Source organism: Vipera berus (genome assembly GCF_964194415.1).
Source record: "Vipera berus genome assembly, chromosome: Z".
Taxonomy (NCBI): Eukaryota; Metazoa; Chordata; class Lepidosauria; order Squamata; family Viperidae; genus Vipera; species Vipera berus.
The window spans coordinates 4,314,254-4,383,667 of NC_138205.1; the positions used below are offsets into that span (position 1 = coordinate 4,314,254).

Consider the following 69,414-nt stretch of genomic DNA (forward strand, 5'->3'; position numbering starts at 1 on the left):
GTCACGGGATCCCCTTTCTGCAACCTTCCGACAAGCAGGATCAATGAGGGAAGCCAGATTCACTTAACAGCCCGGCTACTAACTTAATAGTTGCAGTGATACACTTAACGACCGCAGCAAGGAAGGTCCAACAACGGAGCAAAACTCACTTAACAACGTTCTCGCTTTGCAGCATGAACGTTGGTCTCAACTGTGGTGATGGGTCCACCTATAAATTGTGACGGCAAATGGCCGTAAAGGCAGGCTGGTTGCCGAGCGTCCAAAACGCAGTCATGTGACCCTGGCAGCCATTGGAACTTCAGACGGTCGCTAAGTGTCACCGTCTTAAGCTGAGGACTCTCTGCAGTCTGGGTGCTGAAGCGTTTTGGCTTTTCGGTGTTAAGAGCAAGCGACCCACAACTTTCAGCCTATTGTAGGCTCCACCCCTTTGCCCACCAAAAGGGGCAGGGCTTCGTGACATCGTGGCTGCCGCCATTTTGACTTTTTTGACCTCCCCTGCCTGAACCCTTGGATAACCGGCGGCCCTTGCATGTTATAACTCCAGCAAAGCTACAAAAAACTGGGCTACTCGGAACATCTTACATTTTAAGGAGATACCCTCAGGGGTCTTCAAACTTGGCCCTTTTATGACTTGTAGACTTCAACTCCCAGAATTCCTCAGCCAGCATGCCTGGCTGAGGAATTCTGGGAGTTGAAGTCCACAAGTCATAAACAGGCCAAGTTTGAAGACCCCTGAGATACCTGGTTGATACCTAGGATGCTGGCAGCAACCCGTGTCAACCATTTAGTGCCAGTCAATTTGAGCGTTCAGTTGACTGAGTTTCATGTTTTATGAATAAAAGTTTTAAATAATAATAACAACAACAACAACAACTGGACGGGACCTTGGAGGTCATCTAGTCCAACCCCCTGCTCAGGCAGGAAACTCTATCCCGTTTCAGACAAATGGCTGTCCAGTCTCTTCTTAAAAGCTTCCAGTGTTGCAGCATTCACCGCTTCTTGAGGCAGGTAGTTCCACTGGTTAGTTGTTCTAACTGTGAGGAAATTTCTCCTCAGTTCTAGGTTGCTTCTCTCCTTGACTAGTTTCCATCCGCTGCTTCTTGTTACCAGACAGATCCCTTCGAAATTCATCTCCTCGTCTCTAGATCCGCCTGCTTAAAAAAAAAAGGGGGGGGGGCGGAAATTATGACTTAAACATGAGATTATTCCTTAAATTTGGCCTTGCGGTTCTTCCGTTGCCTGTGGTACAAATTAGAAAGACTTCACACAGCCTTTCAGTGTGATGTTTTTTACAAAATGGGGTTTATTTTCCTCGCTTGCAAAGTTCGCTCTCAGCCTTGACATATTTCCATTCTTTTCCTTCCCCAAACCAGAGGTGAACATTAACCCAAAATGACATTAATCTTAAGACGCGTCACAACGACCAAGTGTAGCGCAACGTGATTTGGGGGAAACTGCTTCGTCTCGAACCCGACACCGGTTTAAATTTTTAAATGTAAAAAGCAGATTCCTCGAAACAAATGCCCGCCTTTTCTTTTGAGGTAAAATCCATGGCGCTTTAAATAGGCTTACCTCCCGGTGTATTGTGTGCGCCGGAATTACGGGCGGTCCTCAACTTACAACGGTCCATTTAGTGCAGGGGTCTTCAAACTTGGCCCTTTTATGACTTGTGGACTTCAACTCCCAGAATTCCTCAGCCAACTAGACCAGGGGGCCTTCAAACTTGGAGGAGAAGCCCTTTGCAAGGATCATCCCAGTTGGTAAAACTATAAAAAAAATATTGCAGTAATGGAAGCAGATCTTTGTTATCGGGGATTTGTGATTCAGCATGGGTTGTGAATTCAGCCCACTGTGGTGGTTTATGGTGTGAACCTCGGTGAAACAAGCTATGGCTTAGTGTGATGCACCAACCCGGCTTCCTTGTCTGTGCTGAAGGTAAGACCATTTGAATGGAGATGCTTGATTGGCAGGGATGCAAGTACCGTACAACTCTAGGCCGTGGAAGCTGGCTTGATCCGTAAGCCATTGTTAAACAGGGGCTTAATGTCCAGGCAAAGCAGGCCTAGGACTCTTTCTAAGGCAGGGTCTTCAAACTTGGCCCTTGGATGACTTGTGGACTTCAATTCCCAGAGTTCCTCAGCCAGCCTGGCTGAGGAATTCTGGGCATTGAAGTCCACAAGTCATCCAAGGGCCAAGTTTGAAGACTCCTGCTCTATCTAACACACGCAATTTGGCTGCCTTTCCGCTCACATTTTAATCTGGCAATTAATGCCAACTCCCAGCTGGGGAATTCTGGGAGTTGAAGTCCACAAGTCATAAAAGGGCCAAGTTTGAAGACCCCTGATTTAGTGACTGTTTGAAGTTACGACGTCACTGAAAATGGTGACGAATGGCCGTTTTTCACACTTAACGGCTGTTGCAGCATCTCCCGTGGTCGCGAGATCAAGATTCAGATGCTCGGCAACTGACTCGGATTTATCACGGTTGCCGTGTCCCGGGGTCACGTGACTGCCTTTTGCGAACTTCGGACAAGCAACGTCAATGGGGAAGCCGGATTCACTTAACAACCGTGTGACTAAACCCCTGCAGTGATTCACTTACTGACTGTGGCAAAATGGAGGGAAAACCCACTTAACAACGGTCTTGCTTAGCAACAAAAAGGTTGGGTTCAGTTGTGGTCGTAAGTCAAGGACTGCCTGTATTTTACCGCGACCTCTCTCTTATTTATTCAAATACAGATACGTCCTCAACTTACAACAATTCATTTAAAGTTACAACAGCACTGAAAAAAGTGACTTGGGACCGCTTTTCACACTTACGATCGTTGCGGCTTCCCTGAGGTCACCTGATCAAAATTCAGCCACTTGGCAACTGACTCACATTTGTGATAATTGCAGTGTTTCCCCGGGGTCACGTGATCCCTTTTTGCGACCTTCTGACACGGGGCTTCCAACCTGGCCCTTTTATGACTTGTGGACTTCAACTCCCAGAATTCCTCAGTCGGCCATTTTGATGAAACCACAGGCTGGGATCCAGACCATGGGTCTTCAAACTTGGCCCTTTGATGACTTGTGGACTTCAACTCCCAGAATTCCTCAGTCGGCCATTTTGATGAAACCGCAGGCTTGGATCCAGACCATGGGTCTTCAAACTTGGCCCTTTGATGACTTGTGGACTTCAACTCCCAGAATTCCTCAGTCGGCCATTTTGATGAGACCGCAGGCTTGGATCCAGACCATGGGTCTTCAAACTTGGCCCTTTGATGACTTGTGGACTTCAACTCCCAGAATTCCTCAGTCGGCCATTTTGATGAGACCGCAGGCTTGGATCCAGACCATGGGTCTTCAAACTTGGCCCTTTTATGACTTGTGGACTTCAACTCCCAGAATTCCTCAGTCGGCCATTTTGATGAGACCGCAGGCTTGGATCCAGACCATGGGTCTTCAAACTTGGCCCTTTTATGACTTGTGGACTTCAACTCCCAGAATTCCTCAGCCAGCGTGACTGGCAGAGGAATTCTGGGAGTTGAAGTCCACAAGTCATAAAAGGGACATAGTTCCCTCATGCTGGCTGAGGAATTCTGGGAGTTGAAGTTCACAAGTCATAAAAGGGCCCAGTTTGAAGACCCCTTGTTCTGACACAAGCAAAGTCAATGGAGGGAAGTCGGATTCACTAAACAATCGGGTTGCTAACTTAACCACTGCGGCGGTTCACTTAACGACCGCGACCAGGAAGTTCGCAAAATGGGGCAAAACCCACCGTCTCAGTTCAGCCACGGAAGTTTTGTGTTGCGATCGTAAGTCAAGGCCTACCTGCGTTGTATTGAGCCCTCTCTTTTACGCATTCAAATATTGCATTTTTATGGTGAAATTCAGCCCGTTCTGAATCCCACCACCATTTTGATGGGTGGAGAGAAAGAGGCGGGGGGGGGAAAAAAAGAGCGAAAATGTTGTCGTCGAAACTACAAAGCAGCCCGGGGAACCAGTTTTGTTTGTTTTGTTGTAGCCAGCAGAAAATATTTGCAGGGCGAAATAGTTTACCTACCGAAAATTCATATTAGGGTTTAAGGCAGGGATCTCCATCCTTGGCAACTTTTAAGACTTCTGGACTTCAACTCCCAGAATTCCTCAGCCAGCCAAGCTGGCTGAGGAATTCTGGGAATTGAAGTCCAACAAGTCTGAAAGTTGCCAAGGTTTGAGGACCTCCGGTTTAAGGGATTCGGTCGGTGGCCCGACGGGGCTCACCTTTCAAAATCCCAAATGCCAACCAATAAGAAATGGGCCTGGACACACACACACACACACACACACACAGAGAGAGAGAGAGAGAGAGAGAGAGAGAGAGAGAGAGAGAGAGAGAGAGAGAGAGAGAGAGAGAGAGAGAAACGTTTGCTGAAATAACAGAGCCTGGACGGAGTTTGGGGGCTGCAAAGAAGAAAAAAAAGGCATTTGGGAAAATGACTTGTCAAATAGGATGTGGGCTCAGATTTGCTGCGTTGAGCCTGGGAGGTGGGCTTGGTGGGGGGAAAAAATGAAGGCTCAGTGGGAATGAGGGCCTGGGGGTGAGGGGGGGGTGTCTCTGAATCACAAGCATCGCAGGGCTGGCCGGGGGGGGGGGATCTTTCCTGGGCTGACCTGTATTAATTGTGATTGTTTGCCGTTTTGAGTTTTTCAAGAGAAGCTTCTTAATGGCGTTGCGACCTTTGGTTTTGTGTCTTATTTATCCGGTGTTAAGACTCAGCAAAGAAACGCACTCTTGTTGTCGTCCTTTCTTTCCTTCCCGTCTTCCACACTTCTTCCTCTTCCCATCTTCCACCTTCCTTCCTTCCCTTCTCCTCTCCTCTCCTCTCTCCTTCTGTTCATCTTCCTTCCTTCCGTACTTCTCCCCTCCCCTTCTCTTCTCCTCTCCTTCCTCTTCCTTCCTTTCTCATTCTTTTTTCCTTTTTTTTTGCTTCACCTCTCCTCTTCTTCCTTTCTCTCCATCTTTTGTTCATCTCCTTCCTTCTCTCCTCCCCTCCCCTTCCCTTCACTCCCCTCCCTCTTCACTTTTCCTCTCCTCTCTTCTCCATTTCTATTCATCTTCCTTTTCCTTCCTTCTTTCCTTCCTTCCTTCCTTCCTGTTACCCTTCTTTGCTTCTTCTCTTCTTTTCTCTCCTCTTTTCTCCTTTTTCTTCTCCTCTACTTCTCCTATTCTCCTTCCTTCCTTCCTTCCTTCCTTCCCTTTCTTTGCTTCTCTTCTCTTCTCCTCTCCTCTCCTCTCCTTCTCCTATTCACCTTCCTTCCTTCCTTCCTTCCTTCCTTCCCTTTCTTCGCTTCTCTTCGCTTCTCTTCTCTTCTCTTCTCTTCTCCTCTCCTCCTATTCACCTCCTTCCTTCCTTCCTTCCTTCTTTCCTTCTTTCCTTCCTTCCCTTTCTTCTCTTCTCTTCTCTTCTCCTCTCCTTCTCCTATTCACCTTCCTTCCTTCCTTCCTTCCCTTTCTTCTCTTCTCTTCTCTTCTCCTCTCCTCTCCTTCTCCTATTCACCTTCCTTCCTTCCTTCCTTCCTTCCCTCCCTTCCTTCTCTTCTCTTCTCTTCTCTTCTCCTCTCCTTCTCCTATTCACCTCCTTCCTTCCTTCCTTCCTTCCTTCCTTCTTTCCTTCCTTCCCTTTCTTTTCTTCTCCTCTCCTCTCCTCTCCTTCTCCTATTCACCTTCCTTCCTTCCTTCCTTCCTTCCCTTTTTTGCTTCTCTTCTCTTCTCTTCTCCTCTCCTCTCCTTCTCCTATTCACCTTCCTTCCTTCCTTCCTTCCTTCCCTTTCTTTGCTTCTCTTCTCTTCTCCTCTCCTCTCCTTCTCCTATTCACCTTCCTTCCTTCCTTCCTTCCCTTTCTTCTCTTCTCTTCTCTTCTCTTCTCCTCTCCTTCTCCTATTCACCTTCCTTCCTTCCTTCCTTCCTTCCTTCCTTCCTTCCCTTTCTTTGCTTCTCTTCTCTTCTCCTCTCCTCTCCTTCTCCTATTCACCTTCCTTCCTTCCTTCCTTCCTTCCTTCCTTCCCTTTCTTCTCTTCTCTTCTCTTCTCCTTTCCTTCTCCTATTCACCTTCCTTCCTTCCTTCCTTCCTTCCTTCCTTCCTTCCTTCCTTCCTTCCTTCCTTCCTTCCTTCCTTCCCTTTCTTTGCTTCTCTTCTCTTCTCCTCTCCTCTCCTTCTCCTATTCACCTTCCTTCCTTCCTTCCTTCCTCCCTTCCTTCCTTCCTTCCTTCCTTCCTTCCTTCCTTCCCTTTCTCTTCTCTTCTCCTCTCCTTCTCCTATTCACCTTCCTTCCTTCCTTCCTTCCTTCCCTTTCTTCTCTTCTCTTCTCTTCTCTTCTCTTCTCTTCTCTTCTCTTCTCTTCTCTTCTCTTCTCTTCTCTTCTCTTCTCCTCTCCTCCTATTCACCTCCTTCCTTCCTTCCTTCCTTCTTTCCTTCCTTCCCTTTCTTTTCTTTTCTTCTCTTCTCCTCTCCTCTCCTCTCCTTCCTTCCCTTTCCCTTCTTCTCTCCTCAGGGCACTGATAAAATCCAGCAAAAAGCAACCACACCCGAAGCCAGCCCCACACTTATGGTCCCGGAAGAGGCAACTCCCACCGAAGAAATGGTATCTCTACCTTTTACCTTTCGAACCCTTTGTTCTCACCCTCTCCCACCCGAATTTACGGCCCTGGGGCCAGGGATCCCTCCTGGGGGGCCCAGCCCTTAAGAAGCAGGACATTGGTTGGAAGCCGACCCTTGGCTCCCCCCCACCCCCCCACCCCTGCCTCCCCTCCCAGCCGTTTTGCTGGAATGTAAGCCGGCTGGAATTTGGACCCGCTGATTGGAATCACCGTGCATCTGACCACAACCACTTGTGCAAACAGAGGGGTCCGGCGGGATTGGGTGGGGGAAAAAACAGCCAAAAATGTCAACAGCCACGCTGCCACCCAAACTGACCCTTGGTTTGTGTGCTGTCGTTTTTTTCATGCCCTCTGCAAAAGCTACCGAGCTCCGATCACACTGTCCTGGCAGCAGTGGCGTAGCGTGGGGGGTGCAGGGGGGGCCGGCCGCACCGGGCGCAACATCTGGGGGGGGCGCGCTCGCACTGAGCTGCTCAGAGAGCCCCAAGGGCTGCACAGAGTCGGCTTGGCTCCGCTCTCGAGCTGCTCTTTCTTGCAAAGCGAAACGAGTCCGGCAGGTGAGATGGGCGGCCACATAAACTGAATAAAATAAATAGAAGCGCCCAACTCTCCGCCCAGGCTCAGGCCAACCGCAAGCGCCCCGCAGGCGCCCCGGCAGGCTTGGCCGAGCGAAGACGGACCCGCCGGCCGGCTGGCCTAGCTTCGTGCGCATGCGTGGCTTTATTTAGCGGGGCTCACGTGCGAGCTTGAATGCAGCGGCTCTTGCAGGTCGGAGCCCCGCCCAGCCGCCCTCGAGAGGGACCCGGAAGCATCCCGCATGCGCGCGACTCTTCTTGGAAAGTCTACGCCGCTGCGGGGCGCGTCTTTTCGGCGGTGCCATGACGTCACCGGGTTAGGGGGCGCAAATTGCCCCGGGTGCTGACAACCCACGCTACGCCACTGCCTGGCAGCCATCTTGACTCTTTTGACACACACACCCCACCTACCCCTTGGATCCTGCCGGATTGAAATATTCTTTGATTAAAATCCCCTGGGAAAAATTCAGCTGCCGGAGGTGGGGGGGGGGGAACGGCACAGGAAATGTCGATTTCCCAGTGGCGGGGAGTTCCTAAGATTGCCGTGTCCTCTCCTTGCCAGGCGCCGCCGTCCCCGGAGGACAGCCAGCTGCTGCAGTTCTACACGGGGCAGTGCCAGGCGCACTACCGCACCCTGCTCTCCGCCATCGAAGCTCTCTCCGCCAGCGCCGGAGCCCACCAGCCGCCCCGGGTCTTCGTGCCGCACGGCAAGTTCGTCATCGTCACGGCGCACAAGCTGGTGTTCGTGGGCGACACCGTCTCCCGCCTGGCGTCTTCGGCGGCCGTGCGGGCCAGGGTGGGGGCCGCCAGCACCGCCCTCTGCCAAGCCTTGAAGGAAGCGGTCCTCTCGGTCAAGGGGGCCGCTTTGCGCTACCCGTCGCCGCCCGCCGCCCGCGAGATGCAGGGCTGCGTAGCCGAGTTGTCGCGCCAAGCTCTGGCCTTCACCACCTTGCTGGGCGCCCTGGCGCCCTCTTGATCCGGGACTCCGCAAAGCTGCCGCTCTACCCGGAGGTGGACGATGGGTCTGTCTCCTTCCTGCGGAGGGTGCCATCCCGGCTAGCAACGGTCCTGGAATCGGTACGGATGTTCAGCTCGTCCGTCCTTCCAAAAAACCGCGGGCCCGAAGGCGCCCCGTCGTATCTCGAGGACCTAAGCTCGGCCTCCTTCCTTCCTTGGTGCCCTACAATCTTCCTAGCCAAAGAACGCCCCCCTCCCCCGACTTTGGCCCTTCTACGCCGGCGTCTCTCGAACTCGGGACCCCCCTCCGCTACCGGAGTTCCGGAAGGGCCACCCCATCATCCACGGGGATGAACGGATTGAGGTTGGGGGGGGGGAAGAGGGGGTAGAGGAAACGGGGGACCTTGGCTGCTTTGTGGATGCTCCTGATGGTCTCCTTCTCTCTCGGGACACCCCCAGAGGCTTAACAGGAAGGGAGGAAGAAGAAAATGGCTGCCAAATGGGGGTGTCTCGTTGCCAGGCCCCCCCTTGCCCTCCCGATAAGCTGCAATAAAGGATATTGTGTCAAGGATTGGAAAGGCAAACAGTATAAAAGGTTATTAAATTAGAAGGGTTATTTCTCAACCTTGATCCCTTTAAGAGGGTTGGACTTCAACTCCCAGAATTCCCCATGGCTGGCTGGGGAATTCTGGGAGTTGAAGTCCACCCCTCTTAAAGGGACCCAGCTTGAAAACACCCTGAATTAGCAGAAACACCTTCAGAATATCAGTAAACGGGGACAAAGTACTTTTTTTTTTCTCTCAGGAAATATTCCCCAGACACGCACTAGGTTTGATGATAATAAAATAGGTGGAAAAATAACGGCTGTGTGTTTAAAAAAAATGATGTTTTTAAACTCCCGGTGGGTTCCTTCCTTCTCCATTCAGCTGCACAGACAGTCCTCGACTTATAACCGTTCATTTCGCGACTGTCCCAGAGTTACACTGGCGCTGTAAAAAGTGATTTACGACTGGACCATCACCGGGTCGCTGTGATCACGTGATCAAAATTCAGGCGTTCAACAACCGGCATGTATTTACCCGGCTGCGGCGTCCTGGGTTCAAGGGGAGGGGGAGCTGGATTCACTTAACGACCCACATGCTTCATTTGACGATTGCAGCGACCCACTTAACAACCGTGGCAAAAACGACCATAAAGTAGGGCGTGAGAAACCTAACAGCCTATTTAGCGATGGCAATTCTTGGTCATAAATTGGGGATTACCCGTGCGTGGAGCATCGTTCTTGCAAGAGCTTTAATTATATTTGCAATTATTGGTATGTAGCTAGTCCTCAACCTAAAATCATTCATTCAGTGACCGTTCGAAGTTAGGACAGCACTAAAAGAAGTGACTTTTAGGGTCTCCTGCAGGGGGTTGGACTAGAAGACCTCCAAGGTCCCTTTCCAGCTCAATTTTGATGAAAGAAGAAAGAAAAAGGAAGGAAATGAAAGGAGAGAGAAAAAGAAGAAAAGAGAGAGAGAAAAGCAACTTGTAATCAGTGGAACAACTTGCCACCAGAAGTTGTGGGTGCTCCATCACTGCAGGTTTTTAAGAAGAGTGGACAGCCATTTGTCTGAAACGGTAGAATTGAATAGAATAGAATATAGAAAATATGGAATAGAATAGAACAATAAAAATAGAATAGAGTATAGAAAATATGGAATAGAACAATAAAAATAGAATAGAATATAGAAAATATAGAATAGAATAGAATATAGAAAATATGGAATAGAACAATAAAAATAGAATATAGAAAATATAGAATAGAATAGAATAGAATAGAATATAGAAAATATGGAATAGAATAGAACAATAATAGAATATAGAAAATATGGATTAGAATAGAATAGAACAACAATAAGAATAGAATATAGAAATATGGAATAGAAAAATAATGGAATAGAATAGAATAATAACTATTGTCACTTTGAATGTACACTTAATCGGCATACATTAAAACGACCGATATACACTACATAAATGAATATGAGAAAAATAAATACAGCATAATGCATATACCCACATATATGACATAGAAACAACAGTCTAGTTCGGGTTATGTATACGTGTGTATGACCTCCTAAAGCAGGAGTTCCCGACCAGGGGTGCGAGATGAGATTCTGGGGGTGGGGAATGGTTTTTCAAAATTATAGTGTATAATTTCATAATCCGTTGCCGTTATTTCGAACTTTGGTAAACGGGCGCGAGAATATCTCAGAAGCGTTTGAGGAGTGTGAAAAAAGTAAGGTTCTACATTTAGGTAGGATAAATCAAATGCACAGGTATAGTATAGGTGGTACCTTGCTCAATAGTAGTAACTGTGAGAGGGATCTCGGAGTCCTAGTGGACAATCACTTAAACATGAGCCAGCCGTGTGCTGCAGCTGCCAAAAAAGCCAACACAGTGCTAGGCTGCATTAACAGAGGGATAGAATCAAGATCAGGTGAAGTACTAATACCACTTTACAATGCTTTGGTAAGGCCACACCTGGAATACCGCATCCAGTTTTGGTCACCACGAAATAAAAAAGATGTCGAGATTCTAGAAAGAGTACAGAGAAGAGCAACAAAGATGATTGGGGGACTGGAGCGGTTGCTGGAATTGGGTATGTGTAGTTTAACGAAGAGAAGGGTGAGGGGTGACATGATAGCAGTCTTCCAGTATCTCAGGGGCTGCCCCAAAGAAGAGGGAGCCAAGCTATTCTCCAAAGCACCTGAAGGCAGGACAAGAAGCAACGGATGGAAACTCATCAAGGAGAGAAGCAACCTAGAACTAAGGAGAAACTTCCTGACAGTGAGAACAATTAACCAGTGGAACAACCTGCCTCCAGAAGTGGTGAATGCTGGAAATAGTCTCTTCTGTTAAAAAACACTGGAAGTTTTTAAGAAGAGACTGGACAGCCATTTTGTCTGAAATGGTATAGGGTTTCCTGCCTTAGCAGGGGGTTGGACTAGATGACCTCCAAGGTCCCTTCCAGCTTATTCTTCTTCTTCTTCTTCTTCTTCTTCTTCATCATCATCATTAATTATTATTATTATTATTATTATTATTATTATTATTATTATTATTATTATTTATTATTTATTATTATTATTGAAAAGGTTGGGAGCCGCGGTCTTAAAGGGACAAAAGTTAAGAAACACTTGGAGGGGACTTTCAAATTGCGGGAACCCAGGCTGGCATTCACACACGAGATGCGCGCGAAATAAAAGCCCCCCCCCCAAAAAAAAAGTCCGTGCAAAAAAAAAGGGGGGGAGGGTGGGTTTTAATTTCCGCCTTTGGATACACGACTTGGCCGGATCTTCTGAACTACATCTCCCGGCATGCCTCCTTAATGCCGTTTCCCCCCTCCCGACCCCCCCCCCGTAATCCTTGCGGAAGGCTCCTTTGACCAGGGGGCTCGGAGATCAACTCCACCGGCTGCGCCCGATCCCAGCTCTCCATTGGCCGGCGCAAAAGCTGGGGATCGCCCGTGGCGCTGGCCGGGGTGAAGGGGGGCTCCTTTCCAGCCCCAACCACGCCTGCCCGGCTTGCCGCGAGGCTGCTGCCGACGCCCCCTCCCCAAATCCGAAGTCCAAACCCTGCCCGAACCGAGCGCGGCCCGGGCTGCAGAAGGAGAATTGCAGCGGGCGCCAGGTTGCCGATCCTGGCCTCCGGCCAGGTTCCCTAAAAGAAGCCGAGGAAGCCGCTGCGTCGGGCTGGGGGCGGCGGCTCTGGGTGGAAGAGGAGGCGGCCGAGGGGCGGGGATTGCCGGCTCCCTCGGCCTGTGCTTCCCGGGCGGTGGCGGCCCGGCTTCGGGGCGTCTTGCAGCCGGCGGTGGGCGCCCAGCCGGCGCTTGGTGAGCATCCCCGACGGGGTTTCCCTCCGCTGCGCTCGGCGGCTCCGTCTCCGCCTTTTGAGCGGCCGTTTTGCCCTCAATCGCGTCCCGGGACCCCTTTCCAGACCCCCCACCCACCCCGGCCTTTCCTTCCTTCCTGCACCCGCCTCCCCAGGCGGGATTCCCCCCTTGCTTTGCCCCCCCCAAGCCTCAGCCGTTTGCATTTGCCCCCAACCCGCCTTAGTTGCACCTTAACAGCAGAGCGTGCCCAGAAAGGGGGTCGTGTGAACGCCTGCATCCTTCACGGGTTGAGGCCCCAAAGCAGGCGACGACGGAACTAACGAAAGCAGGTGGAAAGCAAGCAAATCATCTTCGCTGCTTTTCTCTTTTTCCCCCCCCCCCCTGCCTTCCTTCGCCGTTTCCACCAGCCCCACCCCCACCCCAGCTGTGTAGGCGACTACAAAGCCCATCTTCCCTCCCTCGGCCCTCCTTTCCAGCTTTCCCCAGGGGCGGCGTTGCCATGCCAGGCGTCCCCAGGTGGATTGCAGTGCCTAGCATCCCCAGCCAGCCAGGCAGCATCGTAGGGATGGGTTCTGGGGGAAGATGCTGCCTTGCCCCCCCCTCCCCCAGTTGTGTCCCCCCCCCCCCCGACCCTTCCTGCGGTGTGGTCTCCCGGCCCTTTGAGGGAGAGGAGCCATGGCTTGGGACCCCTTGACCCAAGTTCATGTCGTCCCCTACTGCTCACCGTGGGAATTGTACTTGTCTGGACTCACAATCTACTTTCTCTCTCCCCCCCCCCCTCTGCATATGCTAAGATTCTGGGTTTATTTTAACCTGGTTTAGTATTTCTTTGCCCTTTTCTTGGGCCTAGTGCCGCATCACATCACCTAAAGGATGCTTGGGTTCCCAATGTTTACAGATGCAGCTATTCATTTAAACCAGTCTTGGCCCCTTTGAGACGGGTGGACTTCAACTCCCAGAATTCCCCAGCCAGCCGTGCTGGCTGGGGAATTCTGGGAGTTGAAGTCCACCCCTCTGAAATGAGCCCAAGTTGAACAGCACTGATTGGAAACCCACTCCGTTTTCTCTCTTGTCGTTCTTCCTTCTTGCCGTCTTATTAATTCTATTTCCCCCCCCTCCTCCCTTTCACAGACTCTTCCCATGGATACCAGCCCCCCGATCCCAGATCCCGAGGGTCCCCGAAGGGATTTTACCACCTCGGCTTCTGAGCTGGGCCCTCCCTCCTTCGAATGGCTGCTGGGGCGCCTGGGGGCCCGGGGCCAACGTCGGCAGCGTCTTCTGCTGGCTCTCAGCTGCCTCCCTTGCCTTCTCGTGGGTCTGGCCTTGGGTTCCGATGCCCTCTTTGCTCTCACCCCTGTGCGCCAGTGCCGGGACCCCAACGGCACCAAGCTGCCCGAGAATGCCACCTGTGACGGGCCCCACTGGCAGAGGGGGGGGTCCACCAGACTCCCCATCCTGACCAGCAACCCGGTGACCGAGGCGAGTATGTCCGCCGCTTCGTTTTCCCGCTGCTGTGATTCATGTGAAACATGTTAAAAATTGGAAATTGAGGTCTTCAATGGTCTTCAGTGCCAAATAAGTTACCTAGAACGGGGGTCTCCAAACTTGATGGGTTGAAACCCCCCCCAGTGGGAGAGGGAGGGGCAGGGAACTTGCACGCACACAGGCAAGCGTGAATGCAGCCACGCGTGTGCACAAACAAGCTACAGGCGTGCCCGCCAGGGGTCCCCAGCCTATGTGCCGTGGTCCGCTACCGGGCCGTGGCCTCTTGGTCCACTGGGGGTGTGTGAGTAGCTGGGCAGTGTGCGTGCGTGTCTGCGCGCGCTCACCCCTCCTCGGGGCACCCTTGCCGCTAGTACCGTGTGGGCGGCAGCGTTGCCACGAACTTGCCCGGGCGGTGGGAGCACTGCGAGCGGCAGGTGGGCGGCAGCGTGCCATTTGTCTGAAACAGCAGGGTCTCCTGCTTCAGCAGGGGGTTGGACTAGAAGACCTCCAAGGTCCCTTCCAGCTCCATTTTGATGAAAGACGAAACAAAAAGGAAGAAAGGAAAGGAAAGGGAAGAAGAGAGAAGGAAGGAAAGAGAGAGAGAAGGAAGGAAGGAAGGAAGGAAGGAAGGAAGGAAGGAAGGAAGGAAGGAAGGAAGGAAGGGAGAAAAAGAAAAAAAGAAAGAAGCAACCTATAATTAGTGGAACAACTTGCCACTAGAAGTTGTGAGTGCTCCATCACTGCAGGTTTTTAAGAAGAGAGTGGACCGCCATTTGTCTCAAACAGGATTGAATGGAATAGAATATAGAAAATATGGAATAGACTAGACTAGACTAATAATAATAGTAATAATAATAGAATATGGAAAATATGGAATGGAATAAGAATAGAATAGAATAAGAATAGAATAATAATAATAGAATAAAATATGTAAAGAGAAAGAAGAACCTCGTGTCTGTAAAAGAGATTGTGGGAGATTGAACCAGGGGGTCCTCGACTTACAACAATTCATTTAGTGAGCGTTCCAGGTTGCAACGGTACTGAAAAAAGCGACTTATGACCATTTTTCACACTTAACAACCGTTGCAGCATCGTGTGAACAAAATTCAGATGCTCGGCAGCTGGCTCACATTTACGACGGTCGCAGCATCCCGGGGTCACGTGGTCCCCTTTTTGTGACCTTCTGACAAGCAAAGTTTACAGGGAAGCTAAGATTCACTTAACAACCTTGTGGCTAACAACTGCAGTGATTCACTTAACAACCGTGGCAAGAAACATCGTAAAGTGAGGCAAAATTCAACGCGCGTCTCGCTTAACGAATTGTTTTCAGCTGAATTGTGGTCGTAAGTGAAGGACAGCCTGTTCTTTCACGCTGGCGAAATTTTGTTAATGTCGCCTCACGTTAAAGTAGAATTTCGAATCTGCGGGGAGTGATTGAGTGCATGTAGCCCTTGAGTTACAACACTTCATTTAGTGACCGTTTGAAGTTACCACAGGACTGAAAAAAGCGACGTGACCATTTCTCATACTTAGGACCGTTCCATTCCCAGCGGCGTGTGATCAAACTTCAGACACTTGGCAACTGGCTCATATTTATGACGGTCGCAACGTCCCCCCCGGGGTCACGTGTTCCCCTTTTGTGACCTTCTGACAAGCAGATTTCATAGGGGAAGCTAAGATTCCCTTAACGACCGTGTGATAAACTTAACAACTGCAGTGATTCACTTAACAACCGTGGCCAGAAAGGTGGTAAAATGGAGTCAAAACTCACTTAACAACGGGAAAAAAATTTTGTCAGCCGAATTGCGGTCATAAGCTGAGGACTGTTCTTTCACGCTGGCGAAATTTTGTTAAAATAGCCTTGTGATGATGTAGAATTACAAATCTAAGTAGAATTACTAATTCCTAATTCTTAAATTATTAATCACAGAGACTGGGAAGCCACCAGCTGATAAATGTCCGAAGTGAGAATGTTAAAAAGGTTATTTGTCAATGATGGTGCAACTGGAAACATGTTAAAATCCAGATATGGATTGTTTGTGAGGTTGTTTAAAGTGCAAAGTGCACACCTCAGGGCCGCTTCTGGAGCCTAACAAATGGCGGGGGGGAATGGTCATTGTTTTCCTCTACAAAGGAAGGGAAAAGTTACAGCAATTTGTCAAGTGTGATCAGCAAAAGGGTTTTTTCTTTTAATTTTGCTCAAGACGTGGCCACGGAGTCAGTTTGGCAAACCTCACGTGGCTTTTTGCCAGTCAGGAAGCGAAGAAACCGTGTTTTTTTGTTCCTCTCAGAAGGAGGAAGTTTATTGCTTGCTTCTTATTTAAAAAAAACCCCAAAACACTTAAGACGTTTTGTAGGACTAGAGAGCTGAAATTTGATGGCTGAATGTGGCAAAACAGAGAGAGAGAGAGAGAGAGAATGAAAATAAAGACATACAGGAGAATAAATGGAATGCTTAGTGAATATAGATAATCCTCAACATACGACCAAAATTTCTTTTGCTCAGTGAGACGGTTGTTCAGGGAGCTTCGCCCCATTTTACGACGTTTCCTGCCATGAAAGTCATGATCAAAATTCAGACGTTTGGCAAGGGACTCCTCTTTGTGCCGGTCGCAGTGTCCCGGGATCACGTGATTCCCCTTTTTCGGCCTTCTGACAAGCAAATGTCAATGGGGGTGGGGAGCCAGATTCGCTTAACGACCGTGTCACTAACTTAACAACTGCAGGGAATCACTTCAGAACTCTGACAAGAAAGGACGTCAAATGGAGCAAAACTCGCTTCACAGATGCCTCGCTTAGCAACAGAAACTTTTGGGCCCAGTTGTTGTAAGCCGAGGACCACCTGCACTGCGGTGGTTGTAAGCCCGAGCACCAATTTTTCAGCACCATCGTAATCTCAAATAGGTCCTTAAGTGAGGACGGTCTGTAGTTTGAAAAGATGCAGCCGGATTCCTTCCAGTTTCAGGTTTCAATTAGGCACTCGTTTATCCTGAAGCATAATTTGATTATTTTTAAAAAATTCTTATTCCTTTTTTTTCCCCTCAGTGGTCCCTGGATCGTTCTGGAAGTTGGGTCATCCCTCTGCAGCAGATCTGTTTCCTCCTGGGTTTTGCAGCAGGAGCCGTTTTCCTGGGTCACCTGGCCGACAGGTAAGTTAGAAGTTTGGGATGGGAGTTTTTTAGTTTCTAAACTAAATTGGATTAACCTTAATATTTCTTTTCATTGTTTTTTTAACGATTGTAAGCCACCTAGAGGGACCTTCAGATGGGTGGTATATAAATTTAAGAATAGAATAGAATAGAATAGAATAGAATAGAATAGAATAGAATAGAATAGAATAGAATAGAGAATAGAATAGAATAGAATAGAGAATAGAATAGAATAGAATAGAATAGAGAATAGAATAGAATAGAATAGAGAATAGAATAGAATAGAATAGAATAGAATAGAATAGAATAGAATAGAATAGAATAGAATAGAATAGAATAGAATAGAATAGAAAATATGGAATGGAATGGAATGGAATGGAATGGAATGGAATGGAATGGAATAGAATAGAAAATAGAATAGAATAGAATAGAATAGAATAGAATAGAATAGAATAGAATAGAATAGAATAGAAAATATGGAATGGAATGGAATAGTATACAATGGGAATACAATAGAGCAGAGCAGAGTGGATGGAATGGAATGGAACAAAAGAACAGAACAGAATACAGTAGAAAATATGGAATAGAATGATAATAGAATGCAATGAAATAGGAATAGTATAAATGTCAGGACCCACCCCAAACCACGTCTTAGGAAGACAAAACTCTTGGAGCCAAATCTAGTCCAAAAGGAATCTTTACTATGACATGCTTGGTTGTAGGAATACAAGACAGGACTTAATATTGTTCTACAAGCTAAAACCTTATAAAGAGTTCCCGGTTCAACCCCCCCCCCCTTAACCCCATTTGGTCAGCCCCCCATCATTTACCTCCTATCATCCCTCTCGTGGGAAAAAGGATCTTAGGACCTTTTATGTTTATTGCTCTCTTCCGTGACACAAGCCAGATGCTACCTGCCCTAGCCCTCCCTTTTGTTCCCCCAGTTCAAAAGGCTTCTCTTTTCCTTTGAAATGCTTAATTCAGGCTCAATACACATTCGTTCCCTCCTCCTCGGGAGATGGCAGAATCCAGGAACAACATTTGTAAACATACATTTATGAATATGATATAAATGGATTCTGACAGTTCGCTCTCCTTAGAAAAAAGATGTGTCCATCTGTAAGGGAAGAAAAGAAAAGAAAAGAAAAAAAAACATATGTAAATGTTAACTTGGTTTGTTCAGATACTCCAGGGGTCTTCAAACTTGGCCCTTTTATGACTTGTGGACTTCAACTCCCAGAAGCTGGCTGAGGAATTCTGGGAGTTGAAGTCCACAAGTCATAAAAGGGCCAAGTTTGAAGACCCCTGAGATACTCTGTATGAAATCTCTTAAGAAGCTTTGGTGCTTTAACGTGGCGTTTATCGACCCATTCATTCTCTGAGGATGGGAGGTGTTTCCAAGCCACTAAATATTGGGTCGTCCCACGATGTTTTCTGGAATCCAGAATTTCTTTCGCCTCGAAATGTTGTTCCCCTTCCACCATGATGGGGGTGGTGGTGGTGGGATTTTTGTTCGTAGGGGAGATTGTTGTTCTCTCTTTATTAGACTGCAGTGAAAGATTGGGTGTATTTGTCTAAGATTTTTAGGTAGTCCTAATTCAGCTGTTACTGGGTTTATGATTCTTTTAATTGGAAAAGGTCCCACGTATTTTGGTCCTAATTTCTTACAGCGTTGGAGAGATTTAAGGTATTTTGTGGACAGATATACCATCTCTCCCACCTTGAACAGTGTGGGATCGGCTCTTTTCTTGTCTGCCTGTGTCTTGTGTGCTAATCTAGCCTCTGTTGACGCATTTCTGACAATAGGCCAGGTGTATTGTATCTGAGCAATCCATTCCTTTAGTTCTGGAATTACCGGTTCTTTTGGGGTTAGATTAGGTATGGGGTTGAAGCTCTGGCCTGTAGCTACTTGAAAAGGAGTGTAACCTGTGCTGGAGTGAACTGCGTTGTTATATGCCACTTCTGCGAAAGGCAGTAGGTCCGACCAGTCCGTCTGTTGGAAACTTATATAACATCTTAAATATTGCTCAAGTACTGCATTAGACCGTTCACATTGCCCATTCCCCTGCGGATGATGACTAGATGTCAGTCCTTGGGTAGTTCCTAACAGCGATAAAAATTCCTTCCAAAATGCCGAGGTAAATTGCACCCCCCTGTCAGATATGATGCGTTGTGGTGCCCCATGCAATCTGTAAATATGCTGTACAAAAAGTTTTGCTAATGCTTTTGCAATTGGAATTTTTTGGCAAGGTATGAAATGCACTTGTTCAGAGAAAAGATCAGTGACGGTCCAGACCAGACATGTCAAACACAAGGCCCGGGGGCCGGATCCGGCCCGTGAAGCGGTTTCATGCGGCCCGCGAAGCCATCCTGGAAACAGTGAGGGAACGGCCCCCACTGCCTTGGCCCTGGCCCAGAGACCCTCCTTTTGCCAGAGACCCTCAGATCTGTCCCACTCCTGCCCAGGCCCCCATAGGCACCCTTGATGCGAACGATGTAGAGCTGGCCACGCCCACCCAGTAGGCCATACGCACTCTAGCCACACCCACCCAGTAGGCCACGCCCACCCTGGCCATACCCACCCGTCCCCCTGAGGGCAACCGCAAAGCTGATGCGGCCCTCCATGAAATTGAGTTTGACACCCCTGGTCCAGACAATGGTGTTTCCGTTGCTTTCTGGTAGTTCTACGATAAAGTCCATGGCTATTTCTTTCCATGGGGCCGAGGGATCCGCCACCGGTTGTAACAGTCCTGGCGATTTCCCTTGTAACCTCTTAGCCATCGCGCAAATTTGACAACTGCTCACATAGCTTTCTATGTCTTTTTTCATAGAAGGCCACCAAAATTGCCTTTTAGTTAAGTGTAATGTTTTCACAAACCCGAAATGTCCTGCTGATTTTGTATCATGGCACAGTTGCATGAAATTGGTCCTCTGGGTGGCAGGTATGTATAACTTCTCACCCACCCAAGGTAGCCCATCTTTAATAGTGCACACATGCCTATTTTTCTGGAGCCATTCATCCCCTTCCAAGGACTTTCAGAATTCTATTCCGGTTTGGCTATCCACTTTTGGCTTCATTTTTACTTGTGCCCTGGTGGTGACTGGTGCTGCCAGTTGTTGTTCTGGCACGAGTGGTTTAAAGTCAGTTACCCGTGTGCTGTTATATTGGGGCATGCGAGATAATGCGTCTGCCAGGAAGTTCTTCCCCCCCCCCCCGGCAAGTGTTTGAGAGTGAAATTGAATCGGTGAAAGTGTTGGGACCAGCAGGCTCTCTTAGGAGTGAGTCAGGACCCACCCTAAACCACGTCTTAGGAAGACAAAACTCTTGGAGCCAAATCTAGTCCAAAAGGAATCTTTACTATGACATGCTTGGTTGTAGGAATACAAGACAGGACTTAATATTGTTCTACAAGCTAAAACCTTATAAAGAGTTCCCGGTTCAACCCCCCCCCTAACCCCATTTGGTCAGCCCCCCATCATTTACCTCCTATCATCCCTCCCGTGGGAAAAAGGAACTTAGGACCCTTCATGTTTATTGCTCTCTTCCGTGACACAAGCCAGATGCTACCTGCCCTAGCCCTCCCTTTTGTTCCCCCAGTTCAAAAGGCTTCTCTTTTCCTTTGAAATGCCTAATACAGGCTCAGTACACATCCGTTCCCTCCTCCTCGGGAGATGGCAGAATCCAGGAACAACGTTTGTAAACATACATTTATGAATATGATATAAATGGATTCTGACAATACAGTAGGAAGAGAAGAGAAGAGAGCAGAATGGAATGGAATGAAATGGAATTGATGATAGTATGTGCCCTTGGGTGTCCTGCAGCCTGCTTTGAAAATAAGTGAAATTAAATAACAGACAAAATAGGAAAAAATAGATGGTTCCCGACTTAGGACCCTGATGGAGCTCAGAATCATTAAATGGCTCGTCATGTGACTGACTTGATTTTAGGACATTATTTGCAGTGCTCGTTAAGTGCATCATGGTTGTTACATGAATCCGTAGTAGAGCAGAGCAGAATGGAACGGAACAGAACAGAACAGAACAGAATAGAATAGAATAATATTAGAATAGAATAGAAATAAGGGATAGGATAGGATACGATAGGATAGGATAATATTAATAGGATAAGGTAAAGGTAAAGGCTCCCCCGCACATGCGTGCTAGTCATTTCCAACTCTAGGGGCCGGTGCTCATCTCCGTTTCAAAACCGTAGAGCCAGCGCTTGTCCGAGGACGTCTCCGTGGTCATGTGGCCGGCATGACTAGATGCCAAAGGCGCACGGAACGCTGTTACCTTCCCACCGGAGTGGTCCCTATTTTTCTACTTGCATTTTTACGTGCTTTCGAACTGCTAGGTCGGCAGTTCATGTGACCGTGGTCACGCAATTGCCATCTGTCAACTTCCCTGCCGGCCTCCGACAAATCGTCGTTGAGGGAAGCCAGATTCGCTTAACGACCGTGTCACTAAACAACCGCCACAATTCACTTAACAACTGTGACAAGACAGGTTGTAAAGTGGGGCAAAACCAGGCAAAACCACAGGAGTCAACAATTTGCCTCACAGCCCTGGCGAAAAAACAAAAAACAAAACTCAGGCACATCTCGCTTAACGACCGTCTTGTTTAACAACCCATGTTGCGGTCGTAAGTCGAGGACCAACCTGTAATCTCTCCGTTTCGCTTGCTCCTTGCAGTGTAGGACGGCGAAGTACCTTCTTCCTGTCTCTGATTCTCGGCTGTCCAGCAGGCATTCTGGCGGCCTTCGCGACGTCCCCCTCCATCTTCATACTGGGCCGGAGCCTCTGGGCCGCCATGTTGGGGGCCTTACAACTCGCCCTCTACGTCACCCGTAAGTATCACCCTGAAATGGTCGTGCATCACCCCAAAATTTGGATAGGCTTGGACTGCTGGAAGTGACCCACGAGAGTCTTTCTTTTTTTAATGGACTGAAGCTTTGGCTGTAAATCCATGTTATATATATATATATATATGGATCTTTGGTCATTCGGGTGCTTCTCCCAGAAGAAGGAAGCTGAAGCCACCAGCCTGAGGATGACGGATGGGATTCCGTCGAAACGTTTCTCCTACACCTTCAATTCTACGCGGGGAAAAACCCGAATGACCAAAGATCCACATACAAACACCCGCGAAAACCTCAGAAAACACACACACACACACACACACACATATATATATATATATATATATATATATACACATACACACACACACACGCATACATACATACATATTTTTATTAATTTTTATAATCACAAGTGCTTAATATTTTATCAGCAACATATTGTCTGGATTCCAACATTTAACTTGCTAATACATATTAATAATAACCTTAATAATATCAATAGCATTAATAATAGCGTTAATAATAACATTAATAGCAAGAAGAAGAAGGAAGAAAGATGTTGGAATGGACCTTGGAGGTCATCTAGTCCACCCCCTGCTCAGTCAGGAAAACTTTGCTTGTCGGAAGGTCGCAAAAGGGGGATCACGTGACCCCAAGACTTTGCAACCGTTATAAATAGATTAACAGAGCTGGAAGGGACCTTGGAGGTCATCTACTCTAACCCCCTGCTCAGGCAGGAAACCCTATACCATTTCAGACCATTTCAGACCAATTGATGTCCAGTCTCTTCTTAAAATCTTCCAGGGTTGGAGCATTCACCACTTCTGGAGGCAGGTGGTTCCACTGGTTCATTGTTCTAACTGTCAGGAAGTTTCTCCTTAGTTCTAGTTAAGTTCTTTTCTCTCTACCTCATTTTTCTAGCCAACGATAAAAGGTGTATGAATTTTCTTTCATTTTCAGTGTCAGTCTATCCGTTTCTGCACACACTAAGATTTTTTTAATTAGCTCTTCCTCCATTGGTAAATCTTCATTTTACCAAGGTTGAGCGAATACAGTTCTTGCTGCAGTTAAACATATTCACTTAACAGCGGTTTTCCTCAGTTACGAAATGCAGCGGTTTCCCCTAAAATGTGGCGAGAAGAGTCGTAAAATGGGGCACTTCACCAATCTCTCACTTAGCAAGAGAAAATTGGGGCTCCCTTCTGGTCACGTACAGGACGACCTGCATTGCACCTCCGTTAATCTGCCCGACTTCTCTCTTTTACCTAGGTTTGGAGTTGTGTTGTCCTTCACAACGACTCCCAGTCGCCATGGCGGGAGACCTCGTTCAGGTGGGAGGACAATTCCTCCTGCTGGGGCTGGCGTGGGCCTGCGGCAGTTGGAGGGTGCTCCAAGGCTTGATCTCAGCCGGAATGGGGGTCTGCCTACTCTATGGGTAAGTTGACTTGCCTTTCTCCACACCGGGCCAGGCAGTGTTGAGGGAGGGGTGCCAGAACCACTCAACCAGGGGTCCCCAACCTGTGGGCTGTGGCACACTATTGCTCCACGGCCTGTTTGCAACGGGGCCGTGTGAGTGGCTGGCTGGTGGGCGCACATGCAGGTGCTCTGGGCCTCATTCGTGCGAGCGTTACTGGTGTTCTGGGCTTCACTCGTGCAAGCGACACTGGTGCTTTTGGACTCACTTGTGAAAGCGTCGCTGGTGCTTCAGGCCTCATTCACGCGAGTGTTGCTGGTGCTTTGGGCCCCACTTGTGCAAGCATCACTGGTGCTTCTGGCCTCTCTTGTGCAAGGGTCATTGGTCTTCGGGCCTCACTTGTGCGAGTATCATTAGGGCTTCGGGCCTCACGTGCAAGCATCATTGGTGCTTCAGGCCTCACTTGTGCAAGTGTCGCTGGTGTTTTGGGCCTCACTTGTGCAAGTGTCGCTGGTGTTTTGGGCCTCACTTGTGCAAGCATCATTGGTGCTTCGGGCCACACTTGTGCAAGTGTTGCTTGTGCTTCCAGCCTCACTTACGCAGGCGTTGCAACCTACAACAGTTCGTTTAGTGACCGATCAAAGTTACAGTGGCATAGACAAATGTGTCTTATGACTGATTTTCACGCTTACGACCGTCACAACATCCCCGCGGTCATGTGATCAACATTTGGCTGCTTGGCAACTGACTCATATTGTGACAGGGTCACGTGATCTCCTTTTGCGACCCTCAGACAAGCAAAGTCAACCGGGGAGCCAGATTTGCTTAAAACAACAGAGTTGTGCTAACTTATCAACTCTGGCAATTCGCTTAACAACTGTGGCAGGAAAGGTCGTAAAAGGGGGCGAAATTCATTTAAACCAATGTCTCACTTAATGACAGAGATTTGGGACTCAATTGTGGTCGTAATTCAACTACCTGTACATGGGGAAGAGGAATCTTCCCTTACAAACCAAGGAGATGTGTCAAGGTATTGATTTAACAGCTAACCAGCGTATGTAACGTAAGAAGTAAGATGTAATGATGGGGATGACTCAGCAGGGTCTGGGTCTCTTTAAGAGCCATTTTTTAAAAGGAAGGCTCTGCTGATGTGTTCTCTCTCTTCCGTTTCCTGCTGTAACTGTGGTTTGTTGGGTCCTGCTGTATTAGCTCATGGGTATATATTGTTCCTGGTGTATGATATTGTAGATAAAAAGGTAAAGGTTCCCCCACACGTGCGTGCTAGTCGTTTCCGACTCTAGGGGCCGGTGCTCATCTCCGTTTCAAAGCCGAAGAGCCAGCGCTTGTCCGTGGACGTTGTCCATGGTCATGTGGCCAGCATGACTAGACGCCAAAGGCGCACAAAACGCTGTTACCTTCCCACCGTAGTGGTCCCTATTTTTCTACTTGCATTTTTACGTGCTTTCGAACTGCTAGGTTGGCAGAAGCTGGGACGAGTAACAGGCGCTCACTCTGTTATGCGGCACTCGGGATTCGACCCGCCAAACTGCCAACCTTCTGATCGACACCACTTACTATAGACCACTGTTTACTGTGTTTACTCCTGAGTTATCTTGCGCAACAAGACTGTGCACGCTCTGACAAGATGCATCGCTATTTATGCATGTCTAAAAATTAGGCATGTATAAATATGCATAAGTCATAGGCCTCGGGTTACTTCCTGCTTTCGGCTGTCTTCAAGAGAACAATTGGCTGAGTGAGAAGAAAAATTGACACCTTGAAATTCAGCAATTGCCATGGAAGTATTCTAATAAGATTTACGAGGCTATATTCCGTATGTTTCCGTTTGTCTTAAATGGTCCTCTTTACCCCAAAAGCCCATTTTGGCCACCCATTAGAGAGAAATTTGGGAGATTTTGAAATTTGGGAGAAGTTTCGCAGCCCTTCGAGGTAGGCCCCACCAGGACAGAGCACCCAGGTTCACTCAAAGGCTGCTCCGTGGTTATAGAACCACCGAATCTTGAAATCTGGGCAAGGAAGTCCCTCCCGCCACACTTAATCCTGGCTTGTTCATCTTCCTTGGGTGAGACCTGTTTCTCCCTATTGCTTAGCAGGACTGTTTATTTGGAAGATCAATTTCCTTCCTGTTGTGGCTTTTTATTTTTATAGGACTTCAATTAGCAAACCTTTCCTTCCTTCCTCCCTCCCTCCCTAATATTTCCTCTTTAAACTTCCTTCCTCCTTCCCTAATATTTCCTCTTTTTAAACTTCCTCCTTCCCTCCCTAATATTTTCTCTTTTTAAACGTCCTCCCTCCCTCCCTAATATTTCCTCTTTAAACTTCCTTCCTCCTTCCCTAATATTTCCTCTTTTTAAACTTCCTCCCTCCCTCCCTTCCTAATATTTCCTCTTTAAAATTCCTTCCTCCCACCCTATTTCCTCTTTTTAAAATTCCTGCCTTCCTCCCTTCCCTTCCCTTCCTAATATTTCCTCTTTTAAAACTTCCTCCCTCCCTCCCTAATATTTCCTTTTTAAACTTACTTCCTCCCGCCCTATTTCCTTTTTTTAAAATTCCTGCTTCCCTTCCTAATATTTCCTCTTTTTAAACTTCCTCCCTCCCTCCCTTCCTAATATTTCCTCTTTAAACTTCCTTCCTCCTTCCCTAATATTTCCTCTTTTTAAACTTCCTCCCTCCCTCCCTAATATTTCCTCTTTAAACTTCCTTCCTCCTTCCCTAATATTTCCTTGTTAAACTTCCTCCCTCCCTCCCTCCGTCCCTATCTCCTCTTTAAACTTTCTTCCTCCTGCCCTATTTCCTCTTTTTAAAATTCCTGCCTTCCTCCCTTCCCTTCCCTTCCTAACATTTCCTCTTTTAAAACTTCCTCCCTCCCTCCCTCCCTATTTCCTCTTTAAACTTCCTTCCTCCTTCCCTAATATTTCCTCTTTAAACTTCCTTCCTCCCGCCCTATTTCCTTTTTTAAAATTCCTGCCTTCCTCCCTTCCCTTCCCTTCCTAATATTTCCACTTTTTAAACTTCCTCAATCCCTCCCTCCTTCCCTAATTCCTCTTTTTAAAATCCCTGCCTCCCTCCCTCCCTTTCCTCAATATTTCCTCTTTAAACTTCCTTCCTCCCGCTCTATTTCCTCTTTTTTAAAATCCCTGCCTTCCTTTCTCCCTTCCCTCCCTAATATTTCCTCTTTAAACTTCCTTCCTCCTTCCCTAATATTTCCTCTTTTTAAACTTCCTCCCTCCCTAATATTTCCTCTTGAAACTTCCTTCCTCCTTCCTTAATATTGCCTCTTTTTAAACTTCCTCCCTCCCTCTGCTTCCTTCCTTCCTCCTTCCCTCCCTTCCTTCTTCCCTCCCTTTCCTCCCACACCCTTTTAATTGTTCCTCTTTCTTAAATTCTCTGCTTCCTTCCTTCCTTCCTAGCTGCCCTGGATTGTACCCTGAATCTCCCCGTTGGCTCCTGGCAACCCGTCGAACAGCTCGGGCCAAGGACGTCTTGTTAGCCCTGTGCCAAGATGGCAGCGCCCAGGAATCCGAGACGCGGGAGGCGCTGGAGGGTGAGTGATCCCGCTTGTCAAAACCCCCTTCGTTCCAGCTGGTTGACTTGGGCACTGTGGCATAACTGGAGCACAGCCTGTAATTTTAAAACTGGGATCCTTCCAGCCCGCTCTGGGATAACGGAGCACTTTGCAGCTTTGCTCGTTTGTGAGTCGAGATAAGATGTGTGGACTTCAACTCCCAGAATTCCCAGGGCTGGCTTTGGGGCCTTTAGGACAGTGTTTTTTCAAACTTCGGGCCTTGATGTGTGGACTTCAACTCCCAGAATTCCCAGGGCTGGCTTTGGGGCCTTTAAGACAGTGTTTTTCAACCTTTGGGCCTTGATGTGTGGACTTCAACTCCCAGAGTTCCCAGGGCTGGCTTTGAGGCCTTTAGGACAGTGTTTTTCAACGTTCAGCCCTGGATGTGTGGACTTCAACTCCCAGAATTCCCAGGGCTGGCTTTGAGGCCTTTAGGACAGTGTTTTTCAACGTTCAGGCCTGGATGTGTGGACTTCAACTCCCAGAATTCCCAGGGCTGGCTTTGGGGCCTTTAAGACAGTGTTTTTCAACCTTTGGGCCTTGATGTGTGGACTTCAACTCCCAGAGTTCCCAGGGCTGGCTTTGAGGCCTTTAGGACAGTGTTTTTCAACGTTCAGGCCTGGATGTGTGGACTTCAACTCCCAGAATTCCCAGGGCTGGCTTTGGGGCCTTTAAGACAGTGTTTTTCAACCTTTGGGCCTTGATGTGTGGACTTCAACTCCCAGAGTTCCCAGGGCTGGCTTTGAGGCCTTTAGGACAGTGTTTTTTCAAACTTCGGGCCTTGATGTGTGGACTTCAACTCCCAGAATTCCCAGGGCTGGCTTTGGGGCCTTTAAGACAGTGTTTTTCAACCTTTGGGCCTTGATGTGTGGACTTCAACTCCCAGAGTTCCCAGGGCTGGCTTTGAGGCCTTTAGGACAGTGTTTTTCAACGTTCAGCCCTGGATGTGTGGACTTCAACTCCCAGAATTCCCAGGGCTGGCTTTGAGGCCTTTAGGACAGTGTTTTTCAACGTTCAGCCCTGGATGTGTGGACTTCAACTCCCAGAGTTCCCAGGGCTGGCTTTGAGGCCTTTAGGACAGTGTTTTTCAACGTTCAGCCCTGGATGTGTGGACTTCAACCCCCAGAATTCCCTAGCCAGCCATGCTGGCTGGGGAATTCTGGGAATTGAAGTCCACATACCTTAAAGCAGCCAAGTGTGAGAAACCCTGCTCTAGAGGTTCCCTCTGTCTTTCTCCATTCTGACACAAGGTTGATTGACCTTCCTTTTTCCCTCCTCCACAATCTGATCTGGTCCCTCCATCATCTGATCTGGTCCCTCCATCTTGGTACCAACCCTTTAGAGCTGGACAACGCTTGTCACCTGCCTGCAGCTGCCCAGATCTCACTCCGCACTCTCCTGTCCTGCAGGAACATCTGGAAGAACATTCTGATCCTTGGTTTTACCACGTAAGTTGAACTTGGTATGCTACTAGAACCTATGGAGGCTCGTCCAGGAATGGCAGAGTGGACCTGGGGGTGGGCGAGAAGTATAGCAATAGGACTTAGATTTATATACCGCTTCACAGTGCTTTACAGCCCTCTTTAAGTGGTTTACAGTCAGTCTGTTGCCACCCCACCAAAAAAAAAAATAAAAGCTGGGCTTCCCAGCCAGCGTTCATGCCTCAGGCGGGACTAGAATTCACCATCTCCTGGAGATTGGCCCAAGGTCACCCAACGATCTTTCATGTCCATATCAGGACTTGAACTCGGAGTTTCTCGCTTTCTCGTCTGGTGCTTAAGCACTAAACCAAACTGACTCTCTTTACTTTCCTCTTACGGTCCTTTCAGTGGCAATGAGTTCCTTCCTTCCATCCTAAAAGGGTCTTGAGCATCCTTGTTTGTTCTTAGGCTTTTGAGACACTTGAACCCGTGACCTAAACCAGGTTGGCATATTTTTCTCCTCCAGATTCATAGCCCACGCGATCTGCCACTGTTACCAGCAGGCCTGGGAGTCCATGGAGGACCCACGCGCCAAGTTCTACTTCCCCTTCCTGTTGTCCGCCGGCAGCGCGGGTCTCGGTTGCCTTTTTCTTTGCCTCACCGTCGGTCGGTATGGACGTCGCGGGATTCTGCTCCTCACCACGACCCTGACTGGCATCGCCTCTCTGATCCTGCTGGGGCTGGGAGAATGTAAGAACCCCGGGCTAATTTCCAAGGAGAGTCTTCTTGCAGGATCCGATCTGGGACCAGCGGTTTACTCTTCCAAGCTCCCAGACTTGTGCTGGAGCCTGTGACTACATAGGAGAGACAGGGAGGAAGCCAACCACCAGATTGCAAGGACACAAGCGAGCGGTCTGACAAGGAGGCCCAGACTCCTCGCTAGCCTCACATTGCAGTGAACAAGGACAGAGATTCAGTTTCGCAGCTACTAAGATTGTTGGCCGAGCAGGGACAAAAATAGCCAGGGAAGTATCTATGTTGGTTCTCAAGTCATCCAGGTTGTGGTTGTCCCAAAGGTGTTTTTTTTCAGGAGGCAACTGGGCTTCCTTGTTTTTCTTTGAAGACGTTTTGCTTCTCATCCAGGAAGCTTCTTTCAGAACTGACTGGAGGGTGAGGAATGGAAGGATCTATATGCCTTGCAGACAGCTGGTCGTTTGCATTTAGAGGGTCGTTGAGGCCATTGGGACATTTTCCTATGTCCTCAGGGTCACCTGAGGAGCGCAAATCTGCAAATGCCAAGCGGGCTCCACGCCCGTTTGCACCACTCAGGTGTCCCTGAGGACACAGGTAAAACCTCCAAGTGGCCTCAGCGACTCTCTGAAAGAAGGCAAATGACCAGATGACTGCAAAGGAGTATATAAATCCTTCCGTTCCCCACCCTCCAGTCAGAGTTGAAGAAGCCTCTGGGATGAGAAGGGAAATGTCTTCAAAGAAAAACACAAGTCCAGCTGCCTCCTGAGAAAAAGCACCTTTGGGACAGCCAGGGAAAGAATTGGAGAAATGGGCTCCTTGTTGGTCAACACCAGTGTTTATCAGGTACTTAAGAGCCAAGGGCTTTACAGCACAAGGAAACAACAGCCAATGACTTGATAGCCGGCCATCAACACTCCAGTCAGCAAGTAAAAAGCCACACAACAACCAGGCACCACAAAAATACCACGCACTGCAGAGTTCCTAAGCTTTGCGGATTGGCGGGGAAGGGAAAGGGAAGAACAGGGAAATATGTGCGCGTGCACAGCGGTGGCGCTAGCATCAGCGCACATGTGCAAGCGGGCTGCACACACCCTCGCCGCGGTGCCGCCAGTGCTAGCATCCGTGCGCATGTGGAAACGGTGCTAGTGACTGTCCACAGGCCGCTAGCGACTGCGTGATGCTGGTGGCGACGCTAGCACGCCTGCGCAAACAAGGCGCGAGTGTGGGGTGTGCGCGCATCTGCGTGCACTCGCCAGCCATTCCCGAGGCCCGCTGGCCAACAGGCTTGTCGACCGGTACTAGGCCACAGGCCGGAGACTCCTGGCCTAAAGCGCACTCTGCGCTAGACCGATCCAGATTGTTCTCCTGCCACATCATCCCGGGACGCGCATGTTTGCCTTCATTTGGGGCAGACCTCTCGCATCTAGGTTCCTGAGTCGTACAGCTAGTCATCAACTCTCGACGGTCCTCGACTTACGAGCACAAACAGGATTTGTCAAATTCGTCACTGGGCCGTGCGGTTGTTAAATGAGGCATCGCAGGAGGGGGGAACCAGAGTCGATTTTACAGCTTGGGCCGGGGGAAGTGCGTAGCGCTCCAGATGGGTTGTTGGGCTGTAGTTCCCAGCAGCCCCGGCCGATGGGATTGTGGAAGGAGTCTTTTTTTTTTGGGGGGGGGGAAATACTTGGGGGTGGGTGGGGTGCACCAAGTTGTCCAGCTGCCTTCCCTGCTCTCCCACCCTGCGTGACTTCACACCTTCCGTTTTTGTCTTCGGTGGCAGACCTCAACACCGCGGCCCGAAGAACGTTTTCCATTCTCGGTCTCTTCACCTCCCACGCAGCCGGCTCGCTCAGCGTCTTCTTCGCTGCGGAAGTTATCCCCACTGTGATCAGGTGAGGCAGAAAAGTCTCCGAGAGAGTGAGGAGGGGTCCCGGGGTAGAAAAAGGAAGAATTAAAGGACTGAGACAGTCTCCACTGTAAACACGTCTCCTTCCTTATCTGTCAGTCCACCCATTTTGTCTTCAAATGTCTAGTCCCCACAGCTTTTGCTCCTTCCTTCCTTCCTTCCTTCTCTTTTCCTTTCTTTCTTTTCTTCCTTTTTTCTCCCTACCTGTTCCTTCTTTCATCCCACCTTCCTTCCTTCCATTCATCTATCTTTTCCTTTCTTTCCATTCCTTTTTTCTCCCTATCCCGCTTCCTTCCTTCCTTCCTTCCTCCTCCCCTCGCTTCCTTTCTTCCTTCTGTTTATCTATTTTCCTTTCGCCTTCCTTCCTTCCTCCCCTCCTTCCCCCTTCCTTCCTCCTTCCTATCACTTTTCCTTTCTCCTCCCTTGATCCCTTTCTTCTTTCTTCTTTCTTTCTTCCTTTCTTTCTTTCTTCTTTCTTCTTTCTTTCTTTCTTTCTTTCTTTCTTTCTTTCTTTCTTTCTTTCTTTCTTTTTCTTTCTTTCTTTCTCTTTCTTCTTCTTTCTTTCTTTCTTTCTTTCTTTCTTTCTTTCTTTCTTTCTTTCTTTCTTTCTTTCTTTCTTTCTTTCTTTCTTTCTTCTTTTCCTTCCTTCCGCCTTCCTCCCTCCCTCGTCCCAAACAGCAAGATGGCCAGTATATAAATTTAATAAATAAATGAATATGAAGGGGGAAGGACAACAGAGTGGAAAACTCGAGACTCCTGCTAATATAACAGGGCGATTTTCTTCCCGCAGAGGGAAGGGTCTTGGCATTATCCTGGCTTTGGCATCTCTAGGAGGGCTGAGCGCCCCCTTGTTGCGGGTGCGAGAACAGCACGGCTCCTTCCTCGAACACATCGTCCTGGCCTCCCTCAACATCCTGGCCCTGCTTTGCCTGCTGCTCCTGCCCGAGACCAAACGCAAACCTTTGCCCGAAGGCCTGCAGGACGGAGAACTTTATCGGAGGCCTTCGCTGCTCCGGCGGGCCGGCCAGTCGGCGGACCGGGACTCCGAGGGGGCGACGCGGCGAGACGACGTGCCGTTGCTTTCCACCCCGAATCCTGCCAGCTGATGCCACGGCTGGCTCATCCGGCGAACGCAAGGGCCGAATGAAGGCCATGAGGGGAAAAAAAATAATAATCAGATTTTTGGCCTTTTCCTGTTTCTGATGTCGCCTGAAAGCAGTAGCAGCAACTCGTTTGTTAAAACGGACGGACTCCATTTGCGGCCCTTGGGAACTAGGATTCGTAGCTAGTTGCCCCAAAACTAGCCAGAGCAGTATTTCCCGATCTCAGGCACTTCAAAGAGGTGTGGACTTCAATTCCCAGAATTCCCTAGCCAGCAACGCTGGCTGGGGAATTCTGGGAGTTGAAGTCCACACATCCACCCGCCATTCTTTCTTCCGAAAACAAGCTGAGATTTGAAATTAAAGCTAAGCCAGACTTTCAAGGACGACGCAGAAGCTTTGCAAGAGAGAGAGAGAGGAAAAAAAAAAGAAATCTGAAAACTTTCTTCCCGGAAGAGAATTTTTTTAACAGCCTTTCTGCTTTTGGCAACGGAAAGATTTTGGGGCTTTACGAATCGAAGGATACGGGGGTCCAAGTGTCGAAGTGCTTAGCTAGGAGGTAGGGCTGATCCTCCAGTTTTTTTTTAAATCTCTCTTGGATTTTCTTTCAAAAGTTCTTCGATTTGGGGACATGGTTTGGGGACGTGGGGAAATAATTCTGTTTAATTTTTGTTTTTTTCGTTTTGCCGATGTAGGACAGGGGAGTTAGAGCCCGGAGTCAGCCTGCGGATTGAAATCCGAGACAGGAACTAAGGGTTTGACCTATGCATTCCTCTCATTTTTTAACAATTGTGTCCGTGACACACATCTCTTTTTGCAAAGGGCTCACATTCAAGACGTTGGATCAGAGGTGACGAAATCCTAAAAGTTGAAGCTCGGATTTGTTTCCAGTGCACGGTTTTCCTTTCCTCCCCAAAAGAAACCGCCAATTAGATCAGACAAGCAATAATTATCCTTTGCTTCTCGAGGTGGACGAGTTTTATCTGGGCATCCAAAAATGTCCGATCAGCCTAGTCTTCATTTGGCCAATTCTTCATTTAACATCTATGGAGATTCTCAGTCATTCTTCCAAAGCTGCTTTTTTTTTTTCAAGAGGCAGCTGGACTTTTGTTTTTCTATGAAGAGGTTTCGCTTCTCATCTCAGGAGCTTCTTCAGGTTCTGACTGGAGGGCGGGGAATGGAAGGATTTATACTCCTTGCAGACAGCTGGTCATCGGGTCTCCCGATACTCCCGTGTTACACCTTTGCGCCGCGAGCTGCATTGGTTACCAGTTGTCTTCCGGGTGAGGTTCAAGGTGTTGGTAATGACCTACAAAGCCCTCCATGGCATGGGTCCAGAATACCTTGGGGAGCACCTGCAGCCGGCGTCATCTTCCCTCCGCCCAGTACGCTCCCACAGAGAGGGCCTCCTCAGGGTGCCGCCAGTCAAAGAATGCCGACTGGTGACCCCCAGGGGGAGAGCGTTCTCTGTGGGTGCACCGGATTTATGGAACCATCTTCCGGTAGAGCTCCGGATGGCGCCCGATCTCCGCTCCTTCCGGCGCGACCTTAAAACCCATCTCTTTAACGAAGCGGGCCTGGCCTGATGGGACGGGGTGGGATTGTTACTATGATTTTAATTTTAAATTTGTATTATTATGGGCACTGTTTAATCATGTTTTAATAATTTTAATTTTTTTGTACCTGTTTTTATGTATTGCCCTGTTAACCGCCCTGAGTCTCTTGAGAGAAGGGCGGTATATAAATTAAATTAATAAATAATAATAAATAAATAAATAATAAATTTGCCTTTTAGAGAGTCGTTGAGGCCACGTGGATGCCAGCTCTGGGTCAAAATCAGGGCTTTTTTTCCTCATAGAACGCTCAGAACGGAGTTCCGGCACCTTTTTTGGATGGAACCTTGTAGGGTAGGCAAGGGCGGGTTGTATGACGTGTGAGTTCCGGCACCTTTTTATTTTACAAAAAAAGCACTGCTCAAAATTGAACACACAATCTTTTCAGTAGCTCCGAGAAGGTTCCCCGCCCGTTTGCACCGCTCGGACGACCCTGAGGACACAGACAAACCTCCAAGTGGCCTCAACAACTCTCTAAAAGAAGGCAAATGACCAGATGACTGCAGAGGAGTATAAATCCTTCCATTCCCCACTCTCCAGTCAGAACTGAAGAAGCTTCTTAGATGAGAAGCGAAACGTCTTCAAAGAAAAACCTGGCAGTCCAGTTGCCTCCTGAAAAAAAAAGGCACCTTTGGGACATATAAATGTGCAAATCTTTATGCAGAAATCTTTTTTTTTCCCCTAGCATTATTTGCTTGCAGTGAAGAGAAACAAAACGGCCGCTGTACACGAAAGACGGTTTCAGCTGTCGGTTTTGCCCTCCCAAATCTGGAATGTACAGGCAGTCCTCGACTTAACGACCGTTGAGCCCCAAGTGTCTTTTGCTTAAGTGAGAATTAAGCGAGTTAACTGCCCCATTTTCCGACCTTTCTTGCCACCGTTGTTAAGTGAATCACTGCAGCTTGTCGTAAGTCGGTAGCCTGGTTGTTAAGCGAATCTGGCTTCCCCTTTGCTTGTCAGAAGATCAGAAAAGGAGATCATGTGACCTGGGGATGCTGCGACTGTCATAAATAGGAGTCAATAAGCCTCTGAATTTTGATAGCGTGTCCAGGGAGAGGCTGCCATGGTCGTACGTATGACAAACAGTCCTTTTGTGGTGCCGTTGTAACTCCGAACGGTCGCTAAACGAACTTGCAAGTCCAGGACTTCCTGTATCCAATTTTTTTTCCCGTTTTTCAGGGCTCAGAATTAATAGCAGGTTTTAGTACCAATTAAAGGAGAGAGGATCGCTGAAGGAGTGGCACAGCGTCATACCCAGGGAGGGATCACTCAGGCCGAAGCACACGCGTGTGCACTAACACACTTAACTTTTGCTTTCCTGGAAGTTAAACGTGCAACATTTCCCCCCCCCTTCCTCTGCCCACCCCCCCAGGAGGCTCATTTTTTTTGGACTGCTTTGTAGACTTAAAGGGAAATAAAACACTTGACTGTTAATAAGCTAAATAAAAGGGGGGGGGAAACAAAATCCACTCGGGGAAAATCCCTGGCTAAGCTTCGGAGTCTTTTGGGGGCAAGAATTTAATACCACTTTACAAGGCCTTGGTAAGGCCACGCTTGGAATACGGCATCTAGTTTTGGTCACCATGATATTAAAAAAAAAAGATGTTGAGATTCTGGAAAGAGTACAGAGAAGAGCAGCAAAGATGATCAGGGGACTGGAGGGTAAAACATGAAGAACGATTGCTGGAATTGGGGATGTCTGGACGCGGTGGCTCGGTGGGTTAGGACGCTGAGCTTGTCGATCAGAAGGTCGGCAGTTTGGCGGGTCGAATCCCGAGTGCCGCGTAGCAGAGTGAGCGCCTGTTACTCGTCCCGGCTTCCGCCAACCTAGCAGTTCGAAAGCACGTAAAAATGCAAGTAGAAGAATAGAGACCACTACGGTGGGAAGGTAACAGCGTTCCGTGCGCCTTTGGCGTCTAGTCATGCCGGCCACATGACCACGGAGACGTCCTCGGACGAGCGCTGGCTCTTCGGCTTTGAAACGGAGATGAGCACCGGCCCCTAGAGTCGGAAACGACTAGCATGCAAGTGCGGGGGAACCTTTACCTTTACCTTTTTTAGTTTAATGAAGAGAAGGGTGAGGGAGGACATGATAGCAGTGTTTCAATACTTGAGGGGCTGCCCCTCAAAGATGGGAGTTCAAGTCCGTGAGTCATAAAAGAGCCGAGGTTGCCTACTCCTAGCCTAGGCCTTCAGCTGAGTTTTATAAAACCTCCACCGCCATGTGCGGGGAAAAAAAAAAGGTTCCATCAATCAATCAATTTCAACTTTTCTCAGGGGAAAAAAAAATCTCGCAAAGTTGGCATTGATGATTGATTGAAATTTTTAATCCCACCCAGTCTGCCGTGACCCCTGCAGCCATGCCCACCCAATGGGCCACGCCCACCCGGCACCCAACGATACCTAAGTGGGTTTTGGGTTGCAGTTTGGGCACTCGGTCTCTAAAAGGTTCGCCATCGCTGCTCTTAAAAGAAGGCAAACGACCGGATGTCTGCAAAGGAGTATAAATCCTTCCGTTTCCCCACCATCCAGTCAGAACCTGAAGAAGCTCCTGGGGCGAGAAGCGAAACATCTTCAAAGAGAAACAAGAAAGACCAGTTGCCTCCTGGAAAAAAGAAAGCACCTTTGGGACAACCAAAAGGGGGGGGGCGGGGGTTTCCTTTGGCAAGATCCTATCACCTTGACTTCTCGATTTTCTTCCCCGAGGTGGTACAATGTGTTCCTCAACTTATGAGCACGGTTGGGTGTAGAATTTCCATGGCGTGTCGCGCCCCGATTTTTTACCACTTTTTTTTTTTGCGCCGGTTCAGCAAATCCGTGCGCTTGTCAAGTCAACCGTTCGGCCTTTTAAATGTGCGTGGCTTTCCCCCCATCGACGCCCGTCGGAAGCTGGCTTGAGACGGTCCCAAAAGGCCATCGCGGGGTCCCGGGGACGCTGCAATTGTCATTTAACCAATAAACCAGTTGCCAAGCGCCCGAGTTTTAATCGTATGATGGCAGGCACTGGCAACGGTCGGATCAGCTATTTTAAGTCGGGTTTTTCCCCCCCAAAGTGTTTTGTTGTTTTTTAATCCCATTTATATCCCGTCCTTCTCCGAAGACTCAGGGTGGCTTACAATCTAAAGCACAAATCAATGTGCTTAGCAATAGCCTTCATTCTATGTATATGCCTGCTTGTTAGTGTTGTCTTAACTTGGGTTGCTAAATGGAGAATTACCTGTGTTAACTGGGCCTCCTGGAATCGCCCCATGGGGATATTCAAAAGGGCACCCCCGCCCCAATAGAGTCATTCGGCTAATTTTTAAGCTAAGATAAACCCTGCCCCCCCACCCCCAATTACAGAACTGATGCAACAGTCCGTTTTAAGGATTAGCAGAATTTAACATCTTCTCCTTAAGCCAGTAAACTGGTTTAGAAGCCGTCAAGCTGGTTTGTGGCCAAACGGGAGCATTAACTCCAAGACTGCAGGCCCAGGCCTTTAGCCGTGGCAGCAAACCGGTTCTCGCCCATCTTCCGTTGCGCCCTAAAAATATTTATTTTTAATCTGGCTTTGCTTCCATTCATGGCCCTTTTCTTTTTCTTTCTTTCTTTCTTTCTTTCTTTCTTTCTTTCTTTCTTTCTTTCTTTCTTTCTTTCTTTCTTTCTTTCTTTCTTTCTTTTTCTTTCTTTCCTTCTTCTTCTTCTTCTTCTTCTTCTTCTTCTTCTTCTTCTTCTTCTTCTTCTTCTTCTTCTTCTTCTTCTTCTTCTTCTTCTTCTTCTTCTTCTTCTTCTTCTTCTTCTTCTTGCAAAGGGACAGGGACAAAGTGGAGCAAACAAAACCGCATTTTGGAATGTGACAAGATTTGTTGGAACAGAATTTCTCACGGGAAAGCTCGGTACGGATTCTGCAATCCTCTAGCTGCAACCCGCCTGCTTCGTTCCTTTTTCATCCTGGGGGGGGGAGAAAAAATGGTTGGTGGGTAAATGCAAACACCTGACTTTCTGGCTGCAAAGGCAGGAAGCAGGTTAAGTATAATCTTTGCCGTTGCAGGTTTAGGCTACAGCGCTGCTGGTCCGTAGAACATGATGGTTAGGCAAACTGCAAGGCTGCTTTTCAAGCTAGATAACTTTTAAGAGGTGTGGACTTCAATTCCTAGGATATTTATTTTTATTTTTTTATTTTAATTCCATTTATATCCTGCCCTTCTCCGAAGACTCAGGGTGGCTTACAAGCTTAGCAGTAGCCTTCATTCTATGTATATGCCTGCTTATTAGGGCTTTCACACCCCCCCCAAGCAGCATTATTACAAAGTCAGCTTAATTGCCCCCAACAATCTGGGTCCTCATTTTACCTACCTCGGAAGGATGGAAGGCTGAGTCAACCTTGAGCCTGGTGGGACTCGAACCTGCGCTAATTGCAGGCAGCTGGTGTTACTTAAGGAGGCATTAGCCCACTGCTCCACCAAGGATAGGATAGGATAGGATAGGATATTAAACATGGAATGGAATGGAATGGAATGGAATAGAATAGAAAAGAATAGCATAGAATAGAATAGAATAGAATTAGAATGGAATGGAATGGAATGGAATAAAGGAATGGGATGGAATAGAAAAAATAGAATGGAATGGAATAGAATAGAATAGAATAAAGGAATGGGATGGGATGGGATGGGATGGGATAGAAAAGAAAAAATGGAATGGAATAGAATAGGAGAAAGGAATGGGATGGGATGGAATAGAAAAGAAAAAATGGAATGGAATGGAATAGAATAGGAGAAAGGAATGGGATGGGAATGAAGCACAGAGAGGAATAGAGTAGAATAAATTGAATAATAGAGTAAGAATAAATAATAGACACAGAATAGGACAGGAAGGCCTGGAGGAACATTGTCCATGGGGTCGCGATGGGTCGGACATGACTTTGCAACTAACAACAAGAACAGAACAGAAATAGAAATAGAATTACAGGATAGAATAAGAGACAGAATGGGATGGGATTGGAATGGAGAGTAGAGAGGAATAGACTAGACCAGAATAAATAGAATAGAATAATAATAGACTAGAATAATAAAATAGACTAGACTAAAATAATAAAACAGAACAATGGAATGGAATAGGAACAGAGCAGCATAGAATAAAAACTTTGTACTTTAAATGCGCACTAATCAGTACACTTTAAATTTCGTTGTGTTCAGCTCTCAAAAATACCATCATGCGCATACTCACACGCACACTCATATGACACAGAAGCGTCAAAACCGGGGGAAAACACGCGAACCAGAATGTGCTCCATCCCTTAAAACTCAAATCAACGTAGGTAGTCCTCAAAACTTAAAAAGTTGTGCCCAAACTTTGTTGCTAGACGGAAAGAGTTTTGCCCCATTTTACCACCAGGGACGCGGTGGCTCAGTGGGTTAGGTCGCTGAGCTTGTCGATCAGAAGGTCGGCAGTTTGGCGGGTTGAATCCCGAGTGCCGCGTAGCAGAGTGAGCGCCTGTTACTCATCCCAGCTTCTGCCAACCTAGCAGTTCGAAAGCATGTAAAAATGCAAGTAGAAAAATAGGGACCACTCCGGTGGGAAGGTAACAGCGCTCCGTGCGCCTTTGGCGTCTAGTCATGCCGGCCACGACCACGGAGACGTCCTCGGACAAACGCTGGCTCTTTGGCTTTGAAACGGAGATGAGCACGGGCCCCTAGTCGGAAACGACTAGCACGCATGTGCGGGGGAACCTTTACCTACCACCTTCCTTGCCACAGTTAAGGGAAATGATTGCAGTTGTAAGTTAGTGAACAGTCGCGAAGGGAATCTTGACTTCCCTGTGGACTATTGCCCATCAGGTGGTCACAAAACGGGTCCCCAGGACACTGCAACTGTCACACCAGTCCCCAACATTTGAGTTTTGGTCAAATGACGATGGGCAAAATGGTGCAACGCTCCCGTGAAAAAAAATGGCTGGGTTTCTGTTGTTTTTTTTCAGTGTGTTAACTTCGGTCACTCAATGGAACAGTTGTAGAGTGAAGGAGTACCTGTATGCCCCTCCCTCCCAGCTCACCTTCATCGGGATTTGCACTTTGCAAATCAGAGGAACTTTCTGAGTCATGCAATTCCAAGCAGGTACAAGGAAACTGCCACACTGGACAGGGAGTCCCCTCGACTTAAGACCAGTGTTTCCGTTGCAAAGCAAGCCGCACCCACTTTTACCTTTGTTGGCCATGGACGGTAAGCGAATCACTGGACATTAAGAGAGAATCAGGCAGTCGTTAAAACCGAGTCCAGCCTCCCCCCATTGACTTTGGCCATCACGTGACCCCAGGATGCTGCATCCGTTGTAAAGCAGCCGAAATCTGATCACCTGATCCTGGGGCTGCAACGGTCGTAAGTGCGAGGAGCAATTGTAAATCACCCTTTTCTCAGCGCCATTGATGAGTTTGAACCCTCACTAAACAAACGGTTAAGTCAAGGACAAGTCTGTACAGGCCAGTTCAGCCACCTGGAGCAATAGCAGTCACCAACCAGGCACGCCATTCTACAGATAGTCCCCGACTTACGACCAAGCGGGTGAGCCCCAAATTTCTGTGGTGAATTTTTGCCTCGTTTTATGACCTTTCAACTTGCCATTGTTAACCGAATCCCCCATTAATTCTGTCGGAAGGTTGCCCCAAAAGGGATCGACACAATCCTGGGGATGCTGCGACCGTCATAAATATAAGCCAGTTGCCAAGTGTCTGAATCTTGATCACAGGGCGACGGGGTGGGGTGGGGATGCTGCAACCGACGCTAAGCGTGAAACACGGTCGCCAAGTCGCTTTTCTCGGGGCCGTTTATAACTTTGAAACGGTCACGAAGAGACTCGCCGTTGAGCCTGCTTTTCGGCAGCAGCCCAAAAAAAGGCACCGTACCCACGCTCGTTTCTTCCAAAAACATCTTTATTTTTTATTTTATTTTTTTTTCCACCCTTATAACATTCGGCTTCCTTCCTCTGTTCCCCTCCCTCCAACCTGAAATATTTTTTTCCCCTTTTTTTTTTCCTCCCATTTTTTTTTAAAGTCATTCTGGTTCTCAATAACCCAACAAACCCCTCCCGGGATATTTTTTTTTTATTTTTATTTTTTTTATTTTTTTCCTCCCCCACCCCTGCCCCTGGTTTCTCTACAGCTTCAGGTTTCGGCGTTATTTCTTCAGGCTAAAAAATAAAGCAACCTGTAAAGATAAAGACACTCAAACAAGGCATATAAAACAAACCCCTTTAGATAGAGAATGGAGGAAGAATTGAGGGGCGCAAGACACCTATGACCTGAAATGGTGGGCATCAGACAGGAAGGAAGGAAGGAAGGAAGGAAGGAAGGAAGGAAGGAAGGAAGGAAGGAAGGAAGGAAGGGTGTTTTTAAACGAGAATCACCCGAGTTTCTTTTTTTGGGGGGGTTTAGAACAATGCTTTTGAGTTCAGGACAAAATCCAGGGGAAAAAGACCAAAAGGGTGATGGGATGTGGGCAGAAGCAGGGAAGAATCCCAGAATGGGATGTGGCATTTTCGAGGATGTCCTGGGCAAAAAAACATAGATCGGGCGAGAGATGTCTGGGTAAAAGGTAACAATGAAGCCGTGAATGTTAGCTTCTTTCCGGCTACGAAGCCGTGAATGCCAGCTTTTTTTTACCCCCGGCTATGAACGCCAGCTTCTTTCAGGCTATGAAACCGTGAATGCCAGCTACTTCCCGGCTATGAATGCCAGCTTCTTTCCGGCTACGAAGCCGTGGATGCCAGCTTTTTTTTTTTTTTCCCCCGGCTACAAAACCGTGAATGTCAGCTTCTTCTGGGCTAATCTGTTTAGGTTGGAGGAAGGGCAGGGCAGGGCAAAGCAACGCAAAGGCAGCGGAAACCAAGCAGGGAAATATATGCACAGACACACACACAGACACAAAAAACACACGCAGTGGAGAGGAAGGGTGCAAGGAGGAAAACGAAAGCGTCACAGAATCTGGAAGGGACATCCTCACACAGCCTTCCCAGCACTGCCCCCTTTGTAAAAACAGAAGAGGAAGAATTCCCCAAAAATCTGCCAAAAAAAAACAACGGAGAAGGGCGGGCGGAGAAGGGAAACTCCGGACAACACTACCAGGCAAGTTTTGACCAACAACTGGGCCGACCCACAAGCTTGTTTCCTCCCCTCCTGCCCCGTTATAGGTCAACCCTCTTTCTCTGCACAGCGTTTAAGAAACAACCTCCTCCCGCCAACAGTATATATATATATATATATATATATGTATGTATATATATAATTTTTTTTTTCCATCATGGTAACAATCTTCATTTTTTTTTCCTTTTTTTTTTTTCCTCCTTCCTAAAACAACCATTTTTTTTGTGTGTGTGTTTTTGTTTTTAGTAAGGGGAATACCATGAGGTCGCTCTGGCCCGGCCCCTGTGAAAAAGAAGAAGGAAACACATTAATGAAAGAGGTAATTTTTAAAAAAAGAAAAGAAAAGAAAAAAAGCTTTTAAAAACCTACAGACATGGGGGCCGAAATCCTCCAAACGTGAAAAACTACATCTGCATTTCCAAACGGGGTGGGGGGGGTGGGGGGGGTGGCTGGGACCTTTTGTGACCTCCGTCCCTATGGCTTTGGCGTATTTTTTGTCTTTCTTTCTTTTTCTTTCTCTCCTTCCTTCTTTCTTCCTTTCCTTCCTTCCCTTTTTCTTTCCTTTCTTCCCTTTTTCTTTCTTCTTTCTTTCTCTCCTTCCTTCCTCCCTCCACCCCCCCCCCAGCTCTTTCTTTCTCTGACCTGGGGGAGAAAAAGATTCCTTGATTTGGAGGCTGAGCAGCCCCCATCTTCCACCTCAGCAACAACACCCTGCAACACCACAAAGAGGTACACAATGGTACACTCCAACGCTGTGCGGTAAAATGTTCCTTTTTTTTTTTTTTTGGCCTTGGCTTCCGAGGTCCTGAAAACTAACTTTACAACTTACTCAGTTTTGCCTTCAAGAACCGGGACGAGTTCAAAACGCGACGTTGCTGAAAAATTTGGATTTCAGGATGTTGGATCGGGGCCAGGAGCGCTCTCGAAGTGACGGGCGCGGCAAACGGAGCCCAACTTTCCCGTCGCTGTTAAACGGCTTCCGCTTCCTATTTTACGGCCTTTTCTCGCCCACCCACCCCCCTGCGGCTGTTAAGCGAATCGCCGCAGTCGTTAAAAATTAGGACCACGGTTAAGGGACGATTTTAACTGGTCAAAAAGGTCGCAAGAGGGGATCGCCTGCCCCCCCCCAGGGAACAACGCTGCGGCCGTCATAAATACGAGTCGGTTGCCAGGCGTCTGGATTTTGATCATGTGACCACGAGGGGGGGGGGAGGAGGAGGAATGTTACGATGGTCATGTGAAAAACGGCCACAAATCACCCTTTCCGGCGCTGGCGTGACTTTGGTCGCTAAAGGAACTGTTGTTAAATCGAGGACTACCTGAACAATGAAAGATTAAAGCCGATCATTTTGAAAGCTTCGATTTTACGGGGTGTCCCGAAACGGCCTATGTCCAGTAAAATGTAGAAATTCTTGATCGCGGGACTGTCGCCTAATCATTTTCAGACTCTCTTTCTTACCAAAATCGATAGGCAGCCCTTGACTTACGACCAGCCCACCGCTTACGTTGCTAAGCGAGACACTGGAGCGTCCCACTTTACAACCTTTCCTGCCACAGTGGTTAAGTGAGTGAGAGGGTCATAAAGCGAATCTGGCTTAACTAAACCCCCCCCCCATTTGATTTTGCTTGTCAGGAGGTCGCAAAAGGGGATCACGTGACACCCCCGGGCACGCTGCGACCGTCATAAATACGAGCCGGTTGCTGAGCGTCCGAATTTGGATCACATTGACCGTGAGACATGCCGCGACGGCTGTTAAGTGTGAAAAACGGTGGAGACTCCCTTTTTTTTTTCCTTTCAGTGATGTTGTAATTCTGAAGGGTCACTAAGTGAAGTGTTATATAAGCCGAGGACCAGCTGTATTCTGGCTTGCGGGATCCCTTGCATTGGTCTGTCTCAGGGGATCAATAAGAAGAGAGGCCGGAGGTTTTAAGCCTGTGATTGCTAGTCTAATCCAGTAGCTCCGCTGCCTGGCCGTCTGACCTACGGAGGATCGATTGCCCCCTCTCCCCTTTGGGTCAGACCTGTATGCACGCCCTCGGGGCGGACGGCTGCTGAAGCCGCTGTAGAACCTGGCCCTGGAACTGCTGTAGCCGGACCCTCGCCCTCGGTACCGGGTCCGGGGGAAGCCTCGGTCTGTGGTGCTGATGCCTGGGCGGTTGGTCCGTTTGGGAATCACCTAAAAGTGAGATTAGATTAGATTAGAACAGAATGGAAAAGAGTAACAGAATAGAATAATACAGGATAGAACAGAACAGAATAACAGAATAGAACAGAACAGAATAACATAGAACAGAATAGAATAACAGAACAGATTAGAACAGAAAAGAACAGAATAACATAGAACAGAATAGAATAACAGAACAGAACAGATTACAGCAGATAGAATAACATAGAGCAGATTAGAGCAGAATAGAATAACAGAACAGATTAGAACAGAATAACACAGAACAGATTAGAACAAAATAGAATAACAACAGATTAGAGCAGAATAGAATAACATAGAACAGATTAGAACAAAATAGAATAACAACAGATTAGAGCAGAATAGAATAACAGAACAGAACAGATTAGAGCAGAACAGAATAACATAGAACAGAACAGATTAGAACAGAATAGAACAACAGAACAGATTATATCAGAATAGAATAATGGAACAGATTAGAGCAGAACAGAATAACAGAACAAACAGATCAGAACAGAATAACATAGAACAGATTAGAACAGAGTAACATAGAACAGATTAGAGCAGAATAATTTATCACTTTAAATGCACATTAACCAGCATACATTATTTTTTTTTTGTTGCACACAGCTCTCAAAGGGTAACCACCTCCTATATACATTGCATAAACATGAGTTATAATAATGCATACCCCTCCACACACACACACACACATATACATATGGCCCAGAGAAACAACACAGTCTAGTTCGGATGTACACATAACCTTGCAGGTCAGGCTCAGGGGCTAAGGCAAGGCAGGCTTACGCTGGGTAGCAATTCCTCACCTTTCTGCTTGCACCCTAGAGAATGCAGACACCTCCCCGTAACGGGGGGAATTCATCGTTGTAGGGGAGTAGAGTTGTACTGGGGGGCCCTTGGTGCTCTCTGAGCTCCGTGGCTTTCCGGCAGACGTTTCAAGACCCAACTAGGGAACATCATCAGTTCCAAAAAAGGAGTGGGATTACGGGAGGGGAGGGGGGGAGGAGGAGGCGAATCCTTGGTGCTCTCACTAGGTTGGTGATTTTCTTGATGTTTCATTACCAAACCTGTTGCCATCATCAGCGCACTGAACACACCAGTGTCCTTCCTCTTTCTCCTCCTCTCCACAAACCCAACTACGGCCTTCTAGCACTGGTGAGGTTCCCCAGCTGGGTCACAAAATGTCTGCAAGAAAACCGCCAAGCTCAGAGCACGGGGGGAGGGGGGGAATCCCACACTGGAACGGTCCCGAAGGGAAGGGCTCCGAAGCAAAAATCTCACCTTTTCACTGCTTAGAATCAGGGCTAGGCCACCTTGGCTCTTTTATATGACTCGGGGACTTCAACTCCCAGAATTCCTGAGCCAGCCACACTGAGGGGAAAAGGGAGAGGTTTCCATGCTGGCTGAGGAATTCTGGGAGCTGAAGTCCACCAGTCCTCGAGTTCCTCAGCGTGGCTGGCTGAGGAATTCTGGGAGTTGGTCCACCAGTCCTCAAGTTCCTCAGCGTGGCTGGCTGAGGAATTCTGGGAGTTGAAGTCCACCAGTCCTCGAGTTCCTCAGCTTGGCTGGCTGAGGAATTCTGGGAGCTGAAGTCCACCAGTCCTCGAGTTCCTCAGCGTGGCTGGCTGAGGAATTCTGGGAGTTGAAGTCCACCAGTCTTCGAGTTCCTCAGCGTGGCTGGCTGAGGAATTCTGGGAGCTGAAGTCCACCAGTCCTCGAATTTCTCAGCGTGGCTGGCTGAGGAATTCTGGGAGTTGAAGTCCACCAGTCCTCAAGTTCCTCAGCGTGGCTGGCTGAGGAATTCTGGGAGTTGGAAGTCCACCAGTCCTCGAGTTCCTCAGCGTGGCTGGCTGAGGAATTCTGGGAGTTGAAGTCCACCAGTCCTCGAATTCCTCAGCGTGGCTGGCTGAGGAATTCTGGGAGTTGAAGTCCACCAGTCCTCGAGTACCTCAGCGTGGCTGGCTGAGGAATTCTGGGAGTTGAAGTCCACCAGTCCTCGAATTCCTCAGCGTGGCTGGCTGAGGAATTCTGGGAGCTGAAGTCCACCAGTCCTCGAGTACCTCAGCGTGGCTGGCTGAGGAATTCTGGGAGTTGAAGTCCACCAGTCCTCGAGTACCTCAGCGTGGCTGGCTGAGGAATTCTGGGAGTTGAAGTCCACCAGTCCTCGAATTCCTCAGCGTGGCTGGCTGAGGAATTCTGGGAGCTGAAGTCCACCAGTCCTCGAATTCCTCAGCGTGGCTGGCTGAGGAATTCTGGGAGCTGAAGTCCACCAGTCCTCGAGTACCTCAGCGTGGCTGGCTGAGGAATTCTGGGAGTTGAAGTCCACCAGTCCTCGAATTCCTCAGCGTGGCTGGCTGAGGAATTCTGGGAGTTGAGGTCCACCAGTCCTCGAGTACCGCAGCGTGGCTGGCTGAGGAATTCTGGGAGTTGAAGTCCACCAGTCCTCGAATTCCTCAGCGTGGCTGGCTGAGGAATTCTGGGAGCTGAAGTCCACCAGTCCTCGAGTACCTCAGCGTGGCTGGCTGAGGAATTCTGGGAGTTGAAGTCCACCAGTCTTCGAGTTCCTCAGCGTGGCTGACTGAGGAATTCTGGGAGCTGAAGTCCACCAGTCCTCGAGTCCCTCAGCATGTCTGGCTGAGGAATTCTGGGAGTTGAAGTCCACCAGTCCTCGAGTTCCTCAGCATGGCTGGCTGAGGAATTCTGGGAGTTGAAGTCCCACCAGTCATAAAAGAGCCAAGGTGGCCTATCCCTGGCTTAGATGGTTCAGTCCAAGGGATGGCCGCAAAAAAGCTATTCAAGAGTCAGGCACAGAGTGGTGTGTGTGTGTGTGTGTGTGTGTGTTGTGTGAAAATGGTGTACCCACCTTGATTTGTCTCCCCCTGAAGAGGGACTCGTCTAACGCCAACGAAGTCCGCACCGACTCCTTGTCGGAAAATTCAATGTAGGCGAACCTTGAGAAGATGGTCAGAAGGAGGACGGACGGTTAAGACAGTTCAGGCTCCTCAACTTACAACCACAACCCAGCCTCAAATTTCTGTTGCTAGCCAGGTTTCGCCCTGTTTTTGCCATCCGGGGTTGCTGGAAACGGTCGTTAATTTGTGAAAAACGGTCGCAACGGTTGTAACTGTCGCTAAACAAACTGTTATAAATTGAGGACTTATCTGGGTTTGAATCAACAGAGGTCGCAGGACAACACAGGCTGTCCTTGACTTGCCACCACAATTGAGCCCAGCTTTTTTGTTGCTAGGCGAGACCGTTTGTTAAGTGGCTGTTGCCCCCATTTTGCGACCTTTCTCGCCGCAGTCGGCAAGTGAATCACTGGAGGGGTTACAAGTTCGTCCCTTATTAGGTATAATGCCAGAAAAGCTTGATAAACGAAGTGTTTACTTGAATTTGCACTTGACAACAGTGCAACTACGTCGCAAAAGGGGATCGTGTGACTCCGGGATACGGCAACCGTCGTAAAAACAGTTGCCAAGCCTGCAAATTTTGACCACACGATCACGGGGATGCTGCAAGGATCATAAATAGGAAAAAACAGTCGCACGTCAGTTCTTTCGGCGCCGTTGTAACCTCAAACGGTCACTCAACGAAAGGGTCAAGACCTACCTGTATTCTACCGTACCAACTCTGGAGCTTTTAAGGCCACTTTCAAGCCAAGACTAATCTCCACCTCACACACCCCCTTGGAAAAGCTCACTCACCCCTTCGGATGACCCGTGTATTTGTCGCACAGGATCGTCACGCGGTTGACGGAACCACAACCGTGGAAGTGAGCTTCCAATTCTTCCGCAGTTGCCCCGTAATCTACCTGGAAGGGAAGACGGGTCCGGTTCAGGAGGCAAGGCTTCGTCCTCGCTTGAAGAAAGCCGGGGTGTAAGGAGGGGGAAAAACTCACATTTCCTACGTATATAGATCTGGCATCGGCTTCCATCTTTTCTTCTAAAGACATGATGACTGGGCCAGCTAGAGAGAGAGAGAGAGAGACAGACAGAGAGACGGGGGGGGGAGAGAAGAGGGGGTAAGAGACAGGAGAGAGGAGGGGGGGAGAGAGAGAGAAGAGGGGGGAAAGGAGAGAGGGAAGAGACAGGAGAGAGGGGGAGAGACAGGAGGGGAGAGAGATTAGGGGAGAGGGGGAGAGAGAGAGGAGGGAGACAAGAGAGGGGAGAGACAGGAGAGGGGAGAGACAGGAGAGAGATGGGAGACAGAGGGAGAGACAGGAAAGAAAAGAGAGGGGAGAGGGGAGAGAGAGAGAAGAGAGGGGGGAGAGAGGAGAGAGCGGGGAGACAGGAGAGGGGAGAGAGAGGAGAGGGGGAGAGAGAGATGGGAGACATAGAGGGAGAGACAGGAGAGAAAAGAGGGGAGAGGGGAGAGAGAGAGGAGAGGGGGAGAGAGAGAGCGGGGAGACAGGAGAGGGGAGAGGAGAGATGGGAGACACAGAGGGAGAGACAGGAGAGAAAAGAGAGGGGAGAGGGGAGAGAGAGAGGAGAGGGGGAGAGAGAGAGAGCGGGGAGACAGGAGAGGGGAGAGAGAGGAGAGATGGGAGACACAGAGGGAGAGACAGGAGAGAAAAGAGGGGAGAGGGGAGAGAGAGAGGAGAGGGGGAGAGAGCGGGGAGACAGGAGAGGGGAGAGAGAGGAGAGATGGGAGACACAGAGGGAGAGACAGGAGAGAAAAGAGAGGGGAGAGGGGAGAGAGAGAGGAGAGGGGGAGAGAGAGCGGGGAGACAGGAGAGGGGAGAGAGAGGAGAGATGGGAGACACAGAGGGAGACACAGGAGAGAAAAGAGGGGAGAGGGGAGAGAGAGAGGAGAGGGGGAGAGAGAGAGCGGGGAGACAGGAGAGGGGAGAGAGAGAGAAAAGAGGGGAGAGAGAGAGAGAAGAGAGAGGGGGAGAGAGGAGAGCGGGGAGACAGGAGAGAGGGGAGAGACAGGAGAGAGCAGAGGGGAGAGAGACAAGCGAGGGGAGAGGGAGAGAGAGAGGAGAAAAAGAGGAGGGGGGGGTAGAGGAGAGACAGAATTAACCAACCAATTAACCAACAGAATTATTAAATAATGTGGAAAGGAAAGTGTCTGCGGAAATTCTCCGTCATCCAGGTCGTGGTTGTCTCAAAGGTGCTTGTTCAAAAAGGCAGCTGGACTGTTTGTTTTTTCCAGGAAGAAACTGCCCCAAAAGCCAACCCGGTGCTGGGCTGCATTAATAGAATAGATAGAATCAAGATCACGTGAAGTGCTAGTACCACTTCATAATGCCTTGGTAAAGCCACGTTTTAATATTGCATCCAGTTTTGGTTGTCACGATGTGAAAAAAGATGCTGAGACTCTAGAAAGAGTGCAGAGAAGAGCAACAAAGAGGATCAGGGGACTGGAGGCTAAAACATACAAGGAACAGCTGCTGGAATTGGGGGTGTCTAGTTTAACGAAGAGAAGGACGAGGGGGGGGGGGACATGATAGCAGTTATTCCAGTATCTCAGGGTCTGCCCCAAAGAAGAGGGAGTCAAGCTATTCTCCAAAGCACCTGAAAGCAGGACAAGAAGCAACGGATGGAAACTAATCAAGGAGAGAAGCAACCTAGAATTAAGGAGAAATCTCCTGACGGTTAGGTCGACGGATCAGTGGAACGACTTGCCACCAGAAGTTATGGGTGCTCCCACACTGGAGGTGTTTTAAGAAGAGATTAGACAACCGTTTGTCTGAAATAGTTTAATTAATACACGGACTAAGGATGACATGATAGCAGTGTTCCAATATTTGAGGGGCTGCCCCAAAGAAGAAGGGGTCACCTTATTCTCCAAAGCCCCCGAAGGCAGGCCAAGAAGCAACGGATGGAAACTAAGCAAGGAGAGAAGCAACCTGGAACTAAGGAGAAACTTCCTGACAGTGAGAACAATTAACCGGTGGAACTTCAGAAGCTGTGAGTGCTCCAACACTGGAGATTTTAAGAAGAGATTGGAGAACAATTGGTCTGAAATGGTATAGGGTCTCCTGCTTCAGGAGGGGGTTGGACTAGAAGACCTCCAAGGCCCCTTCCAGCTCTGTCAATCTGTTCTTGTGTTAAGATGATGGCTTTTCGCTTCTCATCCAAGAAGTTTCATTAAAGAAAAAGCAGTCAAGTTGCCTTTTTTTGAAAAAGAAGCTTCGAGTCAACTGTGGAAGGGAGACATTTTCTTGCCTGCTGTCGCTACTCAGGAACAGCATGCTTTTTCCTCTGTTTCAAGGCCCAAACGTCCTAGTCGCTTTTAGCTAACGCAAAGGAGAATTTGAGACTCCCTTTTCAGCGCACTGTGCGTTCCTACTTTCCTGGAATTAGCCCCACACACGATAATCACAAGGCAATCGGTCTTTTGGGGTTCCCAGCAGGCAAAATGTCGTTTCGCACCACCCTGCCGGGCCGTTTTCCCATTTCAAGAGAGCAAAGATATGATTCAGCCAACTCAGCAAGGGACAAATCTAGCTTCTTGAGAAATTTGGACGTGCGTGCGTGTGTGTGTGCATGTGTGCGCACACACAAGTACAGACCCACTCATAGATGGATACGGAATGTACCAGAACTGAGGCCCCGCACTTTATTTGAGTATATACTTAATATTAAGTATTTGAATGGTTGCCATTTCCTATTAAACGCTTCCTTAACAAGTTGTCCAATTTATGACCTTTGAACATTGAACAAAGCACAGAATAACCTTTTCTCCGAGGACAAAAAAAATAAAATTAAATTAAAGCATATTGCGACTGTCCGATGGGACCCGGGTTTTCGTATACCTTGGGCACAAAGAACACGTATGCTTTATTTACTAGTATCCCGCTTTTAATATTTTTTGCAAATAACTCAAGCGGTAAACATGTCCAACACAGCTTTCTCCTATTTCTCCCATAACCGGAATCCTGTGAAGTGGGTTGGGCCCAGGTGGTTTTCGTGCCTGAGGCGGGACTAGAACTCACCGTCCCCCGGTGATTGGCCCGAAGTCACCCAGCTTTTATGCCTGAGGCAAACTAAAACTCACCGTCTCCTGGGGACTGGCCCAAAGGCACCCAGCCGGCTTTCACACAGAGACAGGACTATAACTCCCAATCTCTTGGTGATTGGCCCAAAGGCACCCAGCTGGCTTTCACAGAGACAGGACTATAGCTCCCAATCTCATGGTGATTGGCCGAAAGGCACCCAGCTGGCTTTCACACTCAGACATGACTATAACTCCCAATCTCCTGGTGATTAGCTCAAAGGCACCAAGCCGGCTTTACACCGAGACAGGACTATAACTCCCAATCTCCTGGTAATTGGCCCAAAGGCACCCAGCCAGCTTTCACACTGAGACTGGACTATAACTCCCAATCTCCTGGTGATTGGCCCAAAGGCACCCAGCCAGCTTTCACACTCAGACATGACTATAACTCCCAATCTCCTGGTGATTGGCCCAAAGGCAACCAGCCGGCTTTCACGCCTAAGGTGGGACTCCCAGTCTCCCGCTTTCTAATCTGGTGCCTTAACCACCAGACCAAAGCGGTTGTCGTATATACTCATGGATACCAATACAAACTCATGCCCCTGTATGAAATTTTATCTGTGTGTGTGTGCGTGCGCGCAACCTTTAATAATCAAACTGGTCCCCTGACTGAGCAGCTGAATTTCAGAAAGCAGGAGTTTTCCTGGAGGGGATTACCGTTGCCGGGCGGGGGGCTCATGTTCATCTGTTTCTCGACTTCATTTTGCAGCTCCTTCAACTTCTCGGCCTCTTCCTCCATCTCGCGTACCCTGGCTTTAATGGCTTCCAGCTCCTGGGGAGGGAAGGACGAGCGGAAATGAGCAGGAAGAGGGGGGGGAAAAAAGGCTGCTTCCGACAGAAGTATCGGTAAGTCCTTGACTGACGATCAGAACGGAGCCCAAAATTTCTGCCGCTAAGCGAGACATTTGGTTAAGCTGGGTTTTGTCCCGTTCTACGGCTTTCCTTGCCACATTTCTTAAGTGAATCAGTGCAGCTGTTAAGTTAGTAGAGGGGTCTTCAAACTTGGCCCTTTGTTGAAGTCCACACGTCATCAAAGGGCCAAGTTGGAAACCCCCCCCCATCAGAAAGTCGTAAAAAAGGATCATGTGACCCCGGGAGACACTGCAATTATCACAAACGTGAGTCAGACCATTGGATTTGTTAAATGGAACATTTAAAGATTAAACGTATGTTTGAATATGGTTTAAAAGAAGAGAAAAATTCCAGAGATAAATGTACATTAGCCTAAGAAAGGCATGTATTTTAAGTAGTATATTATCTTATTTCTTTCTTTCTTTCTTTTTTCTTTCTCTTTTTTTCTCTAAGACATGAGAAATGTAAGCATTGGGATGGCCTGTATGAGGAAAAAGACTTAAAATACTTAACTGTAATTAACTTTTGAGAAAATCTCAACTGGTAAGAATATTTTGAACGTGGCGGGGAAAACAAACTTAAACAAGAATTTGGTAAACAGGATCTATGACGAGGGATGATCAGTTAGAAAAGAAGCTTGATGTGGTCATTATTTGCAGAAATATTAGGAAAATGTCTATGTTTAACTGTTATTTAGCAAAATAATGAACTGTATTAATTCAGGGTTGGCAAAAGAGAATATTATTGGAAGAGAAAATCAAGCAAAGCTACTATATGGACTATAGAATTATAGAAACTAATCGTTGTTTTTTAAATATAAACCCAGACAACACGCTGTTTACTAAATATTAAGGTGATGTTAAAAAAATCAATAATTTAAAAAAACACAAAACAAAATTTGGGTGCTTGGCAACCAGCACGTATTTATAATCGCTGGACTGTCATATGATCACTATTTGTGACTTTATGGCAGGGGTCTTCAAACTTGGCCCTTCAAACTTGACTTGTAGACTTCACCTCCCAGAATTCCTCAGCCAGGCACGCTGGCTGAGGAATTCTGGAAGTTGAAGTCCACAAGCAGGGGTCTTCAAACTTGGCCCTTTGATGACTTGTGGACCAAGTTCGGAGACCCCTGGTTTAAAGATACAACAGCGCTGGAAAAAGTGACTTAGGACCGTTTTTCACACTTATGACGGTTGCATCAAACCTCATGGTCCCGGGATCAAAATTCAGATGCTTGGTAACTGACTCATATTTATGATGGTTCCAGCGCGACCTTCCGACAAACAAAAGTCAACAGGGGAAAACAGATTCAAGCATTTTACAACCCTTTTACTAACTCAACAACAGCAGTGACTTCATCACTGTGGCAAGAAAGGTCGCAAAGTGAGGCAAAATTCACGGAACAAATATCTCCCTTAGCAACAGAATTGTGAGGCTTCCTTCTGGATTTTCCCTCTCGGATCCCATTTTTTTTTTTTTGCTCGTTTTCCAATCCACCCCACTTCAAGTTGTCCTAGCAACCCACATCTCGCGAGCAACAATCCCAAGGAGCAATGCAGGTAAGTCCTCGACTTACGTCCGTTTGCACCATTCAAAGGGACAACAGCGCTGGAAAAAAATGGGACTGATGGCCATTTTTCACACTGGACAACCCTTGCGGCAGCGTCCCCCATGGTCATGTGACCCAAATCCAGACGCTTGGCAATCTGACTCATATTTATGACCGTCGCAGCGTCCTGGGAGGGGGGGGCAGGCACGTGAGCCCCTTTGGCAACGCTCTGACAAGCAAAGTCGACGGGGGAAGCCAGATTCGTTTAGCGACGTTGTTACTAACTTAAATAAGTGCAGTGGTTCACTTCCCAAGCGTGGCGAGGAAGGTTGTAAGATGGGAATAGAGCAGGAAGGGACCCTGGAGGTCTTCTAGTCCAACCCCCTGCTCAAGCAGGAGAAGCTACACAATATTAAGACAAGTGGGTGTCCAGTCCCTTCTTAAAAACCTCCAGGAACCAGGTGGCTTTTGGGGGCAAAACATGCTTAGCCAATGGGCCACTTAGCCAGAGAGATTTTTAACGTTAATTGTAGTCATTAAGCTGAAGACTGCTCATATTCCTCTTCCAAACCTAGCCACATTATTTTTATTTATACACACACACACACACACACATCTTGCCCTCCGGGTGAGATTCAAGGTGCTGGTGATGACCTATAAAGCCCTAAATGGCGAGGGTCCGGGATATTTGAGGGAACACCTGCTGCCAGCATCAAGCTCCCTTCGTCCAGTGCGCTCCCACAGGGAGGGTCTTCTCAGGGTGCCACCGGTAAAAGATTGCCGGCGGGTAACACCCAGGGGGAGGGCCTTCTCGGTGGGTGCGCCTGCCCTCTGGAACCAGCTGCCCGTGGAGCTCAGGACTGCCACCGACCTGCGTTCATTCCGCCGGGACCTGAAGACTTGGCTCTTTGAGCTCTCCGGCCCAGGCTGAGAATTTTTAACTGGGGTTTTTATTTTCAGGGATAATTTAATCTTTTTAATTGTTTTTAACTTTTGTATTGGTTTGATTTTACACGGCCTGTAAACCGCCCTGAGTCCTTCGGGAAAGGGCGGTATATAAATCTAATGAATTAAATTATATACATATACATACATACATATACATATACATACATATACATACATAAAAGGTAAAGGTAAAGGTTCCCGCGTTTCCGACTCTAGGGGCCGGTGCTCATCTCCGTTTCATAGCCGAAGAGCCAGCGTTTGTCCGAGGACGTCTCCATGGTCATGTGGCCGGCATGACTAGACGCCAAAGGCGCACGGAACACTGTTACCTTCCCACCGGAGTGGTCCCTATTTTTCTACTTGCATTTTTACGTGCTTTCGAACTGCTAGGTGGGCAGAAGCTGGGACGAGTAACAGGCGCTCACTCTGTTACGCGGCACTCGGGATTCGACCCGCCAAACTGCCGACCTTCTGATCGACAAGCTCAGCGTCCTAACCCACTGAGCCACCGCGTCCCTTTATACATACATACATACATATATATATATATATATATATATATATATATATATATATATATATATATATATATATATATATATATATATATATATATATATATATATATATATATATATATATATATATATATATATATGTACACACACACACATATATATATTCATATATACATATATACATATATATGTAAATTTTTTTGGCTTGCTAACAAAGAATAAAGGGACATATACATGTATATATATACGTGTATGTATGTATGTATATATGTATGTGGGATGCGGTGGCTCAGTGGGTTAGGATGCTGAGCTTGTCGATCAGAAGGTCGGCAGTTTGGCGGGTCAAATCCCCAGTGCCACGTAGCAGAGTGAGCGCCTGTTACTCATCCCAGCTTCTGCCAACCTAGCAGTTCGAAAGCACGTAAAAATGCAAGTAGAAAAATAGGGACCACTCCGGTGGGAAGATAACAGCGTTCAGTGCGCCTTTGGAGTCTAGTCACGCCGGCCACGTGACCACGGAGAACGTCCTCGGACAAGTGCTGGCTCTTTGGCCTTGAAACGGAGATGAGCACCGGCCCCTAGAGTCGGAAACGACTAGCACGCATGTGCGGGGGAACCTTTACATATACATATACATATACCTATATCTATACACACACACACACACATCATTCCCTACAAATGACAGGCTCCGTGTGGACCGCCTCCCAAAAGCCATTGTTCCAGAAGCCCCTCAGCCGGCCTTTAATGAAGCCGGGAAAGGGGGTCTTTCCCCCAGATTGGCCCAAGTAGCGGGAGGCTCCCATCCCATCCTCTCCGCTAAAGCTCTTTGTTCCCAGGCCGGCTTTCCAGAGCGAAGCAATGGAGTCTCTTCCTGCCCTGCAGCTCTACCATCCCAAAAAGGCCCACTGGCATCAAAGCGTCTGCTTAGGGGCATTTTCCAAGCAGCCACGTGTCTCTCAAGATGTTCCCTCCCCCTTTCCTGGATCTGCCTTTGCCTTCCCTGCGGAAAAGAAGACCCCAACCCTTTTCAATCCTCGCCCCCCCCCCACCCTTGCAGGGATCTCTCATTAAGCCCCATTGATCAGTCCCATCTTTCCTCCCCAGCAAACAGCTGCCCTTCCTCATCCCTCTTTTCTTTTTCAAAATGCGCAAAAAAGTAAAAGTAAAAAGGGGGCTCGCTTTTCCTCCCCAATGAGCTTTCTCTCCCCCCCCCCCGCGCGTAAAGCAACCCGGCCCTTATTTCAAAACATAAAAAGATCATTTTTTTAAAAAAAGAGCGCATCCACCTCTTATTGTTCTGCACCCAAGCAGGAGGGGGGGGAAGGGAGGAGGAGGGTTTTTTAAATTCTACCCTTCCTTCCCTCCCTAATTTTTCCTTTAAAAAATTCTCCCTTTCATTTTTTTTAAAATTCTTTCTTCCCTCCCTTTCTCTTATTTACAACCTTCCTTCCCCTTTTAACTTTTCCTTTTTTAAAAATTCTTTTCCTCCCTCTTATCCCCATCTCCTTCCTTCCCCCCCCTCCCTCTTTAATTTCCCCCCCCCTTTTAAACCATTCTCTTCCTCCCTTCCTCTTATTCCCATCTGCTTCCTTCCTTCCTTCCACCCCGCCTCTTTCATTTTCCTTTTTTAAAAGATTCTCTCCTTCCTTCTCTCAATTTTTCTTTACAATTCTTACCTCTCTCCCTTCCTCTTATTCCCATCTCCTTCCTTCCCCCTTCCCACCCTAATTTTTCCTTTTAATAAAAAAATCCTTCCTTCCTGATTTTTCCTTTTTAAATGCTTTGCTTCCTCCCTACCTCATATTCCCATCTCCTTCCTTCCTTAATTTTCCTTTTTTAAATCCTTCCCTTCCTTCAATTTTCCTTTTTTAAATCCTTCCCTTCCTCTTATTCCCATTTCCTTCCTTTTTTAATTTTTGTTTTTTAAATCCTTCCCTTCCTCCCATTCCCATCTCCTTCCTTTAATTTTCCTTTTTGAATCCTTCCCTTCCTCCCATTCCCATCTCCTTCCTTCCTTAATTTTCCTTTTTTAAATCCTTCCCTTCCTTCAATTTTCCTTTTTTAAATCCTTCCCTTCCTCCCATTCCCGTCTCCTTCCTTTAATTTTCCTTTTAAATCCTTCCCTTCCTCTTATTCCCATCTCCTTCCTTCCTTAATTTTCCTTTTTTAAATCCTTCCCTTCCTTCAATTTTCCTTTTTTAAATCCTTCCCTTCCTCCCATTCCCGTCTCCTTCCTTTAATTTTCCTTTTAAATCCTTCCCTTCCTCTTATTCCCATCTCCTTCCTTCCTTTTTTAAGTTTCCTTTTTTAAATCCTTCCCTTCCTCCCATTCCCGTCTCCTTCCTTTAATTTTCCTTTAAAATCCTTCCCTTCCTCTTATTCCCATTTCCTTCCTTCCTTTTTTAAGTTTCCTTTTTTAAATCCTTCCCTTCCTCCCATTCCCATCTCCTTCCTTTAATTTTCCTTTTTAAAATCCTTCCCTTCCTTATTCATTTCCTTCCTTCCTTCCTTTTTTAATTTTCCTTTTTTTAAAATCCTTCCCTTCCTCCCATTCCCATCTCCTTCCTTTTTCCTTTTCCTCTTTTTAAAATCCTTCCCTTCCTCTTATTCCCATTTCCTTCCTTCCTTTTTTAATTTTCCTTTTTTTAAAACCCTTCCCTTCCTCCCATCTCCTTCCTTCCTAATTTATCCTCTTTTTTAAATCCTTCCCTTCCTCCCATTCCCATCTCCTTCCTTTTTTCCTTTTCCTTTTTTTTCAAATCCTTCCCTTCCTCCCATCTCCCTCCTTCCTTCCTTTTTTTTTAATTTTCCTCTTTTTTTAAAAAAAAAAAAATCCTTCCCTTCCTCTTATTCGGGGTGGTGAGTCCTCAGGGAAAGGGCGGTATATAAATGTAATAAAATAAAATAAATAAATAAATTATTCCCATTTCCTCCCACCCTCCCTGGGTTAATTTTTCCTCTTTTTTTATTTATTTATTTTTTTAAAAGATCCTCCCCTCCCTCCCTCCCTTCCTTTCTCCTTCCCTTCTCCCTCCATCCCTCCATCCCAGCCCGGGAGAAAGCCGCCCACCCACCCACCCCAAACTCCCCAGCCCGGCGCGCGGGATGCTCACCGGGTCCTCGATGGCGGAGTCTCCGGGGTCTCCCTCGCCCAGGCCGGCCTCCTCCTCCAGCTCCTCGGGGTGAGAGGGGTGGTGGTGGGGGGCGCCCACGCCGGCCGGGCCGACCCGGGAGGGCAGCGAGGAGGCGGCGGCGGCGGCGGCGGCGGCGGAGGAGGAGAGGGCGCCCCTCGGGCCGACGCCGCCCGCCTCCTCGATCAGCATCTCCTCCTCCTCCTCCTCCTCGCGGAGCCGCCCGCCCTGCTCCCCCCCGGGGCCGCTTCCCCCCAGCCCGTTCCCGTACTGCGACGAGGAGGGCAGGCCTCCGCCCGGGCCGCCGCCCGGCTCCCCGTCGCCCCCCAAGGCCGCCATGGCGCCTCGCCCGCCGCCGACGACGACGCTCGTGCCCTTCACGGACGCCATAGAGCCCGGCCGCGCCGCCGCCACCGCCGCTCGCCGCCACTGGCCGCCGCCCGCCGCCCTCGGATTGGCTACCCGCTCGGCGCCCGCTCCTATTGGCTCGCTCCGACGCCGTCCATTGGCCCGGAGGCCGCCTTCGCTCTCGCGCCCTCAGCCCGGGCTCTTCGTTTGGCCGGGCGCGGCTGTCCATCAAACCGGCTTTACCCTCTCGGCGATTGGGAAGGGCGGCGCTCGGGCCCGCCTCCAAAATGGCCTTGAGAAAAAGGTAAGGGGGAAGGCCAAAAAAAAGGGTTGAACTTCGTCCCCCCCCACACACACACGCCCCGCCCACGCCCCCCGCCCGGGAGCGTGCTGCTGGCTGATTGGCAAAAGCGGCGACCCCACCCCACCCCCCGGCGCAGTGCTGAGTGGAGGAGGCCGGTGTCAGTCTCCTTAGGCTCGTTTGGGCGCGTAGAAGGAGGGGAGGGTTTAAGGGAGGAAGGTTGGATTTTGCCCGCCTTTTCCTCGCTAATCTTAATCTTCGATGCCTGATTGGTGGTTTGGCTTTCTTTTTTTTTCTTTTTTTTTTTAAAAGATGACTCCACCGTTTATTGGCTGAAAAGGCATGTGTCAATCATGTTCCGCTGATGCTTTCATTGGGCCTCCCAAGCCTCCCTTGAGCCAATCAGTCAAAAAGCACATTGCCTAAGTGGATGACGTCACGTAAATCCTGCAGACGGTTTAGTAGTCCATTGGGCAGAATGGCATTCCTCTTTTCCTATTTTAATTGGTCAATCTTTTTTTTTGTCCCGCCCTTCGGCGGGAAGCCGACGTTTCTGATTGGCTCCTAAAGGAAAGAACGTTTAACGGCTCTTTTGCCCCCGCCCGCCCCGCCCCACGCGTACCTCAAAGGGCTACAGTCTTAATAACCCCTTCAGCACAACTTCCGGTTCTTTTTTTTGGGGGGGGGAAACAAAGATTGCAGGCCTTAATACAGGCCTTTCAAACACTGGCATTTCAATTCTGGCGTCTTCCTTGAATTTGCGAGAAAAAAAAAACATTTTTACCTTTGCAAAGGTGGTAAAAATGGTGTTAAAGATAGTAAAATAAGAGTAACCAAGTAATTCAGGCAAACCAAAAAAAAAAAAAAACATTTATTAAGGGGGTGCCAAGTCCTTTCATAGGATATAACAAATTAAAAAAAATGCTGATTCCATGTCAGAATTATTAAATAATAAAACAAAACAAAAAACAAAAGGAACAGTAAAAAAAACCATGGGTTTAAATAACCTTCCACAAGTGGCAAAATTATGGGTTAGGCCAGGGGTAGGCAACCTCGGCTCTTTTATGACTCATGGACTTCAACTCCCAGAATTCCTGAGCCAGCCATGCTGGCTCAGGAATTCTGGGAGTTGAAGTCCATGAGTCATAAAAGAGCCGAGGTTGCCTACCCCTGGGTTAGGCCAACCTCTTTCCCGGTCAAGTTTATATACAAATAGTCCTCTATTTATAACCATTTGTTTAGTGACCGTTTAAAGCTAAAATGGCCTGGAAAAAAGGGATTTAAGGACTTTTTCACACTTATGATGCAGCCTCCCCACAGTCAAAATTAATAATAATAATAATAATATGATGATGATGATGATGTTGGAAGGGACCTTGGAGATCATCTAGTCCAACCTCCTGCTCAGGCAGGAACCCTATACCATTCCAGACAAATGGCTGTCCAGTCTGTTCTTTAAAACTTCCAGTGTTGGAGCATTCATAGCTTCTGGAGGCAGATTCTTCCACTGATTAATTGTTCTAACTGTGAGGAAATTTCTCCTTAATTCTAGGTTGCTTCTCTCTTTGCTAAGTTTCCATCCGTTGCTTCTTGTCCTGCCTTCAGGCACTTTTGAGAATAGCTTGACTCCCTCTTCTTTGGGGCAGCCCCTGAGATACTGGAATAACTGCTATCATGTCCCCCCCCTCGTCCTTCTCTTCATTAAACTAGACATACCCAATTCCAGCAGCTGTTCCTTGTATGTTTTAGCCTCCAGTCCCCCAATCATCTTTGTTGCTCTTCTCTGCGCTCTTTCTAGAGTCTCGACATCTTTTTACATCGTGGTGACCAAAACTGGATGCTTGGCAACTGACTCATATTTATGACGGTCACAGCATCCCGGGGTCATGTGATCCCCTTTGGCGAACTTCTGAGAAGCAAACTCAATGGGGAAACCAGATTCACTTAACAGCAGCGTTACTAATGTAGGAAAAAGAGAAGCCCAGATTAAAATAGTCTTTATTCTTAATATTAAAAGGAGGCACAATATTTCCCCTAAAGGAGGAATGGAGAAAAAAATCTTAACAAAGGCAGAAAGCAGCCCCAGTTTTCCTGCTACAGGATGACGTCTCAAGCAAAAACATGAAGAGGCCAGTCTTTAGGTTAGGAGACTGTAATCCATTCAAACGTTGGAATTAAGATTGCCAGGAGAAATATCAACAACCTAAGATATGCAGATGATACGACTCTAATGGCAGAAAGTGAAGAGGAACTAAAGAGCCTCTCGTTGCAGGTGAAGAAGGAGAGTGCAAAACTTGGGTTGAAACTTAACATTAAGAAAACCAAGATCGTGGCATCTGGCCCTCTCAATTCCTGGCAAATAGATGGGGAAGAAATGGAGGTAGTGACAGATTTTATTTTCCTGGGCTCCAAGATCACTGCAGATGGGGACTGCAGCCAAGAAATTAAAAGATGCTTGGTCCTGGGGAGGAAAGCCACGGCAAATCTAGACAGCACACTAAAAAGCAGAGACATCACCCTGTCAACAAAAGTGCGTATAGTCAAGGCTATGGTCTTCCCAGTTGCAATGTATGGCAGTGAAAGTTGGACCATAAGAAAGGCTGAGCGCCAAAGAATCGAGGCCTTTGAACTCTGGTGCTGGAGAAGACTCCTGCGAGTCCCTTGGACTGCAAGGCGATCAAACCGGTCAGTCCTAGAGGAAATCAACCCTGACTGCTCTTTAGAAGGCCAGATCCTGAAGCTGAAACTCAAATACTTTGGCCACCTGATGAGAGGGAAGGACTCACTGGAGAAGAGCCTAATGCTGGGAAAGATTGAGGGCAAGAGAAGAAGGGGACAACAGAGAATGAGGTGGCTGGATGGAGTCACTGAAGCGGTAGGCGTGAGCTTAAATGGACTCCAGAAGATGGTAGAGGACAGGAAGGCCTGGAGGAACATTGTCCATGGGGTCGTGATGGGTCAGACACGACTTCGCAACCAACAACAACAACAATCCATTCAGAAAGACCAGGTCAGTTTATTCATCAAATAAAGAGCAAACTACTACAGAAAAAGATGTTGAGACCTTGGGAAAAGTTCAGAGAAGAGCAACTAAAATGATCAAAGGCCTGGAGACTAAAACATATGAAGAAGGGATGCAGGACTTGGGTTTGGCTGGTCTAAAGAAAAGAAGAAATAGGAGTGACATGATAGCAGCGTTCTGGCATTTGAGGGGCTGCCACAAAGAAGAAGGGGTCAAATTATTCTCCAAAGCACCAGAGGGAAGAAGGATGAGAAAAAATGGTTGGAAACTGACCAAAGAGAGAAGCAACCTGGAATTATGGAAAAACTTCCTGACAGTGAGGACAATTAACCAGTGGAACAGCTTGCCCCCGGAAATCGTGGGCGCTCCATCACTGGAGATTTTGAAGAAGAGGCTAAACAGTCCCTTGTCTGAGACGGTATAGGTTCTCCTGCTTGAGCGGGGAGCTGGACTAGAAGACCTCCAAGGTCCCTTCCAGCTGTATTCTATTCTATTCCAGATAAGCAACACCGTTAGGCAAGCCAAAGGTTGACAAGATTAACTCAGACAAACAACCTAGGATTTGCATTTCCCCTCTTGCCTGGAGAGCCAGCCATGACCCCATAGGAATCTGGCAACATCCATTAGCATAATAAAGGACACGTTCTTGCACTGGAAGAGGCATCTATAAAAACAAAAGTCCCAAAGACTTTTGTATCAAAAGCCACCCACTCTCAGCTCCATTTTGCCGTCTGTCCCAGAACGGCATGCTGTTGCTGGTTCTTGCTCCTCAGTCAACAAGAACCCTTTTTTCCTCAGCAGCCTCCATTTTTATTTCCAGCGTCTTAGCCTCCATTTTATTTACTCCCGGCTTGGAACTGCACCTGCTTTTTTTTTTCTTTCAGCACTAAGTTAACAACTGCAATGATTCCCTTAAGAGCTGTGGCAAGAAAGGTCGTAAACCTGGGACAAAACTCACTTAATAGCTTCTCCTACTTAGCGATGGAAATGTTGAGCTCCATGGTGGTCGTACGCTGAGGACCGCCTGTGTTTCTTAATATTTGCACGTGTCTTCAAGGACTTCCGGAATAATATTTCGATTGTGGGGTTTGTGAATAAGCTACTTTTTGCACGAAGGGCTTTGCCTCAAAGGGGAAAGAAGGCTTGCTGATCTTCAAAATGTCCCTAAACAAATAGTTGTAAGTTGAGGACCATCCATATGGAAAACCCAGGCTTGCTAGGACTGTGGATAGATAGGGCTTCTCTAAGAGGGAAGAGACCCTGGGTTCAAATGTGACATCTTTTATGATTGGGTACATGAACACATGCAGGCCCGTGGTTCCCCAGCCAACATGGGGAATTCTGGGCGTTGAAGTCCACCCGTCTTAAAGCTGGCTCCGTAGCCAGCATGGGGAATTCTGGGCGTTGAAGTCCATCCGTCTTAAATCTGCCTCCGTAGCCAGTATGGGGAATTCTGGGCGTTGAAGTCAACCCGTCTTAAAGCTGGCTCCGTAGCCAGCATGGGGAATTCTGGGCGTTGAAGTCCACCCGCATTAAAGCTGGTTCCCCAGCCAGCATGGGGGATTCTGGGAGTTGGAAGTCCACCCGTCTCAAAGCTGCTACTATCCTAGATTGTAGCAAAGCCAAGGAACTCTGTACATCGCTCCAGAGTTTGACAGAACAAAATGGCTGGATTTAGTTATCTTTCTGAAGTTTCTCCTCCTGGTTTGACCGGCCAGATTTGGTGGACTTGAGGTAGTTGGTCAATTTCCATCAGAGAAAATAGACCCCCTCCTGTTCTTTTTTTTTTTTAATTGGATAGCTCGGCCCTTTTTATGCTGCATGACGAAGAGCTCAAGGGAATTTCAGCGGATCAAGATGGGGCTTTCATTATTCATGACCGGACGAATCAAACTCGATGATTCAGACATAAACAGAAGCTCTTAGTTAATGACCCCACCAAGCCAACCCAACACCTTTTGTTAACATCTAAGATTATGGATGTCTTGAGGAGCTTGGGAAGGGTCTGTTCCACACCCTTCAGGCCAATGTGGAAATCCCCCATTCCAGGATCCCATTCCTGACCTCCTGCTTCTAAATTGATCGATGTCAATGACCCCCTTCTGAGTCCACTCCCTTCCTCGAACAGCGTGAGGTTTTCTCCTTTTGATATCTCTGGCACTGCATTAACTCCCATTTGATCTTCTGAATTATTCATCTCTGTGGAAACATTTCTGGGCATGGATCTCTTTTAAAGAGACATTTTGTCCCTGGCAGTTGGACCTCTCTTTCCAGAAGTAATCAAAGTCTTTCAGAGTCTCGTAAACAGAGACCTTTCTTACTCCGCTCGTCCAAACCTCTCGTTTTTGGGTGCGATTATGGGATTTTCTTGCGAGGATTCCTCGCTCGAGCATCGATCCATCAGAAACTGGAAGACCGGCTTTCAAAGATCGGCAGTTAAGAGTAACTTTTTTTGAGCCACCTTCGGCTGGACTGGATCCAAAAAGCTCGTTAGCTTGCAAGCTCTCAAGGAAAACACATGTTTTGCACGGACGGGGCAGGCTTCGGTGGAGATATAAAAGGACTGAGCCAGGGAGCGAGGCAGTTGGTGGGACTGAGTGACAGCTGGAAGGCAGAGAAGAACGATGGAGCTCTTGGCAAGAGGCAAAGACGACCCCCCGTTGGATCAATAGACCAAGGGAGAGGGTGTTTGGAGACTCAGATGTCAGCAAGCTCAGGAGACATAGATAACCAAAAGGCGGAGGACAATCTTAGCTTAGACAACCGGTGAGAAAGGACCAAAAGCAGAGAGAAGGCAGACATATGACGTATACACTGACGGAGAGGTCCTATTATTATGAGCAACAGATCTTGCGCTGACAATTCCCCTTTTCTCCTGCCAGAAAAGAACCAGACGGAAGACTCAATGGGAGGAGAGGAGACTGTTGATGGCAAAGAGCAGCGTTTATTCCTCCCCACCCTATGAAAAAGCAGAGCAATTGTAGAGTCCCGTACAGCAAGAAGACTCGAGACTTATCTGCGATCCGAGGATGTAACGGGATGCATGGAGATCTTGGAGCTGCAAAGCTTGGAAGACAGGCAAAGGGAATAATCAAGGGGCAAGTCTTCCTCCCCCGGGGAGAAACAGGACACGGCCCCCGAGCATCGTGAGAGAAGGACGAGTCTGGTGGAAGGGTTGAGAAAAAGGCAATCGTGGAAGGTAACCAGCCCGAAAAGATCATAATCGACTGGACGGGACAAGTGAACTGGGCCGTAGGGAAAGAAGGGGGGATCAGCAACTTTGCTCCTATGGCCCGTGCTCCGCCTTCCCCTCTGACCCCCAGCAACATTCCCCGCAACTTAAGCTACATCGCCGGCTTGTACGAGAGGGCCTACTATCGCACGGCCCGTCCGAGCATTGCAGAGGATTCGGGAACCGAAGGCTCTGAATCCGAGTCCGAAGGCCGGCCGCGAAGCAGGCCCCAGAGACGTCGCCATCTCTTCAGGGGACCCAAAAGGAGGGGAAGACGCCGGACTCGCTCTGCCCCTGCTCAGGGTCGGAGCCGAGGTGCGTCCCGCAGCCGTAGCCCTGGGACTCGCAAGAGAGTCCGCTTCGCCGACTCATTGGGCCTGGAGCTCATCAGCGTACGGCAGTTCTGGCCCAACGACCTCCCGCAGGTGCCAGAGAGGGTCCACAATCAGCTGAGGCGCGATTCGCTCAGTCACTTTGCTCCGTGTTTGCCGTTCTGCCCGCCGGTGAAGGTAATGGGGTCGGTCCCGCCCGGAAGCACCTCTGGGGGGTGGTGGATTTGGGTGAGCCAAAAAAAAAAAAAAGTTAAAATGTGCAATTGATTCGGAGTTTACTTTTCCCCAGCAAAGGAGAAGAACGGGGTGTTCATTTCCTCGAGCGAAAAAACAGGACCATTTTGTAACCAGGTCTCGGGAAGTCAAAAAATGTCCTCCTTGCCACAGAAATAGTGCTACCTCCGGTGTCCACACGGGGGCGCTGTTGTAAGCCAGTTTTAAGCAAGATACCATTTAGACTACAACAGACTACTTTATTGGCCAAGTGTGATAGACGACAAAGGTTTTAAAAAGGTGAATTAATATATGGCCGGTCTCTCCAGATTTAGAGTTTGAGTCAGCAAAACATTAAGTTTCTACCTGTATAAAATAAACTTACAGGGCTCCACAGGTCCAAAAAAACCCACCTCAAGATGGTAATTACAGGTTAAAGCTCTGCAGAATTTTTAAATGTTCATTGCACATAAAAAGCAGGCAGCTTTGACTACATCAGTGTGGCCCACATTCTCCATCTTTTTTTTTTTTTGAACCGTGCCTTCCAGATTTTACCCCTGTAAAATCTTACGGGTTAAGTTTTACTGGTGTTAACAGCATCTTTAATTAATGTAGAATAGAAGGAAGGCTGCAAAAATCTAGCCATCCATGAGATGGCCGCAGTTTTCTGTACTGCTTTGCTCATGCTATATGTTGCCGGACCCTTGTACTGTGAGTGGCTTAGTCCATTGGAGAGAAAACAACAAAGTCATGGGAACAAGGCTAGCAAATTTAAACCTGCTGAATAATGCCCAATCTAGAGAAGTTACGGCTAAATCAGGAGCTTTATCCGAGGAATTCAGCTCCCATTACTTCTTTTAAAAAAAAATGTCAGTGCATTACAGCATTGCAAACCGGCCTTGAACCGTTGCAAAAGATCTGAATCAGGAAGCAAAGAAAAGCCACGGAAAACCGTTTCCAGGAATACTTAAGTACAATATAGATAAAGACTTAACGGTTTTTGCTGACTCAAACTCTAGATCTGGAGAGACCAGGAACGTATTAATTAATTCACCCTTTTTAAAACCCTTGTTGTCTTATCTCAACTGGCCAATTGTACTGAAGTATTAACTACAATCCTCCAATGTGCACCGAGAACATGCGAAGGCTTTAGAGATCCAGGTTGTGAGGAAAAACAATAATCGGTTAAGAACGCTAGTAAGTAGCCACGGTTTCGGCTGGCAAAAGTCTGGCTTTAGCAATTCGACGTTTTCTCTGCTGATCTTTCCAGCGCTGCTTTGGGGTTTCAGGATCTATTGATCTAAAATCTGTTGATCTACTGACTCCTAACATCCTGGAGACCTTCCTGGGTCTTAAGTTATTCTGCCTAAACAAGAAAAATAAGGTGTTATAAATTGTGCTATGCTGTGCGGAGGACTGTTCTATCCCACTAGCTCAGGGGTAGGCAACCTCAGCTCTTTTATGACTCGTGGACTTCAACTCCCAGAATTCCTGAGTCAGCTGACTCAGGAATTCTGGGAGTTGAAGTCCACGAGTCATAAAAGAGCCGAGGTTGCCTACCCCTGCACTAGCTTAAAACGCCCACTTCCTTGCTCCAGGTGAGGCCCCTGGGTCCTGAAAAACTACCCTAAACAGAAATATGTAATTTAATTTCTTCATTTTAACTGATTACGGAGCTTCAGGGGAAAAACTTTGCTGTCATATCCTCTCTCTCTCTCTCTCCCTCCCCCCTCCCCCCTCTGTCTTCCCCATCTTCTCATTCTCTCTCTGTTGACTTGCTGTCTCCTATCTCTCCCCCCACCCCCATCTTCCTTAGTTTTCCACCTTTCCCTCCCTTTTTAATCTCTCCTGACCTGTCCCCCTTTCTGCTCTCCTTTTTTTTTCTTGCCTCATCTCTCCATCCTTTTCTCTACAAGCGCGCCAGCTGGAAGGCTTGGTTAATAAAATTATTAAATAAATAAATAAATAAATAAAATATAAATAAAATTATTACTACTACTACTACTACTACTATTATTATTATTATTATTTTATTATTAATAGCTCAGTTTCATTCCCATTTGCAATCCCGCTCAAGGAGCCTGATTCCCTTTATTCCAGGTTCCCCGCTTATAAGAACATATTCTCTTATGTTCCCCATCACCTCATCTTATCTGTTCCACTACATTTCCTCCTGATTCTTCCTCTTCCCTTGCAATCCCTTATGGTTCTCCCCATTTCCCTTCTTCTATACTTCCTAGACAGGATTTTGATCATTTGCTCTCTTTTGGTCCCTTTCGCTTTGCTTCCTTTCCTTTCCTTCAATCTCTCATATATAGTACTTATTTTCCTCATTTCCCTGTCTAATGCATCTACAATCCTACCCGTTTTTCTTATCTTTCTGTATTGTTTTTCTTCCCGTCAACCCAATATCCCTCTAATCCCGTGGTTGTTAAGCTGTTTGTCCCGATTACCCCTAACCTAGTCTCCAATAATCTTAATAATAATAATAATAATAATAATAATAATAATAATAATAATAATAATAATAATAATAATAATAATAATTTTATTTATATACCACCCTTCTCCTGAAGGACTCAGGGTGGTGAACAGGGCAGAGATATAAAAAATACAAAAATACAAAAGTTAAAAAGTATTAAACATATGCCCAAGCTAAAAACAGTAAGTACATATATTAAAAGTGACAATAAAAAAAAAGATTACACCCGGAATCTTCTTTTGCAAGCATCTCGGCAACCATAGCCCTAAACCAAATCCCCGACTCACAAATGAGCAATTGCAAATTTATTCATCACCCTCAGCATATGCCCCAACTACCCCAGTTTAAGAACCGCTGTTCTAATCCTTAGGGTAAGGCTGTGATTGCATGCTTTTTTGACCTTCTATGCCATATCCCCCTGCCTCTAACACTGCAACAAAGCCCCAACTTTCCTATTTCTTAACCCTCGCTTTCCCGTCGTTTACCTCCTCAGGAATCTTTGAACCTGCAGACTCGGCTACTGGAGCCAATGTTCCCAGATCCTCTGAGCATGCCTGATTTCCTGCCACGCCTTCTGGCCCAGTGCGTGCTGCTGGAGGGGGTCCGGGCTGAGGGATCCTGTGTTTCTGGCACCATCCGTGTGCTCAACCTGGCCTACGAGAAAAGGGTCTCAGTGCGATACACTTGGGACTTTTGGGCTACCGAGCATGAAGCTCGGGCTTCTTACGCCGCCTCTGCAGGGCGGGACCGGGACCACGCTGACCGCTTTGCCTTCCGCCTGCCGCTGCCACTTCCTCTCTCTGTAGGAAAAGTGCTCGAGTTTGCCCTCTGCTATCTGGTGGGAGGGAAGGAATTCTGGGACAACAACCAGGGACGTAACTACTCTCTGCGGCCTCCTCCGTGCGTGGCTGAAGAAGACGAACTCCCCAGCCCCATTCAAGATTGCTGTGAAACTGGCTGGATACACTTTTTGTAGAGAAGAAAAGACGAGGAGACATGTTGAAACTGAAGTTTGATGGGAAAAGTGGACAATCTAGGATGTTGAAATCCGAAGGCATGCAGGCACACAGCCACAAACACCCCAGAATTGATTTCGGACATTTGGATTTGCTTCCTTTTTCCCAGCATGCTTTTCACTAAGCCCAAATTCATGGCGTATGGCTTTTGCGATCTCCGACAGTGCATTCACACGATCCCGGAAAATTGGCCATCGTCTCGCAAGGAGGGCCGCTCTTTGTTTAGACTTGATGACTTGCTTGCAACCCAAATCCAGTCCACCGTGTCGAGGTTGAGTGGGGAAGTCACCCTATGGCGCGGGGTGTGTGTGTGTCTCCTTCAAGTTAGAAAAGATCAAGCGCAGAAAATTTCCATGAGGGAAGGGTCAAAAAAAAAAAGTCAAAATGCTAGCCACAACGATGTCATCAAAGATCTGAGTTCTATTCTCCCATCCTATAACCTAACGTTGATCGCCTGGAGATTTTGGAGAGAAAGGGATCAAAGTAAAAAAGAATAACAGAAAAGCAACGAAGATGATTAGGGGCTGGAGGCTAAAACTTATGAAGAATATGTTAGCAGGAATTGGGTAGGGTGCAACTAGCTTAATGAAAAGAAGGACTAGGGGGTGACATGATAGCAGTCTTCCAATATTTGATGGGCTGCCACAAAGAAGAGGGGAGTCAACCTAGTCTCCAAAGCGCCCGAAGGCAGGACAAGAAGCAACGGATGGAAACTAATCAAGGAGAGAAGCAACCTGGAACTAAGGAGAAACTTCCTGACGGTGAGAACAATTAAGCAATGGAACAACTTGCCTCTAGAAGTTGTTGGTGCTCCATCGCTGG

At 47.8% G+C, this 69,414-nt stretch overlaps 4 protein-coding genes across 7 annotated transcripts in view; 3 read left to right on the top strand and 1 right to left on the bottom strand.

Moving 5' to 3' along the window:
• LOC308677938 (embryonal Fyn-associated substrate-like) overlaps nt 1-8,172 on the top strand; it is a gene marked incomplete at its 3' end in the record, with an annotated part of 24,242 nt that extends 16,070 nt beyond the window's left edge. The window contains exons 6-7 of the mRNA XM_081344659.1: nt 6,516-6,605; nt 7,759-8,172. Of these exons, the coding sequence (XP_081200785.1) occupies nt 6,516-6,605; nt 7,759-8,172 (504 nt within the window). The remainder of the gene's footprint in view (nt 1-6,515; nt 6,606-7,758) is intronic.
• Nucleotides 8,173-11,708: 3,536 nt separating this feature from the next.
• LOC308677936 (solute carrier family 22 member 17-like) lies at nt 11,709-34,755 on the top strand. Of its 3 annotated transcripts, none has more exons than XM_081344653.1 (10): nt 11,709-12,030; nt 13,162-13,509; nt 16,561-16,664; nt 21,360-21,514; nt 22,799-22,964; nt 26,375-26,508; nt 27,872-27,977; nt 28,477-28,700; nt 30,484-30,595; nt 31,400-34,755. In XM_081344653.1, the coding sequence occupies exons 2-10, from the start codon at nt 13,171-13,173 to the stop codon at nt 31,713-31,715; spliced, it is 1,656 nt and encodes a 551-aa protein (XP_081200779.1). In that variant the 5' UTR covers nt 11,709-12,030; nt 13,162-13,170; the 3' UTR covers nt 31,716-34,755. The 3 variants fall into 3 exon arrangements, with proteins under 3 accessions (XP_081200779.1, XP_081200781.1, XP_081200780.1); XM_081344654.1 differs by lacking the exon at nt 11,709-12,030 and adding an exon at nt 12,265-12,359; XM_081344655.1 differs by having other exon boundaries at nt 30,484-31,470.
• Nucleotides 34,756-36,993: 2,238 nt separating this feature from the next.
• On the bottom strand, nt 36,994-58,057 carry LOC308677943 (polyadenylate-binding protein 2-like). 2 transcript variants are annotated; one of them, XM_081344666.1, is made up of 7 exons: nt 57,629-58,057; nt 51,300-51,414; nt 47,539-47,606; nt 47,345-47,451; nt 46,504-46,591; nt 43,459-43,613; nt 36,994-37,252 (listed from the first exon to the last, which is right to left on the bottom strand). In XM_081344666.1, exons 1-7 carry the CDS (start codon nt 58,034-58,036, stop codon nt 37,183-37,185), a joined length of 1,011 nt encoding a protein of 336 aa, XP_081200792.1. In that variant the 5' UTR covers nt 58,037-58,057; the 3' UTR covers nt 36,994-37,182. The 2 variants fall into 2 exon arrangements, with proteins under 2 accessions (XP_081200792.1, XP_081200793.1); XM_081344667.1 differs by lacking the exon at nt 36,994-37,252 and adding an exon at nt 40,391-41,718 and having other exon boundaries at nt 57,629-58,054.
• A 6,548-nt stretch (nt 58,058-64,605) lies between these two features.
• On the top strand, nt 64,606-68,552 carry LOC308677947 (protein phosphatase 1 regulatory subunit 3E-like; the record flags this gene model as incomplete). Its single annotated transcript, XM_081344671.1, has 2 exons — nt 64,606-65,058; nt 68,070-68,552. The coding sequence occupies 2 exons, from the start codon at nt 64,606-64,608 to the stop codon at nt 68,550-68,552; spliced, it is 936 nt and encodes a 311-aa protein (XP_081200797.1).
• Nucleotides 68,553-69,414: the final 862 nt, after the last annotated feature.

Coding starts and splice junctions, on each gene's coding strand:
- LOC308677943 (XM_081344666.1), bottom strand. CDS start 58,036: ATGGCGTCCGTGAAGGGCACGAGCGTCGTCGTCGGCGGCGGGCGAGGC. Junction 47,607..51,299: donor GAGCCCCCCGCCCGGCAACG/GTAATCCCCTCC, acceptor CTCTCTCTCTAG/CTGGCCCAGTCATCATGTCT. Junction 47,452..47,538: donor GATCTATATACGTAGGAAAT/GTGAGTTTTTCC, acceptor CTTCCCTTCCAG/GTAGATTACGGGGCAACTGC.
- LOC308677936 (XM_081344653.1), top strand. CDS start 13,171: ATGGATACCAGCCCCCCGATCCCAGATCCCGAGGGTCCCCGAAGGGAT. Junction 16,665..21,359: donor CTGGGTCACCTGGCCGACAG/GTAAGTTAGAAG, acceptor TGCTCCTTGCAG/TGTAGGACGGCGAAGTACCT. Junction 30,596..31,399: donor GTTATCCCCACTGTGATCAG/GTGAGGCAGAAA, acceptor TTCTTCCCGCAG/AGGGAAGGGTCTTGGCATTA.